The 72,089-nt window shown below is 39.9% G+C and overlaps 1 protein-coding gene across 1 annotated transcript; it reads right to left on the minus strand.

The window, feature by feature from the left end:
* Positions 1-18,105: 18,105 nt before the first annotated feature.
* On the minus strand, positions 18,106-47,280 carry LOC108787210 (interleukin-13 receptor subunit alpha-2-like). Its single transcript, XM_018556701.1, has 9 exons — positions 47,245-47,280; positions 37,157-37,284; positions 34,121-34,269; positions 32,442-32,595; positions 28,106-28,220; positions 26,003-26,187; positions 22,822-22,967; positions 19,559-19,706; positions 18,106-18,188 (listed from the first exon to the last, which is right to left on the minus strand). The coding sequence occupies exons 2-9, from the start codon at positions 37,278-37,280 to the stop codon at positions 18,106-18,108; spliced, it is 1,104 nt and encodes a 367-aa protein (XP_018412203.1). The 5' UTR covers positions 37,281-37,284; positions 47,245-47,280.
* Between the last annotated feature and the right edge of the window lie 24,809 nt (positions 47,281-72,089).

Here is a 72,089-nt window from a genome sequence, read left to right on the forward strand (position 1 = left end):
TTGCACCCATGTTATATTCCACATTTTAGGCCTGAAAATGACTTAAAACCCCCAAACATTATATATTTTCTGAATGCCAAGACCCTAAAAAAAACAGAAGTGATCTAGCGACAGGTAAGTCACCAGAATCGCTTCTGTTGTAAAGCCGACAGTCGGCGTTGCAAGTTTAAACAGAGTCTGTTTAAACAGCCCCGATGCTGGCGACATACACTGTACGTCGTCAGTCACGAAGGGGTTACATTTGTTGTTGTATGCAGATAAATCCTCTTCAAATTATTAACAAAATTAACATTTTTCTACATACTTTTTCTTTTTGAAGAGTTTTTACTTTGTCTTGATTTAAATATTTAATAATTGAAGCACCCATTTTTGCAGACCTAGCACATCCTTTGAAAATGTTCTTTCAAGCTCTGTCCTAAGGTGAATAACTGCATTAAACTAGAAGTGATATTTGAATATATTGCCAAAAGCAAACTATTGAAATCTTTATAATATGCTAGTTTCTCATAAATTAACAGTCCAATTATCTTGTTGTAAAATTTAGTTCTTCTTCACAATGTTTCCACTGTATATTATCTTCATCTCTGATCTTAATTCTGACAACTTCTTTTAAAGTTTTTGTGCAAAGCTGAACTTTACTTATGTGAAAGTTTGTTCAAGAGCTGTGTCTGTAAGTGTAATTTTATTTTTGAAATAATTTCAAATAATCATTTTAACCTAATTAAACTAAAAGGAAATGTGGGTAGCTGAGACTGTCAGGTGCTTGCAAATATATTTTGAAAGGCTACTCAGGGCTCCAAAAGCACTCTGTTATGCAAATATGAATTCTGGCATTGAAAAATTAATCTCCAGCCTACCCCTTCCACTAAAAAAGTGGGAGGGTCAGGTGGGAGCTTGACTTCCTATGATGAAGTCATTATTTGCATAATAGAGCACAAAGTTTCAGGGCTCCCAGGATGCTCAATTAGCTGTCTTAAGGTAAGTGCAGGGAGCTGCTACATACTTCTGCTAATATTGCCTGTATTTTATTATTGTTATTCAGTCAGGCTGCATAAAGGGTAAAGAATATGCGTGTGTGTGTTTTATATAATACAGCAGTCCCTGTACAGTGCTCCAATCAACAGCTTTTGCCGTTGATTAAAGCACTGTGCAGAGAGAGTGCCAGGATGCTGGAGGTACAGGCCACTGTTCAAGCTTGATATAGTAGTAGACTTTACCAATACTAACATATTTTCTAATATGTCTACTTCAGCCTTTAAAAAAGAAGTAAAGCCAAACCTTTTTTTTTTGCTTTACTTTTATTTTGGGTTAGAGAAGTGCTTGTGTTCTTCTGTGACCCAAAGTCAGCATATACTGTAGTGGGCTAATGCCCGCTATGTGCTTACAGTGCAAAGTTGGCTGCCTAAATGACAGTTGGCACTGCCTCTCTAGACCCAGAGCCAGCTGTGCCCACCTTGTCTTCTTTCTGTCCTTGTAGTGAGTGCTTCAGGAACAGAAGGGGAGGAATAGGGAGGTGTGACTACAGTCAATATTCTCTGCAGAGGGAAGGCGCGAGCTGAACGATCAAGAGTTACATGATTCCTCAGCTCTCACTATATAGAGCGGGCAAAGGACACTTAAGCTGTCCCACACTGGCTCCATATACCGAGAGCTGAACTCTAAGTATTGGGAAGAGTATATTTTGCTCTCCGAAAGCTTCTTCTTTAAAAAATGTTCTGTTTAAAATAATCAAAGATCTCCAGCAGGAGTATTTCTCTGTGGTCTGAAAATTATGTGTCCACGTTTCTCCTACTTCTGGCACCTGATATTGCAAACCTATTCATTTCTATCACTCTCTTAACAAGAGTTATTTCAGTACAGGGTGGAAATCCTAGGACCAGGACAATGGTGAACGATTGATTTCATCCAGTGTACAAACCCAGTAATGGAGCATGTGCATTAATTTCAGACAAGAACATTTCTAGCAAAGCTGGGGCATCATGGCAGAAGTGAGCCTGCACCTGATAAGCTAAAAATACCAGTTGTTTAGAGAGCTGAATACCTGAAGCTAGAATTACACACAAATATGAATCTACCCTCCATCATCTCAATGTACATCTCTGTGCTAATTTATTTTACAGTGAAAGTCAATCTCAAAGGTAGAATATGTCTGTGAAGGTTCTCATTCATCCAGTTCATGGTATATCTGTAAAAAATCAGTCAAGGAAACTGGACTTGCTGTATTTTTTTTTTTTTAAATACAGCAAGTCCAGTTTCCTTGACTGATTTTTTAAAGGGAGAAGCTACTCTTTGTTCTCTCTCTTGAAACTTGGAATTTTCTGCCAAACTTTTTTCATGGGTACACTTTGTGTTACATGTTTATGTATAAAATGATGATGCTATTTAAATAATAAATAAATAGAAAAGGATTAAAACTTGTAGACCTAAGAAAAGAAAAATTAACCCAAACCCAGTTCACTTTGCATTCATTTATTTTTTTAAGTCATTGGATGTACCAATAATTCAAGTTATAAGGGGTAACTATAGAATCAAAAGTATACATATTTTAAATAATTGTAAATTGCATTGCATAAAGACACTATAACTATATTCATTGGTTTATACTAGATGACAAATTCAGTTTTTCTATCTTTCTCATGTGCCATATAAACTACAAGGGCCCGGCTCTCACAAGAGTTCCTCAGGGATTGCTTCAGTAAGGTTAAGGGTCAGTAGATGCTAGCTATAATAATCTTACCACTGTTCATCTACAGTATCCAATGATGGCCACACACTTTACAATAACATTGTGCAATCAACTAAAATTATGCTAAATTATACAAACATCTCAGCATGAATGGTTCACATAACATGCAGACCAATTCAAAAAATGGTTGTATTTATGAGTGACTGGGTGAACTGTCCACCAAATGTAATATTTTGGTTGTAGGTTAAGAACCAGGCTAAGGCATATATTTCTTGGATACTCCAACAGTGAGATCTCCCTACTATATTTTCTGATTCTGTTCCTATCCTCCTGGGAGTTTAGGGATTTTTCCACTGACCATTGTTGGTTAGCTCCTTCTGTTAGATTCATAACCAGAGAATCCCTCACAATGGTCACAGAAGATGTGCAGAGCCAGGAACTCAAGCACAAAAATGTCACCAATACAGTTTGATTCATTATTGGGTGCACTGACCCTTTAAATAAAACTATTCAGAACAGTTTTCCGTAATCTTCTTTGTTGCAGTGCTTTGTACAGTTACATCTTTATATGTGGAGAGTAATCTTTTTTGCATGCAATCATCACTGAGTTATTAGTACCAGTCCTTAGATGTGGTGGCTACTGAATTTTTCATATTTCAGTTTAATTTTTGTTTTATTTTTACCTTTTGATCCTGCAAGTAACACTTGCTGTCTTAGGACAGCAGTGGCTACTAGCCATACTTTATCTATACAGGAATAGTGTTGTCACTCTAGGATGGGACTACAGAACACTTCCCACTATTCTCTTCCATATAACTTAGTGGAGAGGTATTTTCTATCCACATGAATGGCTGGAAACAATGTAAATGATAAGAGGGCAACACAAGCAGAGAGCACAGGAAGTTATCAGCTCACAAGATTTCTGACAGGATCAACAGATATTATTTTCACTTATCAAACCTATATTACAAACTGCTATAAGAGAAGGCCATTGTTAAGGTTTAAATATAGTTTAATACTGAAGAGCTGCAAGACTAAACATCAGACTACAAAGGAAGCAAACAAGAGTCTACTAGCTTCAATATTTTGTAACTTACTGACATGGAACAAAACTAAAGATCAGTGTCAGAAGTCCTTATCTGTATTCTTGTTTCAAGTTATTAAAGTGCAACTCCTGTCTATGCCCACACCCCACGTCATCCTTCTCCAACCGACCTTGTGTGTGCATTTTCTGCTTTTTATGTATACTTACCTTTTCCAGATGTCTTCAAACTGTTCGCATGACAAGCAAGAATCATTTCCCTCTTTTGGATCATCTTACCTTGGCGGGTGGTCCTCAGCTACATTGTGAGTACAGGATGCCTGGTGCATGACACCCAGAACTCACAGCATGTCCTTAGTCTTCTGAGTTTAATGATGTTGAGCATCATTTAACCCAGAAGATTGAAGACATACAGTGGCAGAATTGAGATACTGGGGGCAGTGCCAGGGAGGAGGTGAATATTGCAACCAGAGTTTTTTGTGTTTTCCTGAATAAGCTGACATACCTTTTCCAAAATAAATAAAATGCCTGAATTTAGGCTTAGAGGCCGTTTACATCTGATTGGTCCTTGGTTTCTGCAGTTTGCAAATAAACACATTTGACCTGCAATATCGAGCTTATTGTGTAGGCTTATATGTGTGCATAAATGTGAACTGTATTCCTGCTTTGCATTGTGCTGGACAAATGTTTTTTAACATGTTTTTAAAATAACACGGTTTTGATTAAACATTGTTTCCATATAGAAGTATGCATGTGAAATATTATTTTGGATATTGTTGTGTTCAAAATAACTGCAAAATGGAATTTGATAACCTACACATTTGTGTTGTCCTCAGGAAAAAAAAGGTTACAGAACAGCAAAATTATCTCTACATATGTCTGTAGAAAACAAAATCCCAATTATCCTGTTAAAATAGTTTGATAAATTCAATTTCAGTGTTGGACTTCAACAACATGAACTTTGGCATTTTTTCCATAGTCAACTACTGCCATCTAGAGTTTAGTGTTGCTAATAGTAGCCATTTAAAAAAATGCTTGACAATCCAATCATTTTTATTTGTTTGTTGCTGCTTAATAGCTTTGACAGATATGAAGTCTGCAACATCCAGAAATGTATTACTGGAGGCAGGATTATTACTCCTATGGCGGCACTAAGCCATTTAATGTTCTGAAATGTACTAAAAAAGAGACTCTTTTAAACTATTTTCTATTAAGTTGATATTACAGCATACCAGCCATCTTTTAATGTAAGATTAAACCTTCACCCAAAGTAAATCTAGAGCTGAATTATTAGACTAGTATCAAGTATAGGGCATATTCTCAACTTAGAGACCTCATTTGCCAAGGCTTTATATTCATCTTATAAATTCTAATTATCTGGGATGTACAATTCTAAACAAGCCAGTGGGCATCCCTGGTGAGGCCAATGACCAAACACGGTCCTGATTTTATTTGGTCGATGATGTCAGCTAGCATCCCCATCCGGTTTGTTGACATTCATCAGCACCATCACCCTGTGTAAGCGAGAACCGAGATGACACCAGTATTATCCACAACTCTGCCAGACACTCCTGGAATTGTATCCAAACTGCCTCTTCCCACAGTAACAGAGCACTGTATGCTTCATTTCACTACACTATGCCCAAGTGCTCTGGTATTTTGTTGTGTTCCAGTTAAAGACAATCTCAATCTGTGGGGAGCAGTGTCATATGAAGTGGAAGTTGAAGCAATTACCAAAGCAGCAGATCATTTTCCATTTTGATTATTACTTGAAGTGCCTTGGAAGTATATCAAACTAATACATTGGAGATAGCCCCAACCTGCTTAAAGGTACACCAACATACAAAAAACCCTGACTCATTTAAGGAATATATTGAGCTAGTGCCAGCTAACTAATTAACTAACTGGTTTAGCTGTGCTTTTGGGGTGGAACATTGGAATAAGAAATTAGCAGTCAATATATACTGTCACGTGTTTAGAGCTGTAGGATAATCATACCAGAAAGCAGAGATATTTCCAAAAAAAAATCATCATATAATATATTTAATGCTTTTGTATATCCATTTTTTTAATTCTTTCTAAGAGTATGGTAAGATTAGAACTTCTGTCAATTTTTTATTGCTGTAGTCGAACTGGAAGGAACGCTTAACACACATATTATAAGTCCAGAAGTGTATTTAAACAATTCAACAAATGAAAAAAGGATAACCGAGGGACAATTGTCAAAGCCACTTTATCGGGGCTTTGACAATTGTCACAGTAGTGCCGCACTGCTGCTTAACACAAGCACCCACATACTATCTTCCTTCCTCTAACTAATATATTCTGGCACTCAGTCTTGGTTCTAATAGATACTGTGACAGTTATTAAAGTCTTGATTAAGCAAATGGGCAAATGGGCTTCCATTTGTTACTCTTTTACATTTGTGAGATTAATTAAATACACTTCTGGGCATGTGTTTAGCGCTCTGTCTGGTTCGACTGCACATAGACTTCTCAGATCAGGTGGCCCCTATCTTTGGGTGGACCCCTGCTTTGTGAATCGCTGCCACACCTAGGCCATTTGGGTCTAAATTAAGATTTCTAACCTACAAATTGAGGATTTGTTCCCTGTGCCTCATTACCCCCTTGTACTTTTATTTTATTGTTGTCTGTGTCACTATTTGGGAGATTCACCCTCTCTCTATTTGTGCTGATGCCCATAGCCACTATAGAGCTGGGGCAAACTGTTCTAGTGGGGATACCTGTTCCAGCTGTCCAAGAGGGGATTTCCTCTCACCCTTTCTTGCTTCTATGGAACTGTAGAAATGTCCCAATTGGGACACAGACAGCATAAAATAACCTAACCGGGTTTTCACTCTTCACTGCTCTTTCCAAAACAAAACAAAAAAAAAAGGGTTTTGGCTGTGCGTAATCTTCAACTGTCTTATGTGATATATAATCCTCACATATACACACTCATCATGAACCAAATAAAGGGGTTAGGCTTTGTAAACGTTCAGTGTTCTTCCTTGGCCCAGCTCTTCTTCTGCCTGCACTTCCCAGAACCTAAATTTTTATACAGGCCTGACACTATGATTTGTTAGCAGAGCTCATGTCCTGATTGGCCTCTAGATCAATATCCAGGCAATGCAGCAATCTCAGGACTTAGGATTTCCCCCTGGCTGATGCATCAGAGGTGGTCAGCTCTTCTGTGTGCCTGTTGGCCCAACCCTGCCATTGCCTTTAGTCTAAGAAGCAGTAAAGGGAATGTATAATTAGCAACTTTCCCCTAACTGCTTAAGAACTTTGCCCTGGCACTGGGTATAAGAGGTAACACATGAGTCCAGCTCTGATGAGTATATTACTTAGTAGAGGTTTTCATGTTCACAAGCTTGTTCTATTATGTTATATATTGTTATATTATGTGAGGCTTTTTAGTGTTAATTATAGCAGAACTATTTGGTACTCTTTCATTGTGCAATGGTTCTCTAAGGAATCTCTGAACATAATAATAAATTATACATTCCATAAATCTGTTTAAAATACCACAGCTACCACCCAGTATGTTTTGTGCTTTACATTTAGTAAGACACACTTAGGAAACAGCAAGCCTCTGGTCATATATTTATACTGACATTGTATATGCAGTGATACCTTTTATGGCAATGACTGTTAGACTAAATGTTATTTATCTCTGAACCTCATTAAAAAACTCTCTGAAGTAAGAATCATGTTGCCTCAGCGTCAACTGTCATTTTCTAGGGAAGGTAAGAATGTAATTGTATTCTATAGGGCAACACAGACAGTCCTTATTTTAGACATTGATAAATAAAGACCATGCCTACATAATGAGTATCTCATTTGTCTACTTATATCTATTTATATTGCAGTTGCATTTTATATTTGACTCCTTGAATTAAATCAGGTTGATATCTATGAAAGATACCACTTTGGGGTATATTTATTCACCAGATTCACCAGAAAAAAATGGTCCAGTGAAAAAATATGTATTTGCGGAATCTTGCTTAATAACAAGATCTGCTTACCGCTGCTGTTCATTGTGCTAAAACTATATGTTAACACAGTTTCAAAACCATGCATTGTGAATGCTGGCAGACTTAGCCCAAATATGGGTAATGATGTCACAAGGAACTTCATTGCCATTTTGGACTGGCCAGGAGTCTGAGGGACCCCTTAAACTAATTTACCAGGAAGGGATGACCACCTACTTGCCTCCCATAGGCAAGAAGGTGGTACATAACCCCCTGCCACTTGCAGATACCCCCTTCTAGGGCACCTTGGGTGTCGAAAAGCCTGGTGGGGGTATCTGCAAGTGGCTTTGGGGGCAATAGTGCCTACGAAAAGGTGCCCTGTTTTGGGGGGAAGCCTTCTCAAAGCGACCCCCCAATGCGTGCTGACTGCTCCCCTGCTGTAGGAATACCAATCAGTCTTTAATATGTTTGTGGTGACTATGTGAAGGTAATTTCAGTACATATTACTTAAATATTTATACATCAGTTCAGTTTTTCAGTTCTGTGGCCCTGCTGTGAGAAACAGAGTTAAGTGCACATTTCTTGGCTGATCCTAAGCTCTAAAGGAATGATATCACTCATTAGATGTGTGCTGTTACAATCAGATATTTTCTTTGCCAAGTTTAAGCCTTTTACAGGCATCTGATTAGGTTGTGTGCAGCAATTTGGTGGTGGCATAAGAAGCGGGAAATTGCAGTTATTGTATACCAGATCATAAGCCCTAATGGGCACAACTCATCTGATTACAGTGTAAGCTCTCAGAAGCATTTCCCTTGCTAGATTAAATTGTCAGTCCAAAAGCATAGGGACTGTAACATTTGATTGCAAGCTCTTATGAGCAAGGCTTTTATTCCTAAATTAGATTGTTCTATATTAGATTGAATTTCTGTATTGCAAGCTCTTATCTGGTTTGACATTTTTGATATATTATACCCAGATGGCCATGAGTTCTGCCATTAGACTGTAAGTTCTAATAAGCAGTATTTCACTGTAAACTTGAACACATTCTAAGGAAAAAATATAGATATAAGAAAGAGAGATATAATATAAGAAAGTACACAGGTTGCAGCATGCAAAGTTTTAGTGTAGCAAGTAAGCCATTTCATTTAATGTAACACTGTTTAGTTGCTACAGTGATTCTGAATTAATCTGAACAGGCAATGCTTCTGGACTAATCAAGACATTTGGAAACATTCACCTATGTGCTGAGATAAATTAGATTCTTATTGAACATCGTCTTTTTGTATGCATGTGTAGAAGCTATAGTACCGGTAGTTTTCATTAAACAACTGCGCTGTCAGTACCTTTCTCTCTTATGCTGGTCATATATGTACCTGGCACAGGAAATGGTAAATCTATCAGAGATTGAAGCAGTTCAAAAGATATTTCAATTAAAAGTGAATGTTTGACACTACAAAGAAAAGACTGATTTGGTTTATACAGATATGCTTACTAGCATAGCATTAATTTGTTTGTCATAAGAGTATTTATTTTATTACCTTTGTTCTAATGCTGTTTGAGGGGTTTTCTGACTTTATAGTGTGGAGTTTATGTGTTATATTTTGTAAGATGGGTGTAGTGGGATTGGAAGATAATTGGATTTCAAGAGTTTGTAATTGGTCTGTAAATTCCTGTACAGGAGCATACTTTTATGTGTGAAGGGGATTTATTGTCTCTTTGATGTTTAAACAGTTTGAAATTCATGGTATCAATGTGTGTTAATGTACTAACCTCGACCCAGCCATCAGAACTGGCTGACCCAGATCACCTATGGTTACTTCAGAGGCAAGATACTTCCCAACTCCAGGTTAATAAATCCCCCACCTCTTCCAGACCTTTTCCTGACCCTCACCTACTCCTACAACATACATACCCTAATGCCTGGAGGTCAGTCCAGTCACCATATAAGCTCTGTTCTCTCCTGCAGCACCAAGAGCATCAAAACTGAATGGAACAGCATTCAAGGTGTGTTGTGACATGTGTGAACTATTCTATGTGATGACGTGAAGCTCAGGATGTGTGTTCATAACACCGGAAGAGATTTAAGTGGAGTTGGCTGGGCATCATTTAATCCAGAAGTGGGATAGTGAGCACTGGCAGAAGAGGACATGGGAGAGCCAGAGCATGGGACTGGTAAGTGGTAATCTCAGAAGGCCTAACAAAATGTAGTGCTATAAACAGGTGAGGTTCAGCTTTAACATTTAAAGAAAAACGTTTTTATAAGTAAAACTTTTAGCCATACATATTAAAGGGGGCAGACAAATATTGTTATATACTTAGGGTCTGTTTCGTGCGTTGCAGTTCTTCATAGTGGTTGCAATACATCTATCAAACCCTGCAAGTTAAGAATGATTCATTGCATTTTCGGTGTTGATATCCCTTATACAAGTAAAATGAACCCATAAACTCTACTTGGTAGCTGAAAATATCAGTATTATTATAGTTGTATACAATTTTTTATATAAACATGACTAAAAATGTGTTTTTTATTTTTTTATTATTTAGCCGTAAACATAATATATCATATTCCCTGTAAGAGCTAATTCTTAAAGTTGAACTTTACTGCTTCCAGGGTGGATGGGCTCTTGCCATAACATGCTTGATCATATTGAAAAAAGGGAGGAAAAAAAGACCAGTTGTTTATAGCATTCTATGTTCTTTTTTGAAAAAATAAACCATATTTGTTAGTATGCACACTCGTTCAGCTGTCACCACCGACAAAAAATGGTCCAGAGTGGCTAATACAAGTGTCGCTAGTCAATAGACCTTGATGACCCCTAAATACAAGTACAACAATAAATATTAGTTGGGCCCAAAGCCAGGCAAAACATTAGCTTGTAATTTAATTTGTCATGTCAGATGTCCAGTAGTAAATAATATTACCATGTAGGACAATGTAGGACAAAGTGACAGTGTCTTTACAAAGCACTCTTGTGTTCTCATTCCACTTACATTTGCCTTACCATCTCTCCCTTGCCAATCTTGACTCCTTCGCAACTGAGACTAAAATCCCTAGAGTTGGGTTGGATGCTAGGAGAAGTGGTGACATACTTTCTGGGCCATGTTACAGTTTATGGGCTTGGCAAGTGGTTGCTAGACAAGAGCACTGTCATAGAGGAGGAGGTCACATTCTCCATACATGCTTAGAACCATCAGGTAATGTCAACAGCTGCAACAGAGGCAAGAGCAGCAGGGAGTGGTGGCAAGGTGAATAAAAGTTGCCCGCGGGGGTAGGGAGAACCCTTGCAAATGGTATCTCTTTAAAGATACTCTTTAACAAAAAAAACCTGCTACATGAATGAAGCGCCTTTCATAAGCCTGCCGTTATGGCCAAATCCCAAGCTATTCTGATAACCAGAGCTCCAACATTTCCGGGTAGTGTCTGAACTTATTGTTACCTACCACCTCAGTCCTATTATAAATGCAGCCAACAGGTATGCACAGGAGACAGGAAGGGACAGGAAAGATTCTGCACTCCCATGAACCATCTATTTGGCCCAGCATCCAGCAGTAACTGCAGGATTTTGGAGGCTGTTGTTGGTATGCTGAGGCCCTGTCAGTTTTTTTTAAAAAAATAACTTTTTCTGTTTGGATTTAATGTCCTAAAATAAATTTATTTCATATAAAAATGACAGCTCAGTTATGGTTTACAATTGTAAAGCAGGCTCCAGACCTCAGAGGTACATTGTATACATCATTATGGTTGAAATAGTTTTATTCAAAAATATAAATCAGCAGTTTGTATAAAGTTTATAAAAATACATAGGAATAACTATTAAATATTAACAGTTACAATGGAAAAAATATATATTTCTTAGATGATGTTTCTGTACTTTTCTGCTACTGATTGAGGGTTGCAGAAGGTGGGACATCTACATTTTACTATAAGGAAGCATCCAAACCAGATTGAAACTAGAATTCCCATATTAGTAGCTCAGGTAGGAGGCTTTTGAAATGTTCTTCATCGTAAAGTGCTAGATCACGGTGAGTCCAGTGTAACATGGAAGTTATATGTTTTCATACATCTTGCTGCTGTCCATATTGTATTATGCATGACACGTAATACTGTACATAGCATCAAGGATGATCAGTAGACTATTTCTTTAGCTTTGTGCTGTAACTTTTCTGACCAGTGCCTGAAACCACAAAATAGAACTTCCTTTTAGCATCATAATTCAATAGTAAGCACTCGATAGAAAGAACAGCATGTGTAAATATACCAAAATTATGAACATTGCATATTTTTTTGTACATGTTATATAAAGAATACTTTTTAAAAAAATGGCAGCATGAAAATACACAATGCTTTTGCTCTGTAATAAAAATAGACAGTAACATATATACCTTAATAATAAACTAAATACGGTACCAGGGCATTACAGCTCATTTTAAAATATAAACAGAGAAAGGGACCTATATATAAACATTTGCCAAATAATCATCAATCTAAAACAGTTACAAGTTATTATTTAAAAAAATCCTATTGCTGGGACCTGCTACACATCCTTTAATATTTTGCAGTATGGTAAATGACATAATAAAAGCATATTTATTATATGATATATATTTACCCTACAGTTTTTATTTATCATATACCACCACTTACTAAGTAAAGTGAGTAAATGGTAAAGCTGAATATTTACTTTGCATGACATTATGTTATCACAAAATAACAATAATAACCTGTTATAAGGACATATATAATATATGTACCATCCATAGATACTTAGGGGTCTATTTATAAACATTTTGCAAAGCCATTCACCCTGCAAATCTGTGTGGAAGTTCGTTCTGTGTGCATAAAGGCAACATGAATGTTCTTTATATATATAGTTTTTAGATTGTAAGCCCTCAGGGGCAGGGTCCTCCTTAATATATATACACACACTGTATATATACATATTATATGTAATGTAATACCACATTACGGCCACTAGATGTAGCTGAGGAGCATAGGAAATAAGTATGTCCTATGCTTCTCAGCTCCATCTAGTGGCCATAATGCAGTATTATATTGCATTCAACTTGAAAAGGAACCATACTAAGAACATTCATTTTTGCCTTTATTTGCACAGAACACATTTTCACAGAGTGAATTGCTCTGTGAATTTTTTTTAAATAGACCATATAATGTATAACTTTAGAAACAATACACCCCTGAGACAGTGTACCCCTAGATCTTTGTACAACAAAGATTTTTAAAGCGCAATGGTAATATAAAATACCCTTTAAGATAACAGATCTGGACTGTATCCCTGTTGCAAAAAAGAGTTACACATACAACAACTAACATTTTGAGGCATTCCTCTCAATAACAGCTCTAAATTGTATTACTGTAAGATGCACACCATGTAATAATATATAAAAATGACCTTTAATATATGACTATTATTGACATAATGGGGTCTGCGCTGTGTTTAAAGTACCCGTGGGAGGTAGAGACTGAAGTGGAGCGAGGGTGAAGCTAAGACTAGGCATTATCAGGCAAGCAGAGTCAGCTACAGACTGGCAGTCAGGTACAAAATCAGGATCCAGGAGAGTAGTCGAGAAACAGGCCAAGGTCTAACATGCACTAAGTCGGCAGGCAGAAGGGTAGTCAGTAAACAGGTCAAAGTCACGAAGATTATCCAGCAGTAAACTTAGATGCAGCACAGTCAGGAAACTAACCTGAATACATGGGCTCAGAGCTCAGGAGGTGCTCAGCATTTAAAGTCTGGGTTGATTGCAGATTTACCTAGGTTCAATTCCCCACAGCTATAAAATAGGTGCTGGGCAGTAGTGATGAGCCGAGTGTTCGATTTGAACATGAGTTCGAATCGAACATCGGCAGTTCGAGCACTCGTCGAACGCCGAACTTTATGGGATGTTTGCGGTTTGTTCGACCGCGGACATTCCATAATTCAAAATGCCCACTGAAGCTCTGATTTGTTAAAGTCTTGCACCTGACCACAGGTCAGGTGCAAGACTTTGCCCAATCAGGGCTCAGCGTAGGAGGTGCCTGAAGGAGAAAGTTCTCTATCAGGTCCCCCCATGCTGATTGACAGCAGGCAGTGAGCGGGTGCAATAGCCAGATTGCATTTGACAATATTCAATAGCAGGCTGGGTATGGCTCCCAGCCTGCAATGAAGAGGAGGCAGGGGGTGTGGCAGAGGAGCCACGGCCGGACCGGATCGTAGAGGAAGCCGACGGACCAGGGGACCGGGACAGCAGCGGACGGACCAGGGGCCCGGAGGCCGGGACAGCAGCAGAGGTAAGAGGGGCAGTGAAGGCCTGCAGCAGTCTGTGTCCCCACTGTCTCCGCCAACACAGGCGCAGAGAGCAGGGGGGATTTGAAGGGACACAGGCCGCTGCAGCCAGTTTTCCTACGTGTACCGGCAGCTGTATGGGGGTCGAACATTCTACCCCCATACACTTGCATTGAGTTTGAGTTCGTATTCGAACATTTCGGCCGTTCGAATGTTCGAATACGAACCGAACACGTGGGTGTTCGACCCATCCCTACTGGGCAGTCAAGTACCTGACAGTCTGAGTGAAGCATTCACAGAGGAGCAATGATGAGGCAGTGTGGCTTCCACATATTTTGCAAAACTTGTGCAACTAAAACCTCTGTTTTTTAAGTTGTGAGACATTGTAAGTTTTTTGCAGGCTAGCTGGTAGGTGTGATGGGAATTTTGTGTATTGTAGAAAGCCCTTCTATGTGCACCTTACCTTGAAAGCTAGTTACAAATTGATTTTCTGTGGTTGCCATATTTGTTTTGTTGGATTTTGTGTGGGGACACACTGGGGGCTTCTGCTGCCATTGTGATGTGCTGGGCTTGTTGTGTGTCCCTGTGCCTTTAAGGAAGGCATACCTTCACTCAGTTTGTCCATTGTTATATATGCTCCAAGATGGAAGTTCTTATAGATGAGTTAGGACCACACTACAGAGAGGGGCCTTGATGAGGCAGTGTGGCTTCTACATATTTTGCAAATATTGTGCAACCAAAACAATGTTTACTGCAAAGTTGTGCAACAGTGTAAGCTTTTTTTGCAGGCTAGCTGGTACGTGTGCTGGAAAAATTGTGTGTTTTTATAGGGGATCTTGTCACCTCTGAGGCTGTCGGGTTAGACCAATGAAACCGGTCGCTTGGCATCATCTGGTCTGGACTGCGTCTGTGTGATACATTCATGCTGGAATGGAGCCACTTTGGACATTATGAGCTTTCATTTATACAGTATGTATACTGAAGTAATAGCCTTATTCTCTCATCTATACTGCTGTGTCATTTCAACTTGAAACAGTTGCTTAGAGACAGAGCTGCGTTATATATTATAGATTTACCTTTTCACCGAGGAGACTGCAAGTGTTTTACATATTCCATCTAGTACTAAACTTCTTCCATATGGTACTGAGGAAACTGATTACCGCGGTGTCAGCAGCCTTATATAGTGTGCTGCAGGGACTTAGCTGTGAGACATGATTGGGCATGCGGTCAGGTGCAGGTGCAGGTGCAGGACTGTAGCCAATTGCCGCTTCGGACGGCGCAGTGCATTGTGGGATGTGCCGCGGTCGAACAGACCGCGGACATCCCATAATGTTCGGTGTTCGGCGAACGCTCGAACATGCTATGTTCGAGTCGAACATAGGTTCGACTCGAACGCGAAGCTCATCCCTAATTACTGTTAGTATTTGTTGCCATACTCTATGACATATGAAGCAAGAGTCCATTTCACAATGGGTTACTCCACATGATATTGAGGAAAATGAACAGGGCCACAATAATCTAATGAAATTCTGTTAGCTACATGTGATCCCAAAAATGCTATTTTTTTCTAGTTAAATAAAGTTGTTGAACATGAATTTCACATAACTTTTCTCAACATTGCCTCACTTTGAATAAAGAAATGCATTAAATAGAAATCAGCCGTTCCATCCATCAAATGGACTGTTGTGTAAACAAGCCATTCCAAATAACAATATTCAGGCTTTATGAAGATGCATCTCCCGATATACAACCATGTCCTGTTGTTTGATTTAAGTAAGTCTCCCTATGTAGTGGTCATTAATTGACAGGTATTAACTAAATAATAATTGTTATTATTAATATTATACAGGATTTATATAGCGCCAACAGTTTGAGCAGCACTTTACAATATAGGGAAGACATTACAATTACAATACAATTCAAAACAAGATGGTAAGGAGGGCCCTACCTGTGAGGGCTTACAATCTAAAAGGGAGGGGGAAGAGATACATGAGGAGGTAGCTGTGTGGGGATTAGTTGTTTGAGAACGTGATGGTTGATCGGTTAGGTTGAGGTGGGATAGGCTTCCCTGAAGAGATGAGTCTTTAGGGGACGCCTAAAGGCAGTCAAGGTGGGAGACAGATGGACAGAAGTCCTGGAGACGAGCACGGGTGGAGTAGACATGGGAGATGGAAAGCAGGAGGTCTTGGGATGAGCAGAGCGGACGGTTAGGGTGATACTTTGAGACAAGGTTTGAAATATAGCTGGGGCAGAGTTGTGGATGGCTTTGTAAGTGATTGTTAATATTTTGAATTTTATCCTTTGGGCCAGTGGAGGCCAGTGGAGGGATTGACAGATGGGGGTTGCAGACACTAAACGGTTGCTTAGGTGAATTAGTTTGGCAGCTGTATTCATGATGGACTGAAGAGGGGATAGCCTGTGTAGTGGAAGGCCAATGAGGAGGGAGTTGTAATAGTCAAGACGAGAGATAACAAGTGAGTGGATGAGTAATTTCTCGGTTTCTTTGGTGAGGAAGGGCGTATTTAGGAGTTTGGAGGTGAATGGGAGTAAGGAGATTGGTCTGAGATTGTTGAGATCGGTAGGGTCCATTGAGGGTTTTTTGGGTATTGGGGTGACCAGGACTGTGACACCCCAGGAGTGTGAACTGTGACAGAGTCTCCTGACCTTCTCCCATCTTCTGGAACTCCCTATCCCAACATGTCTGGCCATCTCCTTCTCTGTCTGCCTTTAGGCGATGAAAACTTGTCTCTTCAGGGAAGCCTATCTCGCCTCTACCTAGCAAATTAAACTTTACTTTCTGAAGCAACTTATCCCAACACAGTTAATACCTTTTGTGCCACTTGCCCCTCCCTTTTAGATTGTAAGCTCCCATGGACAGGGCCCTCCTAACTCTCTTGAATTGAACTGTATTATATCTGTAAGTTTTATTTTGTACAGTGCTGGGTAAACTTGTATAATAATAATAATAATTATTATTATTATTACACATGCCTTACATACACAGTATTTAGTGTTTGCAATGCCGAAGGCTCCTAGGTGGTCATACCCCCTCATACAGACCTTACCTTTCATGTTATCAACAACATTGTATGTTAATTACTATGAAACTATCTGCAGCAGTGTGATCTTTACCTGCAGAGCTAGAAATGTTCCCGGTTATTTAAGCAACTAAGTAAACTAAATTTCATCCAGTTAGGGTTTATATCTACTTTGAACTGGAGAAATACCATTTTATTGCAACAGTAACAAATATATTATTACATTTTATATGTGGACACTTACCTTTTCTTTCTGACTACATACAGCACTGCAATCAAAAATAAACCAAACAGAACTGCTGCTGTAACACCAATGCAGTAGACCCACTTCATCTTATGCATTTCAGGTATTGGTGACAACTCTAAAAACACAGAAAAATATTGTATTTTGCATTTATCAGAGCAAAAGTTGATATTCCACAAATATTTTTAAAATATGTTCATATTTTTACATCGAAAAAAAATATAACAACAGTATGAGCATAGAAGGATAAAAAATAAGGTATCTCCACAGGGCTGGTTTGTTTAGGGGGAGAAAATTAAACCATGAATCTAAATACTGTAGTTTCCAGAGTCAATGGGTTAGAACCACTAGCAGGTTTTTCTTACCCGTGTCACTGTCAGAGAAATTACCCCTCACTTTCTCTCTAGGCAACTAAGCAGGAAGTCAAGGAGATCTCCCCAGTGGGAACCAAGCAATAATAACATGTGGGATCTGCTAGCCTTTCTCTACTCTACTTTCTAAAAAAAATTTTTTTTTTACTATCCTTGCCCTTGATGGAGATAGAGTTTTTGGTCACTTACTGTCATGGTGACTAAACAGAAATAGCTATGAAACCTGATCTTTCCCTACTCTGTCCACGACCAAAGAACACATTTTGGCTGGAGGTGGACTATAAAAGAGGTGCTTGCTTTTGTAACTGTCAAATGTGTTCAGACTTATTAATGAGGGCAATAAAATGTATTGAAAGTATCTGAATTATGAACTGTGTGGTTTGCACAACAAAGCAGATTAAACCTGCTTCGCAAAATAGCGGGTGGGATCTTAAAATGTCAATTGTATTGGTTGCTGTGGGGCAATTTCAGACACCTTCATATGAGATGCCTAGTTTGTGCAATAAAAAAGAAGAGTAAGGGGAAGATGAATGATCAGAAGACTTGCCGACTGCGAAAAAAGAGCATTGGATTGAAACTTTCTGCAATCTATTGCAGAATAATAAACAGAATTCAAACTGCCATCAGGTACTTCATACATCTCAACTTTTTGAAATGAGAACAATGAACACACTTTAGCATGACTTATGTAGGTCACACCCCTTCTACACCTCCACTTCTTTGGACAAAGAAAATTATTGGTTAAACCCAAGAGTTCTTTCTTTCAGCCCTACTTTTCTTTTATACTGACTTGTGAGAGATGCAATCATTCATACGTTGGAACCGGTGTCTATTGTCCAACACTTTTGGTTGGTAAATAGTAGATATTGGACCAATGAGGGACAGCTGAGTAGGAATGATGGGCAGAGGCATTTGGTTTCAAAAGAGGGACAATCCCTCCAAATAAGAGAGAATTGGAAGCTATTGCATTTGTTGCAGACAAAAGAGAAAACATAAATGAATAATTCTTTACAATGGAGCTACACGTTATTTTAATGCAAAACTTGTTGTCCAGGATACATAGGAAAACACTTTCAGGTTAGTCTACCACATGGGTTATTAAAGAGAACATCTGGTGTGAAGTTTCACACTACTATGTGTAATATAATGTACTTTGACTAAATTCCTGATAGTTATATTTAATGGTTTGAGCCAGCAGACATTTCCCCACACTAACATTTTCTGATCTAGCACTGTTTACATTACTTAGTTGACATGTCATAAAAATGACTTTAAATATCAAACAAGAGAGAACATGTTTGAAAGCCCAATTTCAGCAAACATTTTTAGTGATGCATAGAGCAGAAAATGGTTAGAGCACCTGTCAAAATGTTTTCAGTTTTGTGTCCCAATTTGGAATATAAAGTGAGTTACATCAACAGCACAGTGGCATTATTACCATTGGACTATATAATAGAAATATGTGATATTTTCGGGCCTCAGGAGGACCTCTTTATAAAGACAGCAGTGGTCACTGCTTCCTTGATGAAGAGGTCCTCTTGAGGCCCTGTGATACCTTTCTGTTATGTGGCTACAATAAATACTTCCAATAGCAACTAATCAATTGTGCTGATGACATGCAACACTTTGTATTGCTCTGCTAACTGGTGCGACATTTGTAATTGTCATTACAGCTTCCAAGCTTTCAGGAGGTACAGTATATATACTACATGAAGTGTGCTAATCTACAATTTTCTTTTATATCCTATTTAAAATGTTTCTCCTGACTTCCTTTCTATTTCATGGGTTACAGACAGAGGTAAGGAGAAATCTCTCCAATGGGGAGACAATATTTATGATATTCTTGTTGTATATATTTAATTTACTTGGTTGACACCATTTGTTTCCGACTAAGCATTTCAATTGTGGTTTATACATTACCTTCCCAACAGCTTTCTGTGCTCCAGTCACTCCAATATCCATCATCTGTACAGTATTTAGTTGTTTTGCCATGGATACGGACACAGAATCTGGGCGATGGAGTAGATATGTTAAAGCTATGAGTTGTCTCCCTGTGTTCTGCAATTGTCTAGAAATGGAGAAGAAGCATTTTTAAATGAAAGCATGTCAAATTCAGAGAGCCACAGTAAGGATCAATTAATATTTGCAGCTAGTAATTACCCCTAATAACCCATCAGATTTGATATTACAACTGACAGACCCGTTAAAGATACGTTTCTGAGTCAGTGCAATAAAAAGTGCTGGAGGATGATCACTCATGTGTTCCCTAATTAAATAATGAAATAACTTATACATCCTTTAAATGCAGACAAAGTGAGTAGTGCAACAGAGATAACACCGGCATCTGAGGTCTGTATTTCCAGTGCTGGGACAAGATCCAATAGCATGCAGCATCCTTCACTTTACGGGGAGTACCACTGGGCAAGTCAATACTTGAAAAGGATCTGGGAGTTCAGGTAGACCAGACACTTAATGATAACATGCAATGCCAAGCAGAAGTTTGTAAAGCAAGCAGAATACTTACTTGTATTAAATGAGATATAGACTACAGAAAGAGGGAGAGGCATAATCTGCCCCTGTACAGAGCATTAGTAAAAACTCATCTGGAATATGCATTTCAGTCTTGGGCATCAGTTCACAAAAAGGATGTTGTGGAACTGGAGAGAGTGCAGCGAAAGAAAATTAAACTGATAAGACGCAATAGCTCATCTATAAGGAAAGATTAGCTTAACTGAATTCATTCTCCCTTGATAAGTGGCAGTAAAGCCATATTTTTTTTCTACCTAATGCTGGTGTAAAGACTTTACACCTTATGTGATGCTTCTTGAAGTGTACTGTACATCTTCTTGCTTTCAGCCATTTCAAGCCATCCCTGCAGCCCTGGTGTCACTGTCCTATTCCCTGTTGCCTCCTTCTTCTTACACGGTCCCACGGACACACCCCTGCGTGTGTGTACCTGTCAGACGTCCCAGGGAGCTAGTAGTGAGACGTGGAACCCACTGGCAGTAAGCAGCTGACAGTCTGGAAATGCGGTACAAGTTTAGGGATAATCCAAGAGGGGTAGTCAATGTCCAATCCGGGTCGAGGCAGGCAGCGAAGGTTCTAAGGCGGAAGACAGTCCAAGGGTCAGCAATCGGGAAGGATACGAAGGGGCAACAGGCAATAGGAGGATCAGCAGGGAGGCTAGGTGTTCACCAGAAGGTGGAATAACTCAGCAATAAGCCAGATCTCAGGCCAGGTTTTTATAGCCAGGGGAAGTAGGATCACCCCCTGGTCACCGAGGCAACCAGGAGGCTTCCCTCACCGGGAACCAATGGCAGGCGAGGAAGATGGAAGGTGTGTACTGGGAACCTCCCCCAGCAAGGCTCACACCTGATAGCCCGATGACGCAGGAACGCTATGCACGCTCTCCCGGGGATGCGCGCGCAGCCTGCGACTCGCGCATGCACACCCCGGGCACCCGGTGTTCTACCGAGCTGAAGGGGAACCCGTGCCCGTGGTCCCCGAGCAGAGGTAACACCCCCTGCTTCCTGAAAGTACCTGGCATGCATCTATTGCCTAGCATTGTCTGACACTGTAAGACTCTCCTCCTCCCACCTCCTGTAACCTCAACTGTGCATGCTCCTCTGCTCCCCATACACATGCTGCTATACCCGGATGTTTGGGAAAGCTGAGAGCAGAGAGGAGGTGAGTATTGTAATTGCTTGCCTACTCTATTGTATTCACATATATTGGGGGCATGCTACACTGTTTACTAGCAGTGAATTAAGCTAAAACACAGCTAAGAGTTTAGTACCACTTTAAGGAATGGATATGTAAGAGTTGTAGAAAATATGGAATAGATTCCCTCAGGAACTAGTTCTAGACCAGTTAATTGTACTGAAAAAGCTTTATTACTGTGTGTTGCCACTATGGATGTTCACCCTCTCTATTTGTCACAGTGCCAATTGTTAAAGGTAGAAAAAAGAGACAGGGAATCCAAAATGTTACAGTTATCACCGGACCAAGAGGTGAGAGGAAAATTTGTACAACTGACAAATGTCTGGGGCAAAAAGTAATGGAATATATAACAGTACACATACAGAAAAATGAAAGGAGCTTCAACAAATACCTAATGTATCCAAAACTAAAAAAAGTTTTGACTTTTTTAAAGTTTAAATGGTTATTAAACCCCCAGCATTTTTTGCCTCTATCTACTGCTAGCAAGCAGTAGATAGAAGCAAAAACTTTTTAAAAAAAAACCTTTTCAAACAGATTTAAACTTACCTGTGTCTTCGCCACGCACTCCCATCCGAACATCTGAAGAGTCTCAGGCGGCCTCAAAGGATCTTGGGGCGGGCGCATGCGCACTTCAGATGTTCGGCCGGGAGAGACACAAGGTAAATCTATGGAGCAGCGTGCACAGACTCCGTGGGACATCAGAGAAGAGGAGGACAGAAAAGTCAGCGCTGGATGGGAGACAGCTGAAAACTACACCAAAGAAGAAGATGATCAGATTAAGGTAAGGCATGATTTAAGGTAAGTCTTTACACTAGTATTGGGGGGGGGGGGGGGGGGGAATTTAGCCTTTAATGTCACTTTAATATTACAGGACAAAACATTCCTAACAAAGTTGTGATAAACCATGGAATAAAAAGTAGAAGGATCTTGAGAGTTAGAGATGGGCTTAATGTTCGAGTCGAAGAACTGTTCAACTCATACATTGCTAGTTCTTGTGTTTGTCGAATGACACACACATGGTGCATGTGTCTGGTGTTGTCCAAATGTATGTCTCTCTTGGTTTATGCATCTAAAAATCAGGTATTTATGGAAAAATGAATTAGGGGAATGTGTCGGCACACAAATCCCCCTTTACATTATATGTCTAAATGTATGAATTAGATGTTTATTAAATGTTTGTATGATTTGCAGAGTACCTCCTTTCCTTCTTGAAAAAGCATATAGAGAAACGCGTCAAAGATCTGGGTCACTCCCCCTTGGAGGAATCATAATCTTTAGTGCTAATGTTGTTCATGACAATCCACTTAATCTGTGATATATCAAGCTTTTCTCCTGAACCATATAAATTATAAAAACAAACACTGTGAATCATGTATTTTTCGATGCAGATGTTTCTGCAATCTTTTAATGCCTTTAAAATTTTGTAAAAACAATAAAAAAACAAAAAGGTATAGAATACAAACCTTCCAAGTATCTGTTTGGTCTTTATACTGAATCTCATATTCTAAACAGTGTGCAGGAATTTTGCCACTGGGTGGCCACCAATCCAAAATGAATTCATCACCCTGGCTTTTGCTGATATTTACATCTTCTGGAGCACCAGGTTTACCTGTTACATAAATAAGAATCTGAATTTGTTTACATTCTACACTACATTTACTATAACTCTAAAAATGAGCTATACCAATGGATATCTGAGCTTAGAAAAACAGACACAGCAATTTTTGGGAAAAATAACTGCAGGAAACCTCTACTTTTGTTGAAAAAAAATAACACAGCAGAAAAAAATGCTACACAAGTCATTTTATTATTGAATGTTATTAAAAATTAACTTTTACATTTCAATCTGAAGCCACTGTAATTTTCTAAAACTGTTTAAAAGGTCCAATTCAATATGGCAATCTAGGGATGTTCTGTACACTGTTGGTGTATTAAATGCCCCCAGAAATGTTATTTCATGCTTGGGTGATTGGCTCACATATTTTTCAAGAAGCCAGCACTAAGATATAAATACAATTTTAGGCATCCCCTTCAATAGAAATGTCCTTTTTGGTGAGATTCTCCCTAAGGGTTAAGTACGTCTAAAGGGATGTAGACACTACAACGTTCCTCATTAGAACATAGAAAGCGTCACCAGGTGGTTAGAATTAATGAGTTTGGAATGAAAATGGTAAAAAAAACAGCTATGACTTCAGAACAGAAAAAGATGAGTATCTGCAACAAAGTTTGATAAAATCCTTGCAATGTACATTAATCACCTTGAGGGGATTTTATTGTCTCAACAAAAGTGGTGTTACAGTTTACTGTAAATGCAAATTAAATACAGTGGTCATCATTTTAATACAGATTGTTAAAGGAAAAGTGCTAAAAATGTACACTTGAAGGTTTTGATAAACCATCATTTGTTCAAGGCTTCCCACAGAAAGCTGCAGTATGTATTCTCAATTTAGATGTCAAAGGTGTCCTTTTTTTCTGGGAAAATACCATGTCTGCAACAAGGTTCTATCAGTAGATATGCAGCTAGTGATCCATTCAAGATATGATTATAGGGTTGACACCATAAAATCAGGGGACAAACGGCAGAGAAAAGTAATCACTATGGATGAGTGAAGCTACATTTTCCACAGCACAGTGCCTATCGAGCCTGTGTTGTTTTCCATGTGCAGAAAAACACAGGTCACCACTATAGTGCGAATGGGCTCTAAGTAAAAAAAATAAAAAGTGTATACATTTTTTTCTTTTTCAACTTAGAATTTTGTATTCTTTTTCCAAAAATAAATACATAGGGGTCTATTCACAAAGCTGCCGTAGGCAGCCGAGTAAATAACCGACCCGAAGTGAAGTGAGCCGAACGCTGTTCAGCTATTCACTTCAGGCTTGTACGGCTGATTTTAGCCATACACAGACGAAAATCAGCCGTATCGGCTTGCTGCGGCTGGCTTCGGGTCGGCCGAGCGGCATTCGGCTAGGCTATTCTGCCCTGTACCTCTGTGGTACCGAGCAGAATAGAAAACAGTTAAAATAGTAGAAAAAATAACATAGAAAACAATTGGGTGGAGCTAGCAGTGACAGCTGGCTCCACCCAACTTTTTTCTATTGGCTGGGCGGTTCTGCTGCCGTCAGAAAAAAAAACACCTTAGAAATGCATAGCTAGATTCCTATTGGCTATTTCACTTTGCAATAGCCAATAGCAAACTAGCTATTGCACCCACCCTCTAAGCTGCTGTCAATCACCAGAAGGGGACCTGATGGGGAACTGCTGGTCCCCCTAACTCCCAGAGCGTTTGGGAGAGTAATGACAGATAGCGTCCCTGGTTACCAGGTAACCAGGGACGCCATCTGTCATTACCCACTGAGAACCCGGAGAGGCCAGTGTGATATCATAGCGGCCCCGCCGTGTTCTCAGTGTGTAATGACAGATGGCGTCCCTGATTACCTGGTAACCAGGGACGCTGATCTCTCTGCAAGTGGCCAGAGCCAGCCGTGAGATGATGGCTGACTCCGCCCAGCTGTCAGAAGGAGGCTTTCGATTGACCAGCTTCAGCTTTCAACTCGGCTGAGCCGCTCGGCCAACTTCGGGAGCTGTACGGGCTATAGTGAATAGCCCGTACAGCAGCCCTTCGGTTCTACTGAACCAAAGGGGTCCTGGGGCCAAAGCTAGCCGAAGCATCAGCCGAAGCTATGGCTAGATCCTTCGGCAGCTTAGTGAATAGACTCCATAGTAAACAAAGGAAGACAGGGGAAAAAACATGCCTTTGTCATCATCATACAGGTTACCGAACCTTGGTTGATTACAGCAAGAGAGCAGATGAGTATTACAAGTACAGAGCAATTATTATAGAGCCTGCACCATTATTATATTTATAATGATAAAATTAAAATATAGTGAAATGCAAGTGCATCTAAGACCTCTAACCGCTGGTAATTGTTTTCTCATTGCGTAACCAGAAACCCTAGGTCAAAAGCCATTAGTTGACACTACTCCAGTAGGGATTCCTGTGAAATCAGTACAAAAAAACTGTAGGATTATTGACTTGAGGTGGGCTGTAGTATGAGTAAAGCAAAGGCGAAGGACAAAAAGGGGGGGGGGAAGGTAAGGTGTTATCTCTCAAGAGTACATAGTAATAGTCTTTACTAAAGCACAATGAAGTTGTTTTATATATGAGGTAACATAACTATCGTTGGAATCCATCCTAGAGTTCCTTTATGTGGTTGGAGGTGGAACCCACATTTTTTAAGCAGATTTAAACAATGCAGCTCAATTAGAGAAACTGAGGATTTTGCAGATGGTAAAATCAATAATTTTGCTGCCAAATCAGGTTTGTGAAAAGGAATCTGTTCATCCCTTGTAACCATATACTGTATATTTGCTACTAGATAGTCACATGACATTTAGAGAGTCCTTTCATTTTATTATACAGTAGGTATTAAGAACAGTAATGTAACCTATGCAAATTACAAAAATATCCTAATTTCTGTATCTTAGACAGGGTAGGCCTCATTAAAACTGGGAATAATCTATATAAAATTGGTTAGGGCATGTCAAATTTAAGAAAGGCTTTTTTTTAATTGGTCATTATGCCTTTTATAGCACTGCATAGCATTATTTCACTTTGAAACAAGCAGGATTTTCTGATGGCTCACCTATATTTTGAAGCTGAAACATAAAGTATGAAGGTCTAATTGGATCCATGCCAGGAATTCCTGTGACACAAATAAACAAGTTGGAGAATAGCTGAAGCTCCTGTCTTCCAAATATGCATCCAGTGTTTATTCCTTTGGTTTTCAAGTAGTGATCACAGGTATTTTTCTCAGCCATCCCCTCTTGCCTTTCAAAATAAAGAAAGAACATCCATCAATGCAACACATATTTTTTGGATCAAGCTGACTTGATTTCTATAGGTTTTGAGAAGACTATAATTTGACTATAAGATTACTTAATATGTATTAATTAATTAAAGGAGGATTATGGGGTGAGTGAAACTCTCCTCCCCATAATTCAAGCTGACCTATGACACTAAAGCTGTCCCAGGTCGGCTCTATTGATCGGGAAGTCAACTAACACATACCGCCGATTGCTGACTTCACGATTCTCTCCCTGCAGAAAGCGGTGACTGTCAGTCACAGCTCCCCACAGTGATTCCCCCTCTCGATCCTCCAGCATTGATTGGAGGAACAGATGGGGGATGGGGTGGGCACAGCTGGCTCTACCTCTAGAGAGGCAGAGCCATCTGTCAAACAGCCAGGGGGGTGGATCTCAACAGTATTGTCGGGATCCGTCCCAGCTGTGGCATGGCTCTGCGCTCTTAGCATATAGCGGGAAATAACCTGTGAGCCTTAAGAGAACTATGGCCAGAAAAGGTTGGCCAAAAGTTACCTTTTAACTTGTGTGCCAGCAAGAGTGTGTATAATGTCCTACACAACCAATAGCTGCACACTTACGAATTGTGTCTCTCTAACTGATACTCCATGCTGGGCAGTCGGCATTTCCTCTTCAGTACTCTAGAGCACTGGCAGATTGTACATGCTAGAAATGATCAGGATCGGTCTGAATCAGAGCTCATTACTATGTACAAAATATTGATATGCAATATTTCATAGCTTTTTGACTATAAACATAAATTATGCATTGTCTATAAAAAAAAACCTGAAACATAAGTGCACCAAGCACCCTGTGTGGATTGTAGAGTCTTTCATAACACTGGAAATCTGACCTTTTTATGTGTTCTGTCCTCAAAGCAAACATTATACATTTAATGATAGCAGGAAGTGGTTGTATATTGCTGACACCAAAGGCTGGCAAAATGTCACTAGAAGCTAGCAATATTAAGTGCAATAAATAACATATATGGGTCCTAATTTTAAGCATTTTTAAACTTAAGAACAAAAATTGAATATATTGCAGCTTACTAGTCCTTCGATATATTGTCTATATATGTTAAAAGCAAAGTTCTACATAGAAAAATCAAACATTTCAGAATAATCTTCTTGGACTCTGACGTATAAAGGCTGGTATAGAGAGTCAGCACCCAGGAATCAAGGTCACTGCTCAGACATGCATGCGTTCTTTGACGTGTTTGACAATATGAAATGGCTTTCCCAAAAGAGCATGCAATTACTTCTCTCTATGGAGATGTGTTATTAACAGCATCCTGGGCTATGGATTACTAAATTACCAAAAAATACCTAAACAATTCATTCATATAATTATGTTATATGTTTAACATTATGTGTCTGGTATCTACTCTTTGTAGAAGGTTATTAATAAACAAGTGAGCTTTAAATAAAGTAGTGGGGTTCTATTTGACACTTGTTATTTCTTGTTGTGTTGTATTCTTATAGGAAGTTTTAATTGCTGCCTGAGTCCCCATTGGGGGGATTTATTCCTCTATTTGTCATTGGCACCAAGGCAGAACATAAGGGAAATTCCAAAATGTTATAGTTGTCACCAAAGAAAAAGGTGAGGGGAAATCGTCCAGTGGGGACACCTGTTCCTGTGACAACTCTTTTCAGATGGAAATTTGGGGGAAATTTATTCTGAATTTCTGTTTTGACTCCAAGAAAGGAAATCTTTCCGGCAGGATGAATGCAGCCAATAACTTAAAAATAATGTAAACCCTTCCCTACTCTATCCAAAAAAAAAACGTTAAAACGTTTGGCTTGATATACACTTTAAACCCCAAATTATAATAAGTGCAGAGTTGCATAAAGCAATTTAGGTGGAGTTCTGTGATGTAGAATACATACCAGTATTGTAATTTATAATTGCTGTTACTGACTTTTCCTGCTTTCCACTCACATCTTAACGTTTCAAACTTGTAATAGATGCAGTAAAAGTCTTGAACACTTGATTCAGGATCTCCTGCAAAGGTTAACAAGAGGACTCACAATTTGCATGGTTTTAGGTATGCATGCATACTTAAATATGAACCAAATTTTAGACAACACATTTTTCTAGTTTTGGGTATATTGGGTGATGGTTAGAACATCTGTATAATTGCTAGTTGTGACTCCAGTGCAGGATTTATCCTTACTTTTGGTCCTTATGATAGCATATCACATGGTAAGTGGGATCACAGGGGCAGGACAAAGCACTACAAAATCTTTAGAGTGGCTATCGGAAGCACAGAGTTGGGCCTTAACACTAAAAAGAGTCACTGTGTTGAGCTGCAGGTGTGCTCTATTAGCTCCACGAGAATTGTTATTGAGTAGTCACCAACAGGTCACAATCAACTATCAACGATCGGGAACCAGTAGGATGGGCTCCAATTTAAATCATTAATGCAGAACCAATCACAATGATCACATAATTAGGAGCCCCCTCCTATCGGCCTTTGGCATCACTGCCCACTTGAAGGAACAGTGGCAAGGGGTTGTAGGTTTTTTTTGGTTGTAGTTGAGCAGTAAAGAGACTGTCAGTTGAACTGACCAGTTTTTCTAAGCTTTATACTTTAGTCTGCAACTGTAAAAAAAAAATAATGCAGAACTAATAATGAAGCCAAACAAATATCATGTGTTCCATAAATAAATGTAATTCAAGCGAATGCATAGACAAACCTTTGGTTTTTTTATTCTGGACTGGGAAGGGACAGGTTAAAACCCATGCCAGTTTATAATTGCAGTTTGTGTCCTTCAACTTTCTGTACCAAAGACACAACAGGAAGTGAGAGGAAATCTCTACAATGTAATTGGCATTACCCTCTTGGACAGCTGTCTCCAAAACAGCTGTTTCTATTGGAAGATTTCCCCTCACCTCTTGTTCTGGTGACAACTGGAAATTTTTGGATTTCCTATCACTGTCTGTCTCGGAGACAATGGTCACCAGGACACGTAGAGAGGGTGAAACTACACAGGAGGGGGCACAAACAACAATAAAAACTGAACAGGGGTTCTAAATGTTTCCTGTTCAATTAAAAACAAAAAATGTTTTGGCTAAAAATATACTAATTCAAATGTCGAATTTTACAAGGTAAAACCAAGACAAACACAAGTTGCTAATGTTGCTAATTCAAACTTTTATGATGCGCTATACAAAAGCAACTTTGGACCAAGCAAATTAACCTGCTTATCTGAAAACTTGTTTGCATATGTTCGCAATAACTGTATCATTGTTTCTGCAGCCTTTTTTCACATATTACTCCTGAATTGAATTCCTTTATAAAATGGCACAGTGCTACTTCTGACCACCAGAGGGAATCATTTACCTAGCAAAAGCTTATGTTTAACTTAATCTCACTTTATCCAGAGTACACTGTCTCTTTCCCCTACATATTTCCCCTACCTAATTACTGTATAATCACTTAGTATATTACCTCCACATTTACAGAAAAGGCTTATATTATCTTGTAGTAACATTTAAAATTCCTATATTCAGCGGCGTCACTGGACATGCGATTTGATGATCCCCATCAAATCGCATGTCCACCCATCTGTAACCATTTTCCTTAAAGTCTAATTTCAGCATGATGCAGAAATAGACACTTGGGGGGTGATTTACTAACCTAAACACACGCACGCACCAGGTGCGTGTGATTTTCACACAGCAAAACATATTTATCAACCAAAAAGTCTCTAAAAGCATATTTCCACTAATGCCATATATGGGAAAATCATGCACATGATGCATATATAATGCTGCTTCACAGTTTAGACAAAAATGGTTAGCTCATGCATTTACATTCCTGCATTCATCAACGCAAGCAACACAATGTAGAGCTAATTTACACAACATCACCTTGCAAGTCATGATTGGCTTTGCACAACACACCTGCTGGGTGTGTACACACTACAAAGGTGTTTAGATTCCACCCATAGATCATGCTGGGAGGGAACACACTACAGAGGTGTATACATGTTCGTGGTGTGTTTATAAGGTTAGTAAATCAACCCCTTGATCTCTGTGTGGAAGAAGTGGTCTATCCCCATAGTTTTCTGACACTCCCCCTGCTAAGCTTCACCCCCTGCTGATTGGAGAGTTCTACCTGTGACTAGGCAGGGGTTGTGTCTGACCTCTAGATAGTGACCACTGCTTTAGATACTTTAGTTTAGACTCAGGACAAACCAAGAAGTATTTTTTGCAAGAAAAGGATCAGCCAGGTAGGAAGGTGCAATAAAGGTTAGTTATTACAAGCAATTCATTGCAGAATACATTTTAAGGGCTCACTATCAGGGAACATATTGCATTTGGATAACTTTATGTTGTTTATACAGAACAAGCTATCCAGTCAGTGCTATGGGTTGGGACAAACTATTAGACTAACAGCATCGTATTTTGTTTCTAACTGATGTGCAATTGCTTAAGTACCCTAGAATTATAGGTTGTCCCATTCATGTCACTGGTGGGAATAGTATGAACATACTAAACATTCCTTATTAGTATTGACCACATGCACAGGGCAGCCATCCGAAATTTTGGGGCCCCTTACAGGGCTTTAGGCTGGGCCCCCACCGCGCCGCTGGACGCAGGGCTTAGTGACGCGCTGGACGTAGGACCCACCTGAGAGTGACCCTGCAGAGCCCACCATAGATGCTGCACAGCCCATCTGAGACTGTCTATGGTGGGCTCTGAAGGGATCTCAGGTGGGCTGGTCAGGGCTGCATCCCTCCCCTCAGTCCTTTCCTTCCTTCGTAGCTCCTCTTACCTGCACACATGGCCTCGTCTGCCGCCGGACCAGCCAGAAGTGACGTGATGTCACTTCCGGCCAGTCTGACATCAGACGAGCAGCGTCGCTGATGGGGCCCTTGCTTGTCTCAAAGCCGCTGGAGCGGCAATGCTGGGCCCCTACGCTGCTAAGGCCAGGCCTCCGCCTCCTTGCCCTTTGCTCTCGGCCGATAGTCATGTAAGGGACCCGGGTGGGTCCCCCAGGCTGCCCGGGCCCCTTACATGAGTATCGGTCGTACCCCCCTGATGGCTGCCCTGCACATGCAGTTATAAGAATCACAGACACATTAAGGCAGAATGGGCCCTTAGGCAATGTAGCAGCTTTTGCCCCTATTCCCTTTAACTGCCATTGAAAATAATTGCAGTAGGCACAGAGAGGCCTTACCATTTAATTGTCTGTACTGACATAGTCCTATCAGACACCAACTGCCTAAAATACATATTTCCTTTGTAAAGTAACAGGCAGGTGCACAGCTTTCAACAATTGCACTATCCCCTTATTTACTCCATGATAATGATGAAGGTTGTAGTTGCCCCTCCTAGACATCCACCAGGCCGAAGGCTGCTGCCTAGGTTGCCTTGTGGATGACACAGCTCTGATCAGAATACAGAATACAAGATCTTTTATGACAAAGGTCTTTTAAGTTGAATTTAATGTGATCTTTTTTAAATTCTCATTTCGATTTTGTCATACATTAAAAAAGTATTTATTTTAAACTGTAGTCAATCAGAATTTAATACTTTTCATTGAATAAAGCTGTTAATTGTCAAAGAGAAAATATAATGATTTGCTTATGTTTACAAATGTGTAACTTCATCATTTGCATTTTTTAAAATTAATTGTATAAATTCTTATTTTAAAAAAAATAAACATTTAATAAAAGTTACTTCCATCGTTCTGTGTCAATGTGTTTGTGTTTTCTAATAAAACAGCTCAGTAGTAGCTGCAAGTTGTGCACTCAGTAATGACTGTCACTTATGCAGGGTTATTCACAAAAGGGAGAAGAGTTTGGAGAAGGCACGAGAAGTGAGCAATCTAGGACAACATAGCCGAATTGGAAAGTGAGCTGAATTGGAGAATTATTCCAAATCAGCTATTTTGGCCTAGATTGTTCATGTCTCCTGCCTTCTCCAAACTCTTCACCCTTTTGTGAATAACCCTGATAGAGTCACATGAAATAAACAGAGGGAGGTGTGTTTGCCAACTCTGACTTATTCAGTTGTGTCTGCATTCTTAAAAAAAAAGTGAAATTAGTTTATTAACATATACCCTCTTTACCAAATAAAAGGTAAAAACAAATCTGTAACAATAATACTATACACAAATGTGAAACACAGGTTGCTGTAATGTGTTATCATTTGTAACCTCTCATATTAAATAACAATTAATATTAATCATGGTAAAAAGCCATTTTAAATCACCTTGCATAGGAATGGATTCATTTATTTGTATCCACTTGCTCCAAACTTCCTTATCATCTGTACATGCTCCTTTCAAGTAAGTTCGAATTTTTATAACAATATCCTTCCCCAAATTAAATGCAGCACTGTACGTTTGTTGCTTTGTCCTAACTGACTTTGAAAAGGAATAAGAGACAAACGAGACATGAAAAATTAGGAAATATTCTAACCTTTCAGACAATATTTTCTGATTTAAAAATGATTGTGGGTAATCTATTGTTAATTTGCAAAAAAAATCTTGTAACCACCATGCAAAGAACGTAATCAATATTTCATGCAACGTGATATATCAGATAGCTGAAATTGTTTTCTCACATAGTACAAACAGCACTATGGTGGATTAGGATACAGCCAATTACGGTAGCTGCTTTGATTGTGCAGTCTGGGGGGGTTTAATATTACTACCAATAACCACCAATGCATGGGGGATTATTGCAACTACTTACACCGATACCGTGTTATAAACACACCACGAACATGTATACACCTCTGTAGTGTGTTCCCTCCCAGCATGATCTATGGGTGGAATCTAAACACCTTTGTAGTGTGTACACACCCAGCAGGTGTGTTGTGCAAAGCCAAGCATGAATTCCAAGGTGATGTTGTGTAAATTAGCTCTATGTTATGTTGCTTGCGTTGATGAATGCAGGAATGTAAATGCATGAGCTAACCATTTTTGTCTAAACTGTGAAGCAGCATTATATATGCATCATGTGCATGATTTTTCCATATATGGCATTAGTGGAAATAGGCTTTTAGATACTTTTTGGTTGATAAATATGTTTTGCTGTGTGTAAATCACACGCACCTGGTGTGTGCGTGTGTTTAGGTTAGTAAATCACCCCCAGGGAGTTACTATTGCAGACACTAATGAGGCTTTGTCTACTCCCACACTACAAACCATACACTGTGAAGTGACGCCCACTTTATTGGCCATGGGGCAATGTGCTATGTGCACCACATTTTCTTCTCAGTCCTTTCAAGGTGCCCCTGCTAACAATTCCAAATGTTGACAACTATGCATGATTTGATGGTTGACATGCTAAGTTCGGTCTCTCTGCATAAAGTTGCAGCTGTACTTACAGCTGCTGCTGTCTGCCCTCCCCCAGCCAATTCTGCTCCCACCCACAGCATGCATGATGTTTAATTGATTAAGACAGAAAATACTGTTGAGGTACGGGGGAGAAAAGGTACTAAAAAGTGATCTACCCCTTTTGCCAGATATGTTAGGTATGTCACTCAGCGAAATCCCTAATTTTGACCACAACTAGTGAGCACACCCATTAATTAAAATATAGAAATGTAACTAACACAGTCTCTAGGACATAAGAAACCATCAATTAGTTTAAATGTGCAGCATCTATCAAATACTAAAATATCAGTTTTGGGTTGGCTATCTATGCAAGTAGTAGACGACATGTAAAACTATAACTTAAATTGAGACGGGTTTTTCTGTTACATGCTGCTTTCACAATTAGTTCACTCTGCAAGGCTTTTCTATGTGCCTGCTTTTTTTTTTGCTGCAGGTTGTGTGCCAATCTAGGATCAGGTTCTGTGCAGATTAATTAACTCAATTTTGGCAATGACCATTGGCTAAAAAAGTATAAGTTTACAACCATATTTATTAAATGTTATCTTACCTTCCAACGTTGTTCGTTAGCATCGTAGTGTTGTAACTCATATCGTGCTGTACAATGACTGCTATTTAGTGAAACTGGAGGCTCCCATGTAATGTTCATTATTCCCAAATATCCAAGATCATCTACTCTAACGTTGGAAGGCGGGTGAACTAAAAGAGCAGTCAGAGGATGAACAATTTGTAATACTGGTTGTTCAATAATTATTTTAAGTTTAATGCTATGTATGCATGATAAATCATAATTTTCTTTCTTTTTTATATCTTAGTTTAAAATGACTCTGTTGCTTACAAAATGTTCTTCAAAACTAGAAGCTCATGGACAGACCTATAGACACTTACCGGTGGGAAGACATGGGGTGACAAGCGTATGTACATATGTACGCGTGTAGATAGGTGTGTAAGTTAACATACATGTGTGTATGTATGTACATATGCATGTTTTTGCCCCTATGGATGGGTCCACCATATAATGAAAAGTCTTCCTAAGTATAGTCCCAACAGACCCTTATCCTTTACTAACGATTTCCCTTACGATACACACATTTCTTATTTATCTATCATTACCTACTATTTCACCTCGTTTTGGTTGAATACATAGCCATATGAATTTTTATGCCCCAGATATCCAGTCTTTATCTATCGTAGGCACACACATATACATGACAATCTAGGCTGTGAGGTGACACCCCTAGATGACAATGCCATCGATATGCCGTCCTTGCGGACTTTTTCCTCATCCCTTCATCTCCCCTCCCACCATGTTTTATGATAGGCTTGCTCGGCTCGATCTATGCCTATTCTCCTAAGCACAGCCCCTAAGTGGGAGTGTCCTCTTAGACCCGACTCCTCCACCAATTACATTTATTTTGAACAACGGTTGACTCCTCCCAGCTGTCAGATTTAAATACTGGCAAGATATCCCGCCATTTCTACTGCACTTCTCACTTAGGCTTGACAAAGAGGCAGAGCCTCGAAACGCGTAGCCGCCATCATTGGACACTATCCTTGTCCATCTCTTTCATCCCCCTCGTTTTTGACATCCTCGAGATACCGCTCGCACAGACTCCTGGGGTCCGGCACTGACATCGCCTGATACTCGTGTAGCCGCGGCTCAGTCTGGCCAGCTGAGACCGCGTTGTTCAAACAATCACCCCTGACAGCTCTCAGACTGTTCTTCTGCATATTCTCCCGGCATCGTAAGACCAGCTCACATGCGATATGCTGACAACAGTAACGTGAGTGTTTTCTCTACAGTAGTGGCGCTTTTTCATTGTGTGATTTTATTTGTGTATTCACAGGGTTCCTCTCCCTGTTTTTGTCAGAGCCTGCACACTGTACCCCTTTGCACACGTTTTTATAGCCTATAAAGGTTTTTACCCAGCAGTGAGTGCGCTCTAGCCGTTTGTTGTATTTATTTGCTAGAAGCAGAGGAATACCCACTTTTTCTGCTGCCCATGCATCTAACACCACTTTAAGGCAGATTAATATCCTGCTAAAGTTTTTTCTGAGACTGATACTATTGGAAGTGTTGATCTCTTACTTACTTCCACCCACTACCGGATAAAGTAATCATGGAAAGTAAGCATTAGGAACCACGGAGGACTGCTGGAAAACCAGGATATCGACACTCCTGAAAGGATCTGTCCTGGAAGAAACTTCAGCCAGGGATTACTCAATATCAGACTGGCATTTGGCAGTGTGGGTAGCAGGAGAGACAAGTATTCCTATGATTCTTTAAAGGTACAGAATTTTAAATTACTTTTTGTAGTTGGCAGAGTTACTTATGACCAATTAAGATGATTAAATGAGGAGAGAATTGCCATTGGAACACTTTTTGATTCTAATGAATATTTCCATGCAGATGTTTGATCTGCAGTGCATCACATAATGTAGAAAAACGGGCAATCAGAATAATAAATTGAATGATTTGTAGAATATTGGACAGATTCAGGAGTATATTTTAAAACCTATATGATCATGCTAAACAGTGCAATGATAGTGACAAAAATATTTCCAGCTCCAGTAAACACGTGAAGCTGTTGGAGCAATAGAATTGTCAGAGGAACATACATTTTATTCTGATGCCCCTGCCCACTGGAACTGAACATTATCTAGATCATGGCCAATTTTTAGTGCCTACAACTGTATACTGTTTTAGCTTCGAGGCTGCTGTGTAATAATGTAAAAGGTGAGGCACGCTGATTAGATATAAAGATTACTACACCTGTGAAAAAGAAAATTTGCATTTACTTCCACTTTAACACAAAGCAGTTCACAATGGATCATTGACATGTTTTATCTTCAACTTAATGGTAAAAAGACTGATAATAGCTATTTGTTTTCCAGTGCTGCTTGCTGAAAAAAAAAAAGGAAACGTGTTATATGGCTGTTTAATGTTCATTGAGCAATTCTAGGGTGAACTTTCACTTTCCTTTAACTGCTATCCTCAGTAGGTCAAAGTGTCATTTGTCGTGAATGTATTTGCAAATGTTATCCTATGTTATTGGGTCATACATAAAAAAAATTTGAAAAAGTGTATGAGTCTTGCTAGGATGGATAAATAAAGAATAAAATAAGACTTTCCAACAAAAAGCTAGACTTTGGCTTCAGAAAGGGTCGTTTAAGGTCAACATAGCTTTTTAGATGCAACGAGAGGTGTGTAACCGCATACTTCAAAAGATGCTATAAAAATCTGCGACTGATCTTTATGGAACAAAAGAGTAATAATTCTGAGAGGCAAAAAAGGAAGTAAGAGGAAATCTCTCCAAAGCAAAGGAAAATCCTCTCTTAGACAGTTGTTACCTGAACAGCTATCAACATTGAGAGATTCCACTCCCCCCAGGACACAGTGAATGTCTTTGGAAAAGATGCAGACACAGCAATGAAAACTTGACAGGGGTTTGAACACTTACATCCATAACTGAAAATGGTTCTTGATTTACATACGTTAACATTTGCCTATAGGTACACTTTAGGAAGCAGGGGTGAAGGGTAGGAAGAAAGAAGGTTTAAAATTATAAATCAATGTAATACTTGCCATTCATCACTGATGTTGTTGCCCATTTTGCATTTACTATGAGGTATACCATAATGCCAGATAAGCATTGAAAGATTATACTTCTGACCATGTTATGTCCAGTTCTGCAGTTTTGATTCCACATGTCCCTTCAAACATCAGCACAATATTTATTAGAGAATTAATTGGAGGTAAATTGTACACAGATATTTAATTTCCAATCCATTTGGCAAATTCATATTAAATGTTCAAGATATATTTCAGTTTTAGGTAGATACCACTGAATGACCACCTCAACTTCTTAGGAATAGTGGTAAGATTCTGCACTGATTTCCTAGGTTTCCGCCATCTGCTATAAACCATTGCAAAACTAGTGCAGTGCAACTAAAGCCAAAACATGTTTTTGTTTTTTTTTGTCCAAGTCTGGGTCCCACCCTTTTTTCCTCTTATGTCATATTTTGTACTTGTTCTTTCTGAAATTTGTAACTCACCCCTGTCTTATTCACTTAATATGTGAGTGATTTATATATAAAGGATAATAATAATAGCAATGCCACTTTGACAAAGTACATAGTAACAACAATATTTAGATTGTTCTAGTTAAATGCTGTTGAAGGTTATTCATGTTATGTCAGTAAAGTACAAAGAAATGACTGCAGGCAATGGATTAATTGCTCATAATAACAAACTCCAGCATACACAGTGATTGAAGACGGCCTGCCCAATTTTATATCACTTTAATATCTTATTCATCAATCAATGTTAAGCAAGTTATTGACTTTCCCCAGAATTCTTAACAGGCCTAAAATATTTGTTTTAATCATCACCTCCTCTTGCCAAAAAAACAACTGTCAGGATTCTGGGATGAACAGAAAGACTAAAAGTGTCTATTTGTTCTTTCAATCCTCTTTTTTAAACCACTTTGTTCTTCATTGGCCTTCATTCAAAATGTCCTATTTCTCCTCCATGCTACAAGCTTTACATTACATATCAGCCTCTCCACTCTTCTATCTAAAAACAAAAGTTCAAACACTTTTGTTTTTAATATAGATAGAGTGGGGAGGGGTTAGAACTTCTGTTCGGTCTTCTGTGTTTTTTATTGCGGTGGATGTAGTTGAGGAGCACCGTGCAGGAATAGAAGGTCTTGGAAAGCCCAGCCACTTGGAGAACAATGATCATTTTATTAGTGGATGGTATAAAACACAGCCAACACATTTCAGGGGATTGGGGCTCACCCTTTTTCAGAGCTTTAATACTGTTAGATTTGTTGTTGTGGGCATTGCAGTCTGTAGCGTAATATGTTATCTATGTCCCCACTAGGGAGTCAGTGAGGTTGATTTACTAAAGACAAGTAGGATCCAAACGAAGTCCGGTAGTGCCAAAACGCGTAGGGCGGAGTCAGCAGGTGGAGATCAGGACATTGAGTGTGCAGCATTTGATATGCTTGTCTCTCAGCTTCTTTCTGCTGGGACAAGGTAATTGCATATTCGGCATATATGACAGCAAGATGGAGGACATTTGGAGTATAAGGCACTTTTTTAATCTTTATGTGAGCAGTTTTTAATAAAGTCTTGTATGGTTTTCAAACAGGTTCACGCTATGGTTGTGTTCACTTCTATTTAACATCCGCTGTGGGAAACAGCTGTTTAACCCTTGGAGGGAAGGGAGAAGTTTAACCCTCGTGGAGAAGGAAGAAGACTCCACCAAAGATAGATGAGAATATTCACTGTGTGGATCTTAAAAGTGTTTGAAGACCTATCTCTGGGTCAAATTTTAAGGTGAGCATCTCACTCTGAGGGGGTACACAGAGGTGCAATTCCTGGGAGTGAAATAGGATTTGGTCTACAGTTCTACACAATTTCAAGATTGGATGTTTCAATTTTTTTTGCACTTATGTTTCTATAGACTTTACAATGTTGGGCATTCTTTTACACCAGTGTGTATTTTCACATTGATATTGAACACCTTTTTACACTGCATGAATGTTTATATGAGTCATAATATTTGGATGCTTATATTTTAGTGAAATTTCTCAAATTGTTGTGGCTATCACTTGGGATCAATATCCATGCATGTGAGATTTACTATAAGCACGACACATATATCAACATAAAGACAAATAGGCTGTTTACTTACTGCAAGGGAATTTCCACTTTGTAATGGAAGTTTCCCCTGAGTTTAGTGAATGAGGTGAAGCTCTGCTGACTTCCATCATCCAATTATGTACAAGAAATAATACTGCTTTTGTATTGTTATGGCTCTTGATTGGGCATTCTTTGGGCATTTTTCGATTGGGCATTGAAATATCACCTTGTTCACCATGCTAAGGGAAAATATTCCTGCAAAGTACAACTTCCCTTTAAAAGTGGACAGCCTATTTGCCTTTAGTAAATCAATCCCACTCTGTCTATTGATCCTTGTGACCTTTGTTCTTATTATCAATGGTATTAGGACAGTAAGTAGGGTTTCTGTCTGTGTCCCCGCTAATAAGACTCACGGGTCTATTCACTAAGCTGCCATAGGCAGCCGAGTGAATAACTGACCCGAAGTGAAGTGAGCCATGCGGCCGGGAGCCGCTATCTAATAGTGGGAGACTCCCAGAGCGTCCGGGAGAGTTGGGCTGTCTGGAGATCAGTGTCCCTGGTTACCTGGTAACCAAGGACGCTGATCTGTCTGTGCAAGTGACCGGAGCCAGCCGTGAGATGACGGCTGGCTCCGCGCAGCAGTCAGTAGCAGGCTGTCGGCCGGCCTTTCGGCCAGCTTCGCCTTTCGGCCAGCTTCGCCTTTCACCTCGGCTCAGTAGAGCCGAAGCACATGCTCTTGGCTCGACTGAGCCGCTCGGCCAACTCCGGGAGCTGTACGGGCTATAGTGAATAGAATAGTGAATATATATAGTGAACCAAAGGGGTCCTGGGGCCGAAGCTAGCCGAAGGATCAGCCGAAGCTACGGCTAGATCCTTCGGCAGCTTAGTGAATAGGCCCCTCAATCTTCCTGTTTTTCCTGCATTGGGACTGCAAGTAAGGGAAAAGACTACATTTTAGCTGTCAAAACAAGAATAAAGGGGAGACCTTCCAATAGACATTAGATAAGAGATTTCTCCTTACTTCCTTTTCTGTTCACAGGACAGAAAAATGAAGGGAATTTTTCCCAATAGGACACAGATGGCAAAATAAACCCTGACAGGAGTCCTAATCATTTCATGGCAAAAGGAAATAGAAAAGCCTAGCTGGAAAAGAACATTAGCTGTCAAGGTAAGCTGGATCTATCGGAAATGGAAAACACAAGAATTTGTATTTTATTGGGCAAAAAAATTGGGCAGAAAATGTTAATGTGAATCAAAGTAATGATGAAAGTGATGAAAAATAGACTGATCACTTTTTTTTAAACTACTGGACTGATACTGACTATTTTTATTTTTTTTACCTTTTGTTTTTTCAGATTTTTATTGCCAGTGATGAAACATAGGAACATATCGGTGCTTGCTTTAGTTGCTATATGTATGTCGGGCAGTATAATTTGCCATATTACTGCTGCAGAAAAGACAATTCAGTATAAGTCAGTAGGTGGTTAAATTGTTTTCAGGAAAAGTCTATTCTCAGAGATCTATCCAAATATTTTGAGTGAGATGTGCGAGGCGGTAAAGTACAAGTGCTACGTGATTATGTCCAGTATACTTGTGGAATTAGCAAATATAGCTGTGCCAGGGGTAGCCACTGGACTGTAAGATAAATGCCCAGTTGCTTATCCACAAAAATATTCATACAAATCCAAACTAGGTCTACAGGCACTCAGGCACTCACAGGTCTTGCAGCCAAAGATTAACTGAGCTGCGTTTAAACGTTGACAATAAAATGCTGATGTTTTGGCTTATCTCCACTGCAAGACCCGTAAGGGCCTCTATACCTACTTACCTACCTACTATATATATACATATACAGTTGGGCAAAAAAGTATTTAAACCTGTCAGGATAAAAATATGAAAAATATGGGAGAGGTTTTGCTGACTTATTTTCATAGGTGCAAGTGCAGGTGCCTGTCATCCTGATCCTTTCCCCTTTCTATTTAGGGATCCACTGACATGGAACACGTATGTGAATGTCGGGATTCAGGACATGCTTATTCTGGGTCAGAGACTCACGAAGTGTCAAAGCTGAACTTCAGGCAGATATACTGTATACACAGATTATTAAAGCTTTGTAATCAGGGGCTTAGCTACAGATCATGGGGCCCCATAGCAAAAATGTGATGGGGGCCCCATGATAAACTCTCTCTGAGCTGCGGCTAATGACCCAAAGATCCCAAAGACTTCTCTTGTCCATCTGACATAAGTTTTCCTACACTGTAGATTTTACAGAGGATTAGGGTTGTCATCAAACGCTCCAACCAGTACTGTGTTATCTTTACATGTTCTATGTTTAATTTGTCTCAACAACCTATTGGTGCCCCCTTCCACCAAGAGGCCCCATAGCAGCCACCTGGGCTGCTATGTTTATAGTTGTGCCACTGTTTGTAATAATTAATAAAAACATCAAATTATTATTTTTTAAATGCAAACAATGCAAATACCTGAATTTTAACTGGTATCAATCTCTTGCAATACCATGTATACCAGGGCTCAGTCTGGGAAAGGAAGCAGTGCAAGGAGCCAATAAGTTGTACTGAAGGGCTTACATGACAAATGCTGATAAGAGGAGAGGTTAGACTGACAGGGAGATGAGCTCATCAGTCTCCTGATTCTCATTACATTGTCCAGTCACAGGCCGTAGAGCAAGACCAGTAAGTGTTACTTAATTGCTGTTGAGATAAATCTCCTGTCCTGTCAGAAAGGATTAAGCTGTGTGGCAGATTTGTGTAATTCTCAGAACTGCATGGACAGAAATACAATTATTTTTGCAGTTAAAACACCTCCTTTAGATATATTGCATTTGTACATTAAGCTGTTGGCCTGGAGTTCAGCTTTAAATGAAAGATTTCCCCCATGAAATCCTTCAAAAAGACAAGCAAAAAAAAAACCAATGTGAACAATACAATTTAATTAAGCAATTTTCAGGATTTCAGTAGATACTTCCAGGATATAAAGTATATAATGAAAAAAGCTATATGACAGAATTATGTACACCAGGGGAGTAAATGAAATAATTCGGTATTTTTCTCTTGAAAACATTCCAGGCCCAAGCACTCCACAACTGTGATAAACTATGCAGGAAACCTCCATCTGATCTGACTTCTCAGAATCACTGCAGGACATGGTCTTTATAAATGTAATCTGTGAATTGTTAACCAGTTGTCAAATACTACAGACACACAGAAATGTGCCATTAGCTGATAAAGCACATTGACACACAGAAATGTGCCATTAGCTGATAAAGCACATTGACGCATATTTATTTTACAATACCCTTTTCTTATCGTCTACATTTACCCCAATTCAGCATCACAATTGGCATGATTTACTAGTTAAGAATTTTAATTTTAAAAAATGATGCAACTTTTCGCTTCAGTTATCCAATCATGTGAAAATCATCTGCACATAATTGGGTATTCAAAATTAACAGGAACTTGCTTTTCACATAATTGGATAATTGAAGTGAATATTCACACACCTTTTTGAGTACAGATATTTAGCTCCTTTAGTAAATCAGCCTAACTATCTCCGGACATGCCCTTGTGTCTTTCCAATGAATTGTTTGTGGAGATATGACTCTTTCATTCCTCAACCTAGAAGTGTAGTTTCCTACATCACATCAGAGCCGTACCTAGCTCCTTTTGCTCCTGAGGCAAGAACAGAAAATTGTGCCCCCCCAACAGACGTTTGTGGTATGTGATGTCATGTGCCCCGCCTCCAGGATGGTGGCACGCATGTGCAGAATGTGCTGGTGGCCAAATCAAAAATAGCATAAAAAATTGTTTCCTCTGACGAAACTAATGAAAACATTTTAAGTTTCCATTCATTTCGTCTGAAACAAATTTTTAGTCTTTGCACATGTCTAGTAATATGTGTGCATGAGTTTGTGGGGTGTGCTTTTTTTTATTTATTGTTTTTTTTTACTGTTGGGGGGGGGCCTTGGGGAAATATCAGGGATCTAAACAGACCCCTGACATTGCCCTTTTGAAATAGAAAGATATTGAGGACACAGAGTCCTCTGCCCATACAGATGGGGGAGAGCAGCAGGGATCTGAGGAGAAGCTGGAGCCTGTGCCGCTCCTCTTTTCCCTGCCGAGCCGCAGCTGTGTTGGCTGCCAGGCACTCCTGTTGCTAATGGTGTCCTGTGCTCGCCATGGCAAGAGAAGCAAGGGGGTGCAGCCAGGCCGACCCTTGCTGTGCACCCCCTCAGCTGTGCCTGAGGCAAGTGCCTCACTTGCCCCATAGTAGCTACAGCCTTGCATCACTTCTTCTATTCCCCAGGTCAGCAGACTTCTGGCAAATACCATTGCCCTCTAATCACCCACCTTAGTATCATAATGTCCATGGAAATGCCCCAGTGCCCTCATCCATTGCTCAGCAGAACAGTGACCCTAGAAATGTCCTTTGCATCTACATATTTTTTTTTTAACAATAGATCTTTATTAAGGTTTTATAGAGTACATATTTGCATCTACATATTGCTCAGCAGCTGATTGTACCTAGATCAATATCCCGTTGCAGTAATGTGTCTCTCACTCTCCCTATCTTGACTGAACTATCCTAGAGCTGCTTAGGGATGTCATTTTTACTAGACTTTCCACTAAAGAAAATAACCAGATAGGATGCTTATTCAATAGGACAGTGCAGGGCATTGAATATGTTCAAGCTGTAATAACCCATACCTTGCTGGTCTGACTGAGGTCTGATTAGTTGCTATGGGTTACCCATCTTTGCACATCTTTGAAAGTATCACCAATCAGCAGGAATCTGTAACCGTTGCTGAATAGTCAGCTGCCAAAGATATGTAACCAAAGGGCAGAGATCAGGGACTGTACCAATGTTAGATAAGGACAGGCTTCTTCTTGCAGCAACTGATCAGTGTAGTAGTGTATACTGCCCAATTTTCTGAGATGTGACAGAGGGACACCTTCCAGCACAATGTATTTAGGCAATGGATGCACCCTTTCTATGCCCCCTGTTATGAGGACCATCAAGAATTTATATGGCAAAAATGATTAGTAAAAATAATAGTTTTTTTCACTATTACTTTTTCCTTTATATTGGCTTATCCAAATAGCAAACAAGATAATTAAGAGATAAGATTAATGTGTTAGTGCAGAAAAACACAAGAAATGCACCGATACCATTTTTTCAGTATTGAGTATGAGTACCGATATATTGTTTTCGGTACTTGTTGATACAGAGTACTGAGTACCGTTGCTGTATGCCCAGATTATAAGGAAGTCATGACTGGTCACCCTGATTGCCGGTGATTTAGATAAACAGATATTTTTTTATATTAATATGCATCCATTTCAGAACCCTTTCCACTCTTGTGTTTAAAAAAAATACATGAGTTTTTTTGTGCATTCATTTTGCATCCAGTGTGCATACATTTTGCATGCTGTCACAATTGTAGTATTGTCAACTTGCTGTTCTAGTCTTTTGATGAATGTTGGGCTGCCTATCTAACAGGCTAGTGGATGGAAAACACATTGCAGGTTGACAACACTTCTGCTAATTGCAAGGTAATGCAAGGAAATTATGTTACTGGCTGAATTTACATGTTTTCTATGGTCAGAGGGAAAAAGTGCAACAGATTCCTCCATTTACACTAAATTGTGTGGATGGAGGAATCTCTCCCCGGTGCCAAGCTTCAGTATCTTGCTAGTCAGCCCCACTGGCTCTCAAAACAGCTGAACAATCTGATTGGATGCAGGCATTGTTCAGGTATTTTGACCGCCAGCGGGGCCAACTAGCAAGATACTGAATCTTGGCCCAGTGGGAGATTCCTTCATCCACAAAGTTTAGCGTAGATGGAGGATTCTGTTGGACTTTTTCCCTCTGACCATAGAAAATATGCAGATAATCTATAGGTGTATGGCCAGTTTTAGAAATCTGCTTAAGAAATATGTATACAGTTAGACATAATGCCAAATATACAGGAGAAGACTTTAGAAAATAGTTTTTGGGTTAATATACATTTTAATAACATAACAAGAGTAACAGGATTTTATTTTCTCCCTAATTATTCCTATAAATTATAATTATACATATTTACTGAAATGTTCAAGCAGATGAACACTGTCCAAGTTCCCCCATTAAAAAATAAGCATAATTTGCTTAACTATATGTGAAGACCAGACTTTTTTTTCATTTTTGGATTAAAGCAGAACTCCAGTTAAAACTGTTCTTAACCCGGGCTACCCCCGCACTGCAAAGGTTAAGTGCTCATTTTTGTCTAGGTGCTAAAAAAAAAAAAGTTTAATCACGGACCAGGCCGGCTGTTGCAGTGCTCCCTCCAGCCTGTCTCCTCCTCCACTGCAGTGATAGAATGTCTCTTGGAGTCCTCACGTCCTATACACTGTGTATAGAACATAATGGCTCACAAGACCTTAGACTGCTGCAGTGGAGGGAGAGAGAGGCTGAAAGGCTGGGCACACACCTTACAACCATCGCAAGACTTTTGTCTTGCGATGGTTGTAAGGTACTTAAAAAAAACGTACGATCTGCCTATCTTGCATAGGCAGATCGTACTTGCAATGACCGCAAGCCACGCCCCCTGAGGGGCGGGCTTCCGATGACCGCAATGCCGAACGGGCAGTGTGCGCTTGCGCACACTGGCCCGTCCGGCTTTTTTCTTACGAACATGCTACAGAACCGCCGAACATCGTACGATGCTCGGCGGGTTTTGAAACATGTTCGTAAGTTTAAAGTCGTGCAACCTTACAGTAGTAGAGGTCGCACGGCTTTCACACACCTTACGATAATTGTACGATCGCGGGATTTGTAAGGTGTGTGGGGAACTTTTAGAGTAAGCTGGCTTCATGGCTCAGGTATAGTTTATTTTAGCACCTAAATTCTGCTTTAAGTAGAAAAGGGTAATAACCTCTTTCAAGTTTTTATTGCTCTCTAGGGCTCCATTAAATACAGGAAGTGACTGAAAATCTCTAACAGCGATAATGACAGAATTTTTTTTTCAGGAGCGCAGGGGAAGGCTAGAACCTTTGTCAGGATTTATGGATGTATTTGTCCCTATTGCTGATTATCGTTGCTTCCTGTCTGGTAAAAGTGTGGTCAAAAGAAAAGAAAACTCTCTAAAGAAGCCCCAGATAACAGTAAAAATGGATCTAATCCTTTTAACTCTATCTATATTAAAAAAAAAATGTCTGGACATTCACTGTAAAGAAAAAAACATTGCGGACCTTGTTCTGCAGGCTGCCTGGCCATGTTTGGCTTCAATGCTTTCTAAGTCACTAACCTTCAACATGTACGCAGCATAATAAGTCATAATAACGTCAGAGCTCTGCATCCTTACCCAAGGTCGCATACAATGTAAGTATTTAATCCACTGAATTAATATAACAAATTCAGAAGAAGGTCGGCAATGGCAGCTCACATTTCTGTAAAGATGTTTTTTTTAAGATAGCCTATAAAAGCATAAGTATATTCAGTCTGAAACTGATCATTCTCAGAAACTGCTCTGCATACATGGGGAGGGGGTAAGTAAGAAATGGTGAAATACCAGAGAAAATGAAAAGCAAAAACATGCATTAAAATGAAAACAAATGTAACACAGCATTTTAGCTTATCCTCTAAGGTTTTGGAAAGATTCTTTTTAAATTGAAATAATTAAATGCATAAATGTATTATATTTTCACAATAGATGGTTGCTGTATTTGTAAGGACTACCTGATAAAAGACATCATTGTACAAGATCAAAAATATTTATGGCATTTACACATTACAAGGCATTCAAGGAAGTATAACTGGCTCTACCATACATCTGAAATGAATAATGATATCTGAAAAGATTCTTTTACTTTTATCCTACATGTGTGTTTTTTTAATAGAAAGTAAAACAACAAAAAAAAGCTTCACATCAACAAACATATTTTTATTTCTCTACCAATATTTACTTTGCAAAGTCTTGTCAGCAGATTATAATATCCCTTATAAACCAAATAGCTGAATAACACTCACCTAGTGCTGGTTGGATCAGCCTCCTCTGTGTGCCTCTTGCTGCTGTCAGTGTACACTTGTAGTAGAGATTTATGTATACATAGGGAGAGGTGTGGTCAGAGGAGGGCAGCAAATGCCAATAGCTTACTCCCAATTGAACATAAACTATAACATCATTATTACACATTTTTATGAGTCATGACTTAATTTTTTACCATCCATGTGCTCATCAGGAAGTAGTATAATTCCCTTTCATTGCTTAGAAAAACTGACAGAGAACTACCGTGAAAAAAAAAACATGTGTGATTCTTCATTTAAAATTAAATATATTGTTCATTTTCCGGGAGCACATCTTTTGAGTTAACCGTTTACCGATGACGTAACACACAGATTTGGCAGCACAGTATTGAAGTGTTTATCTAAACATGACCCTGTTACCAAAATAGCTTGCAGAATACATATGTTATCCAAAAAGAAGAATATAAATTATTACCTCTCCTGCTGCTTGCACTGCCAAAAGCTGCTACGTTCCTGAGGAATCGTCTCCCAAAGTCTGCTGGGAAACCAACACCTTCAAGAGTGTGGACCTCTTTTATCCCCTGCAGCAGTCAGTGGTTCCTCCCACTGACCTTCACATCACTTCAAGACCCAATAGCGATGAGGAACCAGTGAGAGATGCAGGGGACACAGGAGATTGACACTGCTGGAAGTGTCAGCTTCCTGAACAGACGTCAGGGGATGCTTCCTAAGCAACAGAGTGGCATGTGCAGCAGGAAATGTGAGAATTTACACTCTTCTTTTCAGGTAATTCAAATCATCTCTGAATTGGTGCTGGCACTGTCCTTCCTTCTGGAGGGTGGCTACTTTTATTCCGCATGGTCCCTGTGTATGTTATAAAGTAGTGACCGCTCCAAGCCCACTCCCGTGACGGACTACAATCTCAATACAATAAAATAAACATGAGATTGTAGTTCATCATGGGAGTGAGCTTGAAGCGGTAACTACTTTACAACACACACAGGGACCATGGGGAACAAGAGTAGCCACCCTCCAGAAGTAAGAACAGTGTCACCACTGATTCTGAGATGATTTGAGGATCTACAGCCGAGTGATACACACATAAGATACATTTTGTTAATAGTTAAGGTACTTGAATGCATTTTTAAGATTTAACTCCTGAATTTAGCGTCACTTTAACCACTTGCCGTCCGCCCATGTTACATCACTTCCGCATTCACCTGTCAGTCATCTGGCTGCTATAGCCAGAGAAAATAAGCTGATGAAGCACATCTCTGCTTCATCAGCTTCTTTTGGGGTCCACAGGTGACATTAGGGGTCCTAGGGACCCCTAATGTCTCCATAAAGAGGACCTGTCCATGTGTGCCTTTGCTATTATATAGGGGGATTGTTATCCCCCTATATAATAGTAATAACAATAAGTGCAAAATATATATATATATAAATGAATAAAATTAAAAAAATAAAAGTCACATATAAAAAAGTAAAATAAAATAAAAGTCAGATATAAAAAAAGTTTAAAAAAACCCCCAAAATGTTTAACTCCCCCACCCCCACGTTTACGCAGATATAAACGTAAATACGCGCACGGTGCACCAGCGCGCAAAAATGACAATTGCGCTACACACGTTACATATCACCGCGAACGTCGCAGTGAGAGCAATCATTTTAGGGCCATCAATCACTGATAACACTAAACTGATGAGCGGTTAAAGCTTTTAAAGCGTCGCATATGGCCAATTTTGGGTATTATCGTTTTTTGAGGTTTCGCGCGCGCACGCAATTTTAAGGCTTGACATGTTTGGTGTCTTTTTACCCGACGTGACCCCGTCTTTTATATTTTACCAAAAAATTGGGTAATAATAAATGTTTTATCATTTAATATAGGGGAAACTGTTTTTTTTTTTTATTTCGGTGATTTTTCCTTAATATAGTAAAAAAATAAAACCCCCAGTGGTGAATAAATACCACCAAAAGAAAGCTCTATCTGTCCCCAAAAAAGGGTATAAAATTCATTTCAGTACAGCGCTGCATGACGGAATAAATGTCAGTCAAAGTACCGCAGCGCTGAATACTGAAAAATGGCCTGGATGGGAAGGGGGTTTAACACCGCGGATGTCAACTGGTTAAGGTAACTTCCTTTATATGATTGCATTACAAATAGAGATTTGTAGATAAGCCAGTAGAGGGAGATTTGTATTTCGCTGCAGTCATTTACAGTAACCATCCTGCTTAAAAAGGTTCTATGCTTTCTTTTTCCTAATTAAGTCCAGCATTATGTTGCTGAATTTGGAACTATGTTTGTTACCTGTTTGAATATGTGTAAACCACAAGGTTGGATCTACAGAACTGCATATCTTTTGGCAGGCAAATCGATATATATATGTATATACTGTACAATATATACATATGTACAGATATACAGAATATGTACTATATATATCTATATCTAGATAGATAGATAGATAGATAGATAGATAGATAGATAGATAGATAGATAGATAGATAGATAGATAGATATTAGACATGTGCACATCAAAAAAAATAATTTCCAGACGAAACAAATGAAAACGAAAAACGTTTTCATTCGTTTAGTCAGAGACAAATTTGTATGTTGTTTCAGATGCGCCAAGCAAATGTTTTAAGCTATTTTATTTTTATTTATTTTTTATAAACTTTAACTTTTTTATATTTTATTTTAATTTGTTTAATTAAATATTTTTATTTTTTACTTTACTTTTAGGGGCTTCAGGAAAGTATTAGGGGTCTAAACAGGTCCCTGATATTTCCCTTTTAAAATAGAAAAATAGAGTGAGAACCTCAATCTCTTTTTCTGCAGCCCCTGTTATAAATGAACAGGAAGCCTCTATACTGAGTGTTCCTGTTCATTCATAACATGAGAACAGAGTATGTTTACTATATCCACAATCATGAATGAACAGGAGGTGATGTAGATCACTTCCCATTCATTTATAATTGGGGATATAGTAAACATACTCTGTCCTCAATTTTTTACAAACACTCAGCGATCACTCACTGCATGTACCACTCTCCATCCTGACAGCTGTCACAGGAGGCTGAGCGAGCGGTGCGGGAGGGGAGCTCAGCCTCCTGTGACAGCCATGCAAGCTGTCTTCGCCCACACCGCTCTGCCGATCTGTGACAGAAGGCTGAGCAGTGTGGGGAAGAGAGACACTGACCGCTCACAGCGCTCTCCTCCCGCAGGTCTCGGCCACCTGTGACAGTTTATCTCCTCCCCACTGGTACACAGAGCAGCGCCCAGCGGGGAGGAGATATATATCGATGCAACCCTAATATATATCTATATCTAGATAGATAGATAGATAGATAGATAGATAGATAGATAGATAGATAGATAGATAGATAGATAGATAGATATTAGACATGTGCACATCAAAAAAAATAATTTCCAGACGAAACAAATGAAAACGAAAAACGTTTTCATTCGTTTAGTCAGAGACAAATTTGTATGTTGTTTCAGATGCGCCAAGATGGCGGCCGATCTGGCCGGTTGTCTTCAGCCTGTGACGTTACTGTGCACAGAACACGCCAATACAATATTAGATCAGTTGTAGGCAACCTTGGCACTCCAGCTGTGCTGAAACTACAAATGCCATCATGCCTCTTGGAGTCATGCCTGTTGCTGTCAGAGTCTTGTAATTCCTCATATGACTTGTATATTATATTATACAGTAGCATATGGTTGTTTCATATTTTCTTCTTTCAGCCATCAGGTGGAGCATTATGTGTGATCTCCATGCTCTTTGTAAGTCAGTGTCACACAGGGCAGGGAGAGAGAGAGAGAGAGAGAGAGAGAGAGAGAGAGAGGAAGGAGCCCTCTCTCTCTTCATCATTTACTACAAATGGGCAAGTCCATATATGGTGAATGATGTCACTGGAGATCCCTGCTGATCGGATGCTTGCCACTCTGCAGTGAACCCCAGTGACATAATTCACCACATATGGACTTGCCCATATGTGATAAATGGTGAAGAGAGAGAAAGGGCTCCTTTCTCTCTCTCTCTCTCTCTTTCTCTCTCCCTCTCTCTCTCTCTCTCTCCCTCCCTGCCCTGTGTGACACTGACATGCTAAAATCATTGGGGATAGCTGATGTGAGAGGGGAAAGAGGGCTCTCTCTCTCCAGCATCCAGCAAGTCCATATATGGTGAATTATGTCACTGGGGAGGGAGCGGATCAATGCACTACACACTACACGTGAAGTAGGCGGGGCAGATGGAGAGGAGGAGGGAGGGGATCAAGGGCTACACAGCAGCGTGTCTGGAAGGCTGGCACAGAGGACGGGGACGTGCTGGTAAGGAGAGAGCTGTGTGCACAGAGCTGCTGCGCATGTCCATATATTCGTGGATGCGCAGCAGCTCTCAAGAATCACTGTCAGTCACAGTGACGAAGATCAGTGGGGAGGATCCCGAAGGCATTGTCGGGATCTCTCCTCATTGTGGTGCTTAGCCCCGCCCACCATCTTAAAGAAGGGTTTACAGGCTTAGGGTGCATTTTGGCTAATAGAGGTAAATTACACAATTTACTTATTTAGCCTAAGGAATGCAATAATAAAGAAAAGATAGAACCCCATAGTTCTCCTTTAACACTTCCAGGACTCATACATATTTAATATCTGCTTAGGACTATGGCAGCCAGAACACAACAGAAGTGTTCAGAGATGAAGAGTGAGGAAAGAGCTATCAGAGAATGTAGCATTGATTTTGGAGGGGCACAGCTAGCAGAGAACATAGTGTGATTGGGACAGGGGCTTCCAGAGTAGTGTGGATCCTGGAAAAGAGGATTCCAGATTAACATGGTGTAGATGTGTAATGTAAAGAATAAGCAAGCCTGCATACTCTCGTGCCTTGGAAACCATACTGTGACCCTGATCTCTGCACCACCAGGGTCTCTGATATGTTGGACAACCATCACATAAAAATAATTTATGCTTACCCTTTGCCCATAAACATTTTTGCAAAGGAATCCCCAAAAAGGGCACTTCTTCTTTACATATTAGAAATGTCATAACAAGTGACAAACTTTGTAATGTAAATATTGTAATGTAACATACCCCTTATCAGTGCTAACAAAAAAATCTTTATTTTTTATGTAATGTCTGCAATGACTAAGTGAGCTGTTCTACACAGATTTGCATCCTGGTCTTTTTACAGTTGTGTTTGTGCTGACTTGTTTTAGATTGCATTCAATTAGAAATACATTATTATGATATGTGAGCAGTTTATGTGAAGCTGTGCAATTCCTTGGACCCACCAAGTGTGTCAACAAGTTATTCTTGGAATGGTTTCATTTCCCTGCAGCCAGGGTGCAGTCTAAGAAGGTATTAGTGTACGTAGGGCAGGATTAGCACCCGAATACATTATTAATAAAGAATAATCCTTCAGTATAGGACATCAGATAAAAACATAATTGTCGGGATCCGCTCCAGTTGCTGCGTCTCAGTATACCGTGAGCAGTAGCTCGCGGTATACTGAGGCATCTCAGTATATTTTTTTTTTTTGACGGCAGCAGAACCGCCGGCTAATAGAAACAAGTTGGGCGGAGCTAGGTGTCACTGCTATCTCCGCACAATCATTTTCTATTTATTTTTTTCTACTTTTTAAACTATTTTCCTGTCCTGCTCGGTACCACAGAGAGACCGAGCAGAACAGCCGAGCCGAATGCCGCTCAGCGTGGCAAAACTCAAAGCCACCCGATGTACGGCTCATTTCAGCCGATATACGGCTGAAATCAGCCACACCAGCCTGAAGTTAATAGCCGAACAGCGGCTCACTTCGCTTTAGGCCGGTCATTCACTCGGCTGCCTACGGCAGCTTAGTGAATAGACCCCTATGTTTCAATTATGTGTTTTACACACTGACACAGGACAATTGTTACTTTATTAGTCATTTGGAGTTTTTTTAGATTATTACCTTGTGATTTACACAAACAGTTGACTAGAATATTTAATTTGGAAAATATTTGAAAAATTATATATACATATTTTTTTTCTCTCACAATAGTATTGTTCACTATAATATTTGTTTTTTGCACATATTTGTTTACTTGTTGGGTGATAGCGCCGCTTCACATATTTGAATGATATTAATGCAGGCTCATGCAGCCAATTTAAGTGAGCAGCTGTAAGGAGAAACGCCCAGTTTTCTTAGATTAATCGAGCGCAGAAGTCCCTGTAGATAATGGATTAAAATGGGGATGTACGAATCCCAGGAGATCCATGTGCTCCTTAAAAATGACAGCTGCCTCCTAACTTTTGAATTTTTCTTTAGTCTAGTCCTAGAGCTGAAAAAGTATCTGTACATGTACTTGTACTGAGTACAGTACTTGGTATCTGAACATCCCAAGTATTAGGTATTTGTTTACTGGATCATTTTTCATGAATAATCAAATGCATACACATTACAATTCCATTATTATTATCTAATAATGTCCAGCCTGTCTGATCACTTCATTTTTGATTAATAAAATAAAAAGCATAAAGTGATTCCCATGCAGACTAATTTTTTTGTTATATAGATAACAGGATATTAAAATGTTTAAATTATTATAAGGCTAGATTAAAATGTATGGCTACTATCAGTACAGGTTTAATGAAGTGTCCTTGTGAAGTCAGTGTATGTGCACTTCTCTCTATATTAAGTATATACTGTATGTTAGTTTTCTTTAATCAGGAAGGATGTGTTTTCCTTTTTTACCAGTTCCACAGACTTTTATTAGCATAATATTTTCATTCCTTTTCATTTCCTTCCATTCTTAATCCTTATTATATTTCCTGTTACAGTAGTCAAAGGAAAAAAAAAAGGTGTACATTTGTATAGCTTTGCTCCTCTCTTAGGATGTTTATGAGCCTTTTAATACCTTTACAATAGAAAGTGAAAAAAGTACCTAGAGATGACACAAAATCAATAAATAAGCAAGAAAATAAAAAAATAAACATTTATTGAATATTAAGTAAAATTAAATATTATTGACTGTAGTTCCTTTCAGATAGTTCTTCTCTCATATACAGGAAGCATGCTGAGTGTTCAGGATGCTGTGTGGGCCGAGGACATTAAAAGCAACTGCATTATATGTGGGCCACTTCAATTAAGTCAAATTATTAGGCAGTTCTAGCACAGTAGTGAAAGTTGCTGGTTTATAGAGCACGTGTGTGTTGAGCCTGTATCAAGCCTCTTTTTACCCCAATCACAAGCGTGAAGTTTCTCTTTAACCACTTCAATACCAGAGATTTTTATTTTGCACACACACATGTAAAAATCTGATTTTGTTTTGGCTGTTTAAAACACACAAACAATTATATATTTTCTAAAAGCAAAAGCCCTGTAAAATAAAAAAAAATTTCAGTTGTGATTTTTTATGTTGCACAATATTTGGACAAATGTTTATAAAATCAATATTTTTAAGAAAAGAAAATACTTAAATGTTAGTGCACACAATTGTTATTTTCGCATGTAGGTGCAGCTGATGTGTGTTTGATGCATAGATTGTGCTTCATCCACTTCTTCTCCGGCCACCACAGCCGGAGAAATGACAGCCTGAAATTGGAAGTGACAAGGTCCTTGACACATCCAGATTCAGTAAATGGAAGGGAGATAGAAATAAGTCAGAACTAAGTTGTCCCATTTAGTGTCATATACTAGATGAAGCAGCTTATCGAAGTTTGCCTTTTTGAAATTTAGCGTTCTTGTCAGACCAACACACTTCTCTTTTCTGTACCCAACATTAAAATCAATCATCCTGTGATCACTATTACCCAATGTATGCCTACTTTTTATGTCCTCAACTAGGTCCGCATTATTAGTGATTAATAGATCTAGAAATGCATTCTTCCTGGTCGTGACCTCAAACATCTGATTGTTGTTGTCCAGTAATGTTTCAGTTATTCCCACTATCATAATCCTCTTCAAGTATCAAAAGTTCATGCTCCTCTAATTTGTTTGCTAGACTTCTAGCATTTGTATACATGCATTTTAGTTTAGTGCTAGTGGTTTGGGTTATATTATTGCACGTTCCCGTATCCCAGCATATTCTCTTATTTGACCCAGGTGTGGTAGATACATTACTAATTAACCCCCCCCCCATGATCTAGTTTAAAAGCTCCTCCAGTCTTTTAACCATTTTCTCCCCCTAAAGTACTGCAGCTTCCCCATTTAGATACAGCCCATCTCTGCTGTACAGCTGGTAACCAACTGAGAAGTCAGCCCAGTTCTCCATGAACCCAAGGCCCTTTTTCCGACACCAGCTGCGCAGCCACTTGTTCAGTTCCCTCAATTCCCTCTGCCTCTCTGGAGTGGCTCTTGGCACCGGCAATTTTTCAGAGAATACTACCCTGGAGGTCCTTTTCTTCAACCTAGTACCTAAGTCTCTGAACGTGTTTTTTAAGACACTCCTTCTGCCTCCAATTTTGTCATTGGTGCCGATGTGTACCGTGACAGCTGAGTCATGCTAAACCCCATCCAGTAACCTGTCCATCCGTTCCGCAATGTGTCGAATACGAGCCCTTGGTAAGCAACAAACTGTTCGACGCTCACAGTCCCGATGACAGATTACCCCGTCCGTCCTTCTGATAATAGAATCCCCAACCACCAAAATCTATCTTTCCTGTCCCTCCATCCAGCTCCCATCATTACTGGAGCAGTCACCCCCCCCCCCGCCTGCGGATAGCGGAAGCGCCTTGCTCCAGCAATGCCAGCCCTGAACTAATATCCCCAACATCCTGCAACCTGGCATGTTTATTGGGGTCTATTAATTCAGGGCTGGCCTCCCTCACACTCTTCCCTCTACCTCGCCTTCTAACAGTAACCCAGCTATACACCTCATGATCCTGCTCCTCCGTACCGCCCTTCTCCTCTATGCCGCCCTCCACCAGAGCCTGATGAGTCAGATCCAGACTCCTTTCCATGTTGTTTATGCTCCACAGTCTTGCCAGTTTATTGTTTAGATCCAGAATCTGGGCTTCCAAATAAACAACTAGCTCACATCTGGCGCAACAGTTGTACAGGCTTATCTTCTGTAGTGTATTTACTTACTCTAATTTTACTAGAAAGCTTCTCATAGCTTGTAGCAAGTCAGATAGAGCCTGCCTCATTTCCAGGCTTTTTCCTCCCCAACCTGACTGTCCCTGGCCCACCCCTTTCATTCGTTGGATTATACAGTAGTTCTTCCAATTATGTTGGCCCAGCATCACATGTGGGCATTACCTACAGCATTCTGAATGCAAATATAGACTGCCTACAGAATGCCCACTCTTCCAATCTGACACTGACCTATGAAGGCATTTTGATATATGCATAACTCCTTGTAGAAGCCAGTCTTGCCAGCTTACAACAAGGCTGAGGGCTCTTGAGAGAAGTCTTGAGGGAGGGCGCTGTGACATTTTCATGAAGCTATGTACAGCATTCTGCTGCCTCCTCCCACCAGTCATAACCTGCCTGCATTGCATAGGGGAGCACAGAGATCCAGTGATGATGTCACTAAGTTTAAAATAAGGTATGACATGTAAATGGATTCATTTTTAAATGCTATTAGCATGTTGTTTGGGAGGGGTATGCAAAATATAAGCAAATGAAACTTCATCTTTAAAAGAGTTACCTCATTTTTATACTGTAGTGTGTCTCTTGAATCTCCCGTAGCAGAAAAGTCCAGATGTCTGAAGATATTATCTCCTCCGAAGTCAGCAAGATGACCACAGTTCATGCTCTATAGTTACAATTAAGCTCCCCTTTCCTGCTATTCACAATGGTTTTACAATATTCTTTATTAATTGGTTTAACAATTTTCTTTATTTTTGTATCTCTTAAACATGTTATCAACTATCAAGTGCACTTTATTTTTAACATTTTAGTCACTACATGGACCTCTCACCCTATGCAGAGTCATATAATTCATGACTTATAACTGCCAGGAATCCTGAATTGTATGATTCTTGAGAGATCAGACAGCTCTGCATATGAACTTTCCGGAAAATAAAAATTCCAAGCACATTACATACTTCCCTGATTTGATCCTCATTACAAGTCACCCTCATATTTGACTTTTCTAGCACTTTAAATTATATTTTGAAATTCTGCATTTCTGCAGCAAAATCTGAATCATTTATTGGTTTATTGACAAACTTCTTTTTTCTGAATGAGACTTTCAGAATGAGTCAGCGTACAGAAATGCCCTTTAATGAAGGAACATCCAGATACTTGTGGATATCTGTTTTTTTCTGGTGAGAATGTTGGTTTAGTATTACTGTAACTGTGTAAATTATTGTGTAGCTTGTGCATAAAATTTCTGGCCTAGTTGAGAACTGCTAGTATAGAGTACAGTATATCCTTCAAAGATTTGTGGCAACCAAAGCAATTTAAATATATTCTACACAAATATTTCCTAATAAAAAAACCTTTGAACCTTTAAAACAAACTTAATATACTTCTATTTCTTCACATGTGGTAGTATAATTTACACATAGTAGTTAGTAAGCCTAAACTTCACTGCTAATGAAAACTTTCATCTCTTAGTAAGAACTTAGCAAGTATGCCTGCCCATAAAGTGACACTAAACTCATGATTTAAAACCTAAAAATGCATTCAAGTACCTTAACTATTAACATAAACTATTAACATAAATGTTTGTGTATCACTCGGCTGTAGATCCTCAAATCATCCCTGAATTGGTGCTGACACTGTCCTTCCTTCTGGAGGGTGGCTAAACGAGATTGTAGTCCATCATGGGACCGAGCTTGGAACAGGGGGTACTTTACAACACACACAGGGACCATGGGGTACAAAAGTTACCACCCTCAAGAAGGAAGGACAGTGTCCGCACCAATTCAGAGATGATTTGAGGATCTACAGCTGAGTGATACACAAATAAGAAACATTTTTTTATCAGTTAGGGTACTTGATTGTATTTTTAAACTTTACAATGACACTAAACTCAGGAGTTAAATCTTAAATATACAATCAAGTACCTTAACTATTAACAAAATGCATCTTATTTGTGTATCACTCTATTGGAGGGTGGTTACTTTTGTTCTCTGTGGTCCCCGTGTGTGTGGTAAAGTAGCTACCACTCCAAGCTCACTCCCTTGATAGACTATAACTTCAGTACAAAATGACTAACTAAACATGAGATTGTGGTCCATTACAGGAGTGAGCTTAGAGCGGTGGCTACTTTCCAACATACAAGGAGACCATGGAGAACAAAATTAGCCACCCTCCAGGAGGAAGGACAGTGTCAGCATGAATTCAGAGATGATTTGAGGACCTACGGCCGAGTGATACAGAAATAAGATACATTTTTGTTAATAGTTAAGGTACTTGAATGCATTTTAAGCTTTAACTCCTGAGTTTAGTGTCACTTTAATGTATTTTCTAAGTGGCTTTTATATTCAGTCACATGGAGAGAGTTTATTAAATACAGATCCTTTTTTATGTTTTTTGTAAGTTCCTGGTTAAATCCTTAAGAGTATGTTTTGTGACATGTTTATTTTACATATTTTGATTCTTTTAACAGTTATTCTGTCCACCCCAGCAGTCTTTCCATTTACATGTTTCTGCTGCCAAGATTTACAGTGAATCTGTGCTTTGACGAAACAGTCAAAAGCAACAACAATTACTCTAATACAAATGTCCTTTAAACTGTGGGGTTTTGTTTGGCAGTTACAAACGGCAGTCAGTTTTTAGCAAATGGCAAATGCACTCATCAATTTACATAGTTACATAGTATTTGAGGTTGAATAAAGACACAGGTTCATCAAGTCCAACCTTTGTGTGTGTGTTAAGAGTACCTGTACCCCTGTATGTTATGGTCTCTGAGGAAGGTGTCTAAATGCTTTTTGAATGATTTAATACTCTCTTGCTGATACCACTGCTTGTGGCAATGAGTTCCAAAATGTAACCGCTCTAACTGAAAAGAAGCCCTTACGCCCTTTGTGGTTACATTTTTTTCTCCACCAATTTTAGGTGGTGGCCTCTAGTCTTTGTTATGGAGTTTATTGTAAAAAGTTTATTGCTGTTGCCATCACCACTAAACATTTTGTACATCAAAAGCATGTCCCCTCTTAATGGCCTCACTTCCAGCGTGAACAAGTTTAAATTCAGCAACCATGTCTCATAGCTTTTATCCTCCAGACCCTTAATTAGTTTTGTTGCCCTTCTCTGGACTCTCGCAGGCAAAATCTAGAGCAGTTGCTCATGGCAACCGAATGGCTTCTTTTTTCAGTTTGTTCAGTTAAGCTTTGAAAATGAAAGAGGGAAACTGATTGGTTACTATGGGCTATTGCTCCAGATTCTGTCTGCAAAAGTTGTTATGAACTTCCCCCATGATGCTAAAGTCTCCTCCAGTACATCTGACCTCACTTATTCTTGATTGGTAATATCACAGGGGTACCGTGTCAACAGTAAGCTTTGCAATCCATAATAATAGGCAAACTTTAATATTTACTACTGTTCTGGGAAAATATGTGGGAGAAAGAAAAAAAAAGAAAGAAAAAGTGAGAGAATAAAAATTATATTTCTCCCTTTCCCCTCCTCCCCTCCTCATTGTTTGCCTATTTCAAAAATGATCTGGTTACTTCCTGATTAATAGGACCAAACTATGTCACACACAAACCTCAACCTTTGTTTTGGCGCTCTCTAGTACAAAATGATTTTGGAATTCTTTTGAAAATTGAAAAAAAAAACATAGGCATGTTTACACCCCAGTTTGTGGGACAAGCACATCTGGTTACAATCATAACAGAGCATAAAGTCAGCTATGTAAAAAGAAAGATCTATTTTGTTGCTATTATTCTAAAGCACATTAAAACCAATTATGAAACAAATAGTACAAAGAAACACTTTCAGACTTGGCGGTTTAAATACATATCTGTCTGCAGAAAGAGTTGCTCTGAAATCCCAAATAAGGAGACCCTGTCATCAGCTTAAAAAGAAAAATCAGGATTTCTAATGCTTGCTTAGTGTTTTTATTGACTTGTAATGTACCCCTGAACTTGCTGAACATTTTAATTGCTTCAGAAGAGTCAATTCTGTAGCACAGCCCCCTCCCACCTTGCAATTCATAGCCCTCTCCTCTTTTGGAAGTGCATACTTACTCTCTGTGCTGGCCCAACCTCTCCCCTCCCTACATAAACCTTTTTGTAGCTGCCAGGGAATGAGTGAAGGGGAATATTATAGAGTATCATTTGGGTGACAGCTCTGAGTCTGCTGGGGCAGCTGATATCACAAGAAAGCGACGCCAGCAGAAGTCCCAGGGCTTTTGGATGTCTATGCAAGGGAGGCTTTTACAGTAAATAAAATGCTTAAAATATGTTAAATGCAAGCGTAAGACTATGGAAAGAATAATCATTTGTGAACTTCTGATTTCCACTGAAGAAAAAATTAGTCAAGCAATAAATTATAACATGCAAAGTGAAGCAACTCACAGCAAGCAACCCAAAATCAAGCATTAGCTGATGCTAGTATGCTGAAAGGCACACCTAAATGAAAAGCAAAGCCTCAAGCATAGACAACTTGATTGCTGTTCTGCACCAGTCTCATCCCTAAAGGTGCCCACACACCTTGCGATAATCGTACAATAGTTGCGGGAAATCCTGCGATCGTACGATTATTACTCCACTACTGTAAGGTCGCACGACTTTTATCTTAGGAACATGTTCGAAAACCCGCCAAGAATCATACGATTTTTGGCGGGTGTGTAGCATGTTCGTAAGATAAAAGCCGGATGGGCCGGTGTGTGCAAGCGCACACTGCCCGTTCAGCATTGCGGTCATCGTAAGCCCGCCCCTCAGTGGGGGCGGGCTTGCGATCATCGCAAGTACGATCTGCCTGTCCAAGATAGGCAGATCGTACGTTTTTTTAATTACCTTACAACCATCGCAAGTGTGTTGGGTGTGTGCCCAGCCTTACCCTGTTTTTCTGCAATCTGTGATTCTGGAACACACCTGCTTGTAATGCTGGAACACCCTTCTTACTGCCTACATACTGCTACAAAAAAAAGGCCACTACAAAGAATACTCTTAAACACACCAATCAGATTCAAGCCTGTCCTGGAATATTGAATATAATTGGTAAAGCACTAAGCAGAGAGAGCAAATTAAATGGTACATACTTCAAGAATTTCAACTGTTCTCCACTCCTACTAAGCCTGTCAGGTGGCCCATGAAATGATCTGGAAAAACTCTGGGTGCAGTGGATTTGAGAGAACTCAGACCTGGATTAATCTTCTGATTTTAGCACAATGCACTGTTTACTTGATAGCATTTCTAGCTAACGGTTTGTATTCACCTCCTGCCTGGAATTGTTGTTGAAATCTGTTTGCTGCAGGTCACTGCCATTTACACATCCCTATTGCCATTTGTACTGTTTATTGAATAAACTTGTAAGTTCATTACACAAAATAAATACTGTAGAAGATACTGGAGCGTTCTAGCTGGTTTGTTTGTTGTTGTAGTGAAGTTACTTTAGCAAAGGGAAGGCTTTAGGCCCCTGGGCAAGGGGAAGCACTGAATATTTACAAATGAATATGTAGAAAATAAATGTTAAGCCTTAAAGTCCAACTTCCTTTTTAATATATGATTAAGTGATTACTACTGAAGGAAGAAAAAGGTGAAGAGGACTTGTAAAATAATCAAACCTGGCTGAAGACACCTGTAAAAAATTGTACTTTTTTTTTAAAGGGCTGAATAAGTGCTGACCTCACCTTCTAAGTGGCATACGGGTATTGGAAAAATGTGTCTTCATGCCCATGTAGCTTATCATACATGGCCCAGGACTTGCTCCTTTGCTGTCTGCTTGCAATGATAGGATGGATCCAGAACCGTGTCCTTCGCTTTCTCCTGTTGTCTATGTCAAGACAGCTGGCAGACTGCGCCGCTGAAAGTACTAATGATCCATCACAAAGACAATGCAGCAGGGAACACAGCAACAAACACTTTCTTTTCTCTGCGGAAAACAGGAAATGATGTCATAGATTTGACTGCTTTTCATTTGGCAATGCGCCAGAGAAAACAATTTACAGCAAAACACGCAAAAATGCACATAAACGCACGCAAAATGCACGCACAAAAATGTGCAGAAAATGCGCTGAGACCGCCGATGCCCAGGTGTGAACAAGGCCTCAAGGCTGTGTAAAGACTTCTTATGTGATGCCTCTTGATGTGTATCTCATCTTCCTTCCAGCCATTTCAAGTTGACCCTTCAACGCTGGTGCCAATGTCCGATTCTTCAGTGTCTCCTTCTTCTTACAGGGTCCCATGGAGACACCCCTACATATGCACTCCCAGCATGCATACACTGACTCACATTGCAAGCCTCTTCTCCCTCCTGTGACCTCAAGTGCGTATGCACCTCTGCCCTCAGTACACACACTGCTCTACCCAAAAGTTTGGGAAAGCTGCACTCTGTGGCTTAGACCAAGTGCCAGAGAGAAGGAGAGTTTTGTATTGTATTTGTATTATTTGTTCATTAATTCAGTAGGTACATAATACAGGCTAGTCATGCAGTTAGCTGGCCACATATGTTGCACTTTGATTGCAGTACATTTTACAAAGTTTAGTAGTACAAAAAATGGTCATATTAAAAAAAAAAACTTAGATTGTGCTAACAGAGTTGTAACATGAACAAAAACAGTATAGGATAGGGAAATACCTTTTCCTATTAATAGGAGATTGGGGCTCTTTACACCAACACACCAGACCAAATGTTTAAAACAACAAGTTTGTTACAATTTTATTTTATTATTACATACTCCATTTTAAAACAGTAAAACATTTCTTCATAAAAACAATGATTGCTTCTGTTTGGTCTTTACAACCAAATTTGTGTATAATACATCACAGAAACAGTATGTTGCTACAAGCAGAGCCGGTGTTAGTTTAAGGCAAGTCAAGCGGACGCTTGAGGGCACCAGCGGGAGGGGGCGAAAAAATCCTGGCACAGCTGCAAACATTGTTAGATGTAACAATGGGTATGGGGCTCAGGACTTGCAATGATCTCAGCTCCGCCCCGCTCACTGTGCTGACTTTGGAGCTGCTCAGCCAGCACTGTGTCTCCAGCTGTCCCCCCTGCCATGTGCCTTGTGTGGAGCCTCACGCTACCTCCTCGGGGCCACTCTCTGCACTGTGGGAGGAGCCGTTCTCACCTCTCTCTTCACTGCCTCCTGGTCCTGAGCTGCAGGTACTAGTTTGTGTTTGTCTGTGTGCTTTGTGTTTGTCACTACAGGTGAAACTTGAATAATTAGAATATCGTGCAAAAGTAATTGCAGTAATTGCTGCAAAAGGGGCCCAAACCAAGTGCTGAGTACATATGCATGCTTGTACTTTTCAGAGGTCCGATATTGTTCTATGTACAATCCTTGTTTTATTGATTGCATGTAATAATCTACTTTTTTGAGGTTGTGGATTTGGGGTTCTTGGGGTTTTCATGAGCTGTAAGCCATAATCATCACAATTATGACAAATCACGGCTTGAATTATCTTGCTTTGCATGTAATGAGTCTATCTCGTATATTAGCTTCACCTTTTAAGTTGCATTAGTGAAATAAATGAACTTTGCACGATATTCTAATTATTCGAGTTTCACCTGTATGTTTGTATGTGTGTGTATGTCACTATGTTTGTATGTGTGTATGTCACTATGCTTGCATGTGTGTGTATGTCACTATGTTTGCATGTGTGTGTATGTCACTATGTTTGCATGTGTGTGTGTGTGTGTGTGTATGTAACCATATTTGCATGTGTGTGTGTGTCACTGTGGATGTGTGTGTATGTCACTATGTTTGCATGTGTGTGTGCGTGTCACTATGTTTGTATGTGCATGTCACTGTGTGTGTATGTCACTATGTTTGCGTGTGTGTGTATATCACTATGTTTGTATGTGTGTGTATGTCAGTATGTTTGTATGTGTGTCACTGTGTATGTGTGTGTATGTCACTAATTTGCATGCGTGTGTATGTCACTATGTTTGTATATGTGTGTGTGTCACTGTGCATGCGTGTGTATGTCACTATGTTTGTATGTGTGTGTATGTCACTAAGTTTGCATGTGTGTATGTCACTATGTTTGCATGTGTGTGTGTGTCACTGTGGATGTGTGTGTGTATGTGTGTGTCACTGTCTGTATGTGTATGTCACTATGTTTGTATGTGTGTGTATATGTTTGTATATATGTATGTGTGTATGTGTGTGTGTGTGTGTGTGTCCTTCTCTGTGAGCGTGTAAGCCTCATTACAGTGGCGGAACTACCAGGGTCGCAGCAGTCGCAATTGCGACCAGCCCTGGCGTTCCGCTACTTAGGGGGGCCCAGGAAGGAAGAAGGAGCCCAGACACTGGCAGTGGCATAGCGACAGGGGGTGTGACGATGCAGCTGTCCCAGCCGCAGGGCAGTGACAAGCGGGCGGGCCGGGCAGCTAATTAGACAGAAATCCAGGCAAATAATGGGGTAGCACAGGGTCCTCGGCCGCGAGGCCCCAGCAGCACCTGCCTGATACAGAGACCCGCCTTGATATTCCCGGCCGTTGTACCCGCACGCTAGTGTGTTTTACAGCCTCCTGCAAGAGCTTCCTCCAGCTGTGAGAAGAAGCCAAGAGGACCATGACCGCTGCGGTAAGTGCTTGTCATTATAGAATATGGAATAGAACATGGCTGAAATTGACTATATTCTATTCCATGTTCTATAATGTCATTGTATTACTAGAAAACTACAGGTAGGCAGTTCAGCTGGGGCTTGTAGTCCCTGTATGATAGAAGGCTGTTTTAATTACTGTCCTCATGAAAGTACAAGTAATACAATGTCATTATAGAAACATAGACTAGAATATAGTTGAATTCAAAAGTTACGGTACTATACTGGCGTTGTATTACTAGTATTTTCATGAGAAAATTACCGTATTTTTCGCTCCATAAGACGCACTTTTTTCCCCCAGCAAAAGGCGGACAAAAATGTCTGTGCGAAAATTCCCCCCATGTCTCGACAATCTCCTGCGGGGGGGTGTAAAAATGCACCTTCGCCTGTGTAGGCAAAAATCCTTGCACCGGCCCTGGCTACAAGGCTGTCACATTGAAGGCATACACTTTTTTATTCAGTTCTAAACCATTGTACTTAATGGCCCTCAACACGTTTCACCCAATGTGGCTTCCTCAGGAGGACAAATCCACCAAACTACCAAAACATATGTATACACATGCTTATTTCAGATCATATATCATATCCAAAAAATTATTAAACTGTGTGTATATAATGATTTTAGCTTACTGTAAGACCAACTGAATATTGATCAATGTTGGTAAGTTAATGGCGCAGCATCAAGACGTCAATTCCCTTTGGGGGGCTTACAGAGGAAACAACAAACACAAGGGGAAGGCAAAAGGGCATCATCAGGTGATGCCTCTTGCAAACTAGGAAAAATAAAAAAATACAAATCCATAGCAGGGTGAATACTTATGCCAATCCTTATTTAGTTGTTTTAAAGTCCAAGATATGGGACTCTCATATAGATAAAGGGAGATCTTAAGGGTGAACCCCTTCAGTTTACAGAAAATGGGGGATCCCCTTGTACTTTTATACAGCATTACTCTTTACCAACACCCATTTAAACTCATCCCTCTAGTTGTATCCACATGACATGGTATAGATGGTAAACCACATAGAGTGCATGCCAAGCCTTCCTACATGGCCCTTCCCCCCCGTGCAAAACCATTCCCCTCCTAGCACATTGAAAAAAGTACCTTTCTTCCCAATATTGATTGTCTTCCATCGTTGTAGACCTCTCTGTATCACCATTAATGTTCCCCCCCGCCTCCCCGGAATATATATCGCTACTCTCAATCAATGCCCCGAATGCCGAACCCGTCCCAGTCCCCCCATCCAGATACCGGATGGCCATGGCTATGGTGGATGCCTGTAGAGGGGGACAGTATGCCGGACCCTCTTCTCCCCTTTGTTTGAGGTGAAAGGTTTTGGGCTCTCCTACCCCTCTGCATTCAGGATGCCCTTGTCATCTGGACTGGAACGGGTTCGGCCTTCGGGCCCCTCCCAGTCTTCTACCCAACTCTGGAATTGCCACAATAGCGCATGTGCAATCAGCAGATCTGCAGATGCACGATACAGTAATTATCCCACGTCATCAGCGGCAGCGTCCTGCTGTGTTTGGGGCGGGGACGCGGCCATTGAATGAGAGGAGCGATATATATTCGGGGGAGGCGGAGGACACATTAATGACGATACAGAGAGGTCTACAAAGATGGCAGACGATCCATATTGGGAATTAAGTACTAAGTATTAAGTAAGAACAAAATTGTATGCCATCATCAATGTGACAGCCTTGTAGCAACATACTGTTTCTGTGATGTATTATGCACAAATTTGGTTGTAAAGAACAGCACAAGTAATCATTGTTTTTATGAAGAAATTTTTTTCTGTTTTAAAATGTATGTAATAATAAAATAAAATTGTAACAAATTTGTTGTTTTAAACATTTGATCTGGTGTGTTGGTGTAAAAAACCCCAATATCCTATTGATAGGAAAAGGTCTATACCTATCCTATTCTGTTTTAAGTTTTTAAGGGGGTGTAGCCGACCAGACTCTCCTCCACTGATCATCACTATGCAGAGGCGTAACTAGAACCCTCAGGGCCCCGGTGCAAGAAAACCATAAAAACCATGATTTTGATACCTTTCCCCCCCCCCCCAATATATAAAACATATTGTTTTTCTTTTCAACTTACTATTAGTACCCCCTATGTATATGTATAGTACCCCCTATGTGTATGTATAGTACCCCCTATGTATATGTATAGTACCCCATATGTGTATGTATAGTACCCCCCATGTATACGTATAGTACCCCCACCTTCTCCTCTGTAGGGTGTCCCGTCTCCTCTGAAGGTCTCCACAGACTGCTGATACACACTGACTCACCGGATAACGGATCCACTGACCGACCCCCTCCCCCGATCCGGAGACTTCCCGCACCGGAGACCAGAGAGGCAGAAAAACACAAATCTGCTTCAATTCGTATTATGGCCCCCCCCCCTCTCCTCACCTTGCGCGCTATATGGTTGTCTAACATTGTAACATGGTGTTAAAGAATGAGAAAATAGATATCCTTATTTTATAATTTCTTGGCAAATTTCTTGGTAAGGCAAAGTGTTTATGAGCAGGTAACCCATATGGACCAAATATACTTTTTTTTTGCTGACTAATTGACAACACATATTGTATTCAGTAAAATAAAATCTGAACAGCTAAATAGTTTGTGAGTTTTTCAGAAGACAATATATATTAATTCTTGTGGGTTCTAAGGTTTTGATGATGTTACTGACCCCAGATGCCTCTTTATACACTGCCTGCAAGGTCAATGTCATAACTACCGTGTTTCCCCGAAAGTAAGACCTACCCCGAAAGTAAGACCTAGCGCTATCTTCAGGGATTTCTGTAATATAAGACCTACCCCGAAAATAAGACCTAGTTCGGTGGTAGGTCTCAGCACTGAAGATAGCACTAGGTCTTACTTTCGGGGTAGCTACACATATAACTGATTATTAAATGTAAAGACCGGCCGCAGCTCCAACCCCGCCCACCAGACAGCCGCCTGCAGCTCCCGCACCGCCCACACGCCAGCCGGCCGCAGCTCCCGCCCACACGCCCACCCAATTGCCTGATGGAAACGGCATATCCTCCGCCAACTTCGACGCCAGGAACAGCAACAGCACGCCGACTTTTGGGACCTCGTCCAGTCCTGTGAGTATTCCGCCCCCAGCCCAGTAAGACATCCCCCTAAAATAAGACCTAGTGTCTTTTTTTGTGCAAAAAAAAAATATGGCAGTGTCTTACTTTTGGGGAAACACTGTAGCTGTTAAAAAGAGTGCCTTCATCTTCATGGATGGTGATAGATAACCTGTTGAAAGTAATGAAAGCAACGCACCTTAAAATGTTCTCTGTTTAATCAATAGCATTCCTTAATGAGGCCCAACCCAGACCCATCACTGTCTCTTCTTGAACTACAGGTAAGTAATTTTAGGTTGCAAAGTTGATGTTTGTAAAAACATGTTGTGAAATCTATGTAGAGCTTAAGACAAGGAACATGATAAGGTAGTGTGATGCAACATGTAGTAACCAGCCAGACATCTGTGTGATCTGGGGTGCAGATCTCACTGGTGACATTGATGCTGGGAAATGAACTGTGCTAACTGGGGTGTAGATCTCAGTGGTGACATGGATACTAGGGAATTACCTGTGTGAACTGGCTTGCTAATCTTTCTGTTGGCATGATGTAATGCTTGACTCCTAATTCCAAGATTATATCTTGAAGAAATCTCAAAGTGCCTGTTACTGTTCATCTTAAATTAATTTTTATGGAAAAACATTTTTACCAAGGAAACTGATCATAAATGCAATTTACATCTTTCAATAAATTGCCAGTAAAATAATACCCCCACAAAAATAAAAAGAAGGAAAAATTAAATTTACTTAACTGATAACATATGGTAGGTTACAAAAAATAGCGATCTCCTGAATGTAAAGCCCCCCTTGTGTTCCTAGCAAATGCTGTGACAGTTCTGAGCTTAAGCAATGCCTGTGATGTCCATCCAGACAGGAATGTAACAGGGTTTACAATATGGTAGGGCTCTACACAGAGACCAGGATCTTACTTAAAGCATAGACATTAGCTTAACGCTTTTAAAAGATCCTTTTCAAGAAAGGAAAAAGTGCAGAAAAATAAACGCAAAATATTTTACATAAAATAAACGAATAATACAACAGTTAAACATAAAAGGAATAAAATTGAATATACTTGACAAAGTCCTGGGTTCTATGGGTTCCTATGCAGAGTCCAGTCACGTAAGCAGAAAATTGACCTTGTATTGGCTCTCTCGAAACAAGTCTTGGTAGATGTTCTGTTCTTGATGGTGAACAAGAGCTGTCGCTGCCTTCTGCAGCAGCTTTTCTGGGCCCTCTAGAGGGTGTCACTGAGCCAACTCCCCAGCCGATCAGAAAGGTCCAGGGGGGTGAGACAAGAGGGCTGAAGCGCATCATGATCTGTCACCTGCCCTTCTGATAACGTCAGTTTCATGAAAGTAGCCATATTTTTATGCACCCACATTCTACCACCTGCAAATGCATAGATCATTGTGCATTATGAAATTAGTTTTATATAGTTACAAGACTTGACATTCCTGTGGAATATGCCTCCCTCAGAAGGGGTATGGGTGTCTTTGGTCCTCTGTACCTCCTTAGCCTGGAATTATTGGTATAAATGTGACCAGGGTGCCATGACCCATCTATATGTATATATTAATTAATGTATCACCCCCGGGTCCAAACTTATCAATGCTGGGTGAAATCATCAGGCACCTTATCAGTCCAGACAGATCTCACTGGTGACATGGCTTTTATGAAGTTAGCTGTTTATGCTGGGGAGCAGATTTCACTGGTGCCATGGATACCAAGAAGCGAGCACAACCTCATACTGATCTGAATCCAGGAACCTATATCAAGAATTTACAATTACTGATTGGGGCACTGCACACAAACTAGAGAATGAGCAGTTAGCTATGTGTACTGGAGTGCAGATCTCACTGGTGAAAAAGATACTGTGGAGTAAGCAGTGTGTACTGGAATTCAAATCTCATTGATGAAATGGATGCTGGGAAGTGATCTGTCTGTGCTGAATGCAGATGTCATCGGTAACATGGATACTGGTGAGTGCACTATGTGCACTGGAGTGTAGAACCTATTTATGAAATGGATACTGGGACGTGAGCTGTGTATGCTGGGAATGTGAAGTCTAGATGAATAACCAGTTCTTGTGATTTTTGTGGGCATTTTGAGGGCTCTTTCACATGTGCGTTGAGAATGTAATCAAAGAGCAATGCTGATTAACACACCTATAGTGTTATCAAGGCATTCGGCAGGCATTTTCAAAGCATTAGGGGGGCATCAAAAATGCTTGCAAAATGCCCTGCAAGTAGGGGAGTGTGTTAAGGGTAAAGAACCACAAGACCACAAGAACTTGTCACTTATCTTATCTGATGTAGTAAAGGGAAGTGACCAGCAAAAGTGGCAGCAGCTGGGCAGACGTGGGTCATACAATTCTGGGTGCTGCTCTACTGCTTGAATTAGCCATGCAACATTTATTTCTGACATATTTCAGGCTAGAAGCTGTCCTCTTTTGTTGGGAAAACACTAGCTGTGACATTCACATTCAGAAAATGCTGGCTGTGTTAAGCTTCTTTGTCCACTCACTCTATGATTCCCCAGTGATTTTGGGGCTTTCAAACTCTCCAATACCTATCCTGAACACCTGTGCAATGCTTCTGAAATGCCTGAAAAAAAATGCTTTAGGGAGCATTGGCCGAGTGTTTAGAGGGCGTTTCAATATACTTCAATGGAGAGGCATTATTCCAGCAACAATACCTGCACTTTATTTTTTGACACAACTCAACACTAACACCCATGGGTGAACTGTACTGGGTGGTTGCTATTGTTTTATCCCACATGGACATCAATAGGCGGCATAGAGGAATTAAATTGCTTCTCTAATGCCTGGTTTTAACACACGTGTGAAAGAGCCCTAATACCGTATTTGCCGGCGTATAAGACAGGGTTTGAGACCTAAAAAAATCCCCCAAAAGTCGGGGGTCGTCTTATACGCCGGGTATACTTCGGTATACTGTATGTAGCTTCGGCTACATACAGTATACCGCGCTGAGCCAATCACGGCAGGCTTGTATTAATGAATACAAACCCTGCCGTGATTGGCTCAGCGCGGTAGTAGCTGAAGGACGGAAGATGGAGGACGCTGCGGGGATCCTGGACAAGGTAAGAGACTGTAATCCTGAGTGTGGCTCGGGGTTAACACTTATGGTACTGAAAATTAACCCCGAGCCACACTCGGGAATACCGCCAAGGAGGCTAGTAAGTGCATTTAAACATTGTTTTGGGCTATACTCGTCTTATACGACGAGTATAGCCCAAAACCTATATTTTTACACAAAAAGTAGGGGGTCGTCTTATACGCTGAGTCGTCTTATACGCCGGCAAATACGGTAGTCTTCTTTTCCCATAACAGAAACTTTAATTTTGTATTTTATTTGCTATTTATATTTAGGTTCAGAAACACAATGTTGCAAAGCTTTCTGTATCTCATTTCACCTATCCCAAACCAAACCCCTCATATTTACTTACAAAAAAAAACTAATTGTAAACACGAAAATAGTACTTTGTTTCCAAGTCATTATTTAGTATTATACAACCCCGAGGCTCTCCGTTTCAAAGACTCAGACAAGAACAGCGTTGACACACAGCCAGTTTTCTGTCCAAAACTGAACATTTCCTCCAGGCTATATTATGTAGTTTAATCCTTTGCTCTGTAAAAGGAAAAAAAAAAACACTTTACATATTTTTTCAGGTTCTATATATACTTTAGCTAGACAGGTATCTTCCTGCACACTGGTATGAAATGTCCCTGCTACTGATTATCCTACATGATGGCTCCCATTTCACATATTATTATTTTATTGCTTATATCTGTGTACATTTCTGCTTATGTTTTATGCATTCATACTAAACACAATGCATTTGTGCAAATTTGTACACATCCAATTGTACCTGCTTTGTGTATACAAGGAATTGGGCATATTGTAGTGTATCTCTAGCCAAAACGTTTATTTTTTTGGTAAATTTTTTTTAAACTTATTGTAGATATGTTCTTTCAATTCCCTTTGGGACGACACAATGGTGAATGAGTTGAGATCTTTCCAATGGGGAAATTTGCTTTTAGACAGTTGTCACCACAAGAAGGTGTCATCATTGAGAGATTTCC

This window comes from Nanorana parkeri, unplaced genomic scaffold (assembly GCF_000935625.1).
Source record: "Nanorana parkeri isolate BGI_ZX_2015 unplaced genomic scaffold, ASM93562v1 scaffold248, whole genome shotgun sequence".
Taxonomy (NCBI): domain Eukaryota; kingdom Metazoa; phylum Chordata; class Amphibia; order Anura; family Dicroglossidae; genus Nanorana; species Nanorana parkeri.

Coding starts and splice junctions, on each gene's coding strand:
- LOC108787210 (XM_018556701.1), bottom strand. CDS start 37,280: ATGTGGAATCAAAACTGCAGAACTGGACATAACATGGTCAGAAGTATA. Junction 19,707..22,821: donor ACCAAACAGATACTTGGAAG/GTTTGTATTCTA, acceptor CTCCATTTCTAG/ACAATTGCAGAACACAGGGA. Junction 18,189..19,558: donor CACAGAAAGCTGTTGGGAAG/GTAATGTATAAA, acceptor CTTTTTTCGCAG/TCGGCAAGTCTTCTGATCAT.